General features: G+C 41.4%; 1 long non-coding RNA gene across 1 annotated transcript; it reads right to left on the reverse strand.

The window, feature by feature from the left end:
• Positions 1-24915: 24915 nt before the first annotated feature.
• On the reverse strand, positions 24916-55793 carry LOC146862979 (uncharacterized). Its single transcript, XR_014978539.1, has 3 exons — positions 55713-55793; positions 25800-25984; positions 24916-24979 (listed from the first exon to the last, which is right to left on the reverse strand). It is a non-coding gene; the product is annotated as an uncharacterized LOC146862979 (long non-coding RNA).
• Between the last annotated feature and the right edge of the window lie 16296 nt (positions 55794-72089).

Raw genomic sequence — 72089 nt, forward strand, 5'->3', positions numbered from 1 at the left:
TACTTGTTTTTGGCCACCAAACTCTAGCCTCAGTTGAGCCGGAGAGGTGTATTTGGTTAGGCTAGGCCGAAAATAATCCTATATACTGCTGTCACGGTTTTATCCAAAATTCCCGCATCTCTTCCTCTTTGAACCTCGCTACCATAAGTAATGGTAGGCAAGAGTTTGGAGCGAATAACTTGTACCAAAGGGAGGAGAGAAGGGCTGGTAAGTTTTCCATTTAATTTTTTTAGCGAGACCGCAATGGCAATGCCTTTTCCTCTGATACTTTCTTTTTGTAAATTGAACTGACCGTCACTATCAATTTTAACCCCTTGATACTTGTACATTTTTGTATCCTCTAAGCGTTTATCATTCCAGAAGCAGCTGTATTATGACTTTCTTTTTTTATTGATTGACATTGTTTTGGACTTTTCCAAATTTATTGACAATTGGTTCTCATCAGAATATCTTTTTGTTGCATCAATAAGGTTTTGCATCCCTATTTTCGTATGACTAATTAAGACCAAATCGTCTGCATAAAGTAACGAGGACAATGATTGGCCTCCTAGTTTAGGCGCGTGAGAATTGCAAATATTGTGCACCGGGGTGAGATGTCCTAAGAACAGGTTGAAGAGTGTTGGTGCCAAGACGCATCCTTGTTTTAAACCGTTATTTGTTGGGATGCGTCTTGACAAATGGGAGCCATCACCCAACTTCACCTGTACCCATGTGTCACTATGTAGATTAATCAACAAGTCTAATAAAGGCTTTGGTATCCCCCATCTCTTTAGTTTTGCCCATAGAAGATTCCGATTAATGTGATCGAAAGCTGCCTTATAATCTATAAAACACAAGTGAAGTGGCATTTTTGTTGTTTTTGCCTTGTCACTTAACAGACCCATAGCCAAGATGTTTGTTGATGTCCCAACAGATTTTGCAAAACCTGTCTGGTTAGCAGGAATTAGGGATTGTTCTGTAGCCCACGTCTGCAATTCCTCCAAAAGGATTCCCGCAAAATATTTTGCTTCGTTGTCCATGAGGGCAACCAGTCTGTAATTGCTTGGTAGAGTTTTGTCACCTGCCTTAAATATTGGGGAAATGATGGAGCCCTTCCAAGAGACCGGCAAAACGTTTAGATATTTAATTTCCAAAAACAGTGGTTCAAGGGCTTCAGCCCATTTCTTTCCGTTCAGTTTGTAAAGGATAGGTGGGATACCATTCGGGCCTGGTGCCCCCTCCCACTTTCCTTTATTAATTTGGCACATAATTAATTTTTGGAATTTTGTCGCACCTACACTCGTAGTTCGCGCTGACGGGTTGAACCAGTTGTTGCACAAAGGAGTATATTTATTGTCATCAATAGCTGTCGTCGTAGTGTTGATTTTATGTTGAGTGAAGTGGCCATTAAGATAGTCTACCCATGTTTGTTCGCTAATGTTTGAAGAGACTCCTTCATGCCTGGGATTCATGAGAGAGTTAATTGTTTTCCAAAATTTTGCCCCGTCGTTCTGCCTAATATCAGAATGTAATTTTGCCCACAAGTTGTCCTCGATTGCAATATTTGCTTCCCTTTTAGTTTTTTTTAGGGATGTTTTTAATTCTTGCAAATGATGATGTCTTATCATGTTATTTGGGAGATGTTGACGCATTGTTCGTGCGATATCTTTTTTTATGCCCTTTGTTTTTTTTCTATGGTCTGTTGTGAAAGGGAGCAAGTTTCCAGCTTTCTTTGTGTGCTGAAATTTCAGGGTTGTGGTATAGCCTGCCATAGTAGTTGTAAAACTCTCCCATTTCTCTACCTCGCTTGCTCCAGTTCTCCCCTCGAAGTGTTGTTTTGCTATTTCTTCATGTTTCCGTCCATGACCGCTGAACACTTAATTCTTTTGTAGTTGATGGTGTAAATTAACTCATTCGGTAGCCGCGATTGTTCAAGTTTTGGTTTCATGAGGTTGAGTATAGTTTCCTGAGGACAGTGATCGCTATCAGCCTTCTCCCCTATTTTAAATTTGACAATATAACGAAATAGGGATAAAGGCATGAAAGTGTAATCCAGTATTTTACTTACTCTCGTGTTGTAAAATGTGCACGCTGGTGGGTTGTCTCCGCTAAATCTCCCATTCAATGCTCTGAGGTTATAGCGCTCGAGGTTCTCTAGGACCTCTTTACCAAGCTTTGATTGTATAGATGGTAGTATAACCTCTTGATGTGGAATATTCCAGGCTGTGTTTTGATTACGATTCTCGTCGCTCGTTGAAAATCCCATCAAATTGAGGTTAAAATCCCCGGTAATCATAACGTCTGTTGTTAAAGTATCAGTTATGATTTTGTCTGGGCATTTGCATAGAGCTTTTACGACCTTTCCTTTCCTTTTTGGATGGATGTAAGCATTGATCAGTATAAAATGAAGGCCTTTCTTACTTTGGATGAAAGAAGACAAATTTATTATTTTTAGATCTGAAGTGAAAAAACCTAGGTCCTTAATATCATAGCCACTTACAACCGAGACATAAATTACTAGACCTCCTTGAAGATGACCAAATTTTGCTGTTTTCACCGCACTGGTGATGAAGGGAAGAAATCCATGCAAATGTGGAGGTTCTAATTGCCATGTTTCTTGCAAGAATATTATATCAAAGGATCATAAATAGCTGACAAATTCCGGATCGGTCATTTTAGAGGCAAGACCATTAATGTTCCATGAGCATATTTTCAGTCGGTTTTGCCTTTTGATTTCCGTTTGGTTTTCCGATTGTCAGTTTAACTGATTATTTATTGTTCTTGAGATCCATCTTAAGTCGGAGTAACTTTGTGGCATACTGGCAGAGGTACAGTCCCTGGCCCAGATGTCTTCCGTGCTTCTTGCTCCTTCGATCCCTTTGGCGCCTCTAAGTACCGTTAATCCCTTCCTGTTTGAGGAGTACTGTTCTCCATCGCCTACCACAGGAATTAGTAGGTCAGGATATTTTGGTTTTATGTGTGGGGCAATTGTTATTCCCCAATCTTTGAAGGTCATGGTTTCTAACTGAATTTTTTGTGCCACTAAAGATGTTGTCCATGTTGCTTTTGTTTTTTCGGCCTTCATTCCGGCTTCTAATTGAAATTGAATAGAATCCAGGTCCTGAGTTGTGACACCTGCTAAAGATGGAATATGCGCAAGCAACCGTAGGATGTTTCCTCTGTTCAATATATCATGCTTGCCTTTTGAAATGTAATCCGGAGTAAACCAAACGATGTTTGATGCATCTTTTATTGTATCCATACAGCTGGTGTTATTTTTGCACTCATTTTTGTGACCTTGAGCAAATTCTTGTCCTTGCGGTATTCTTGCTAGTGCTTGTTCTAGTAGAGGAGAAGCAACTTGCCGCCCTCCATGGCGGAAAATTTCCTCTCCAGTGATTGATATTTGGTTCTCATGACCAATTCCTTCTTCCCTTGTGTATTCTTTAATGTCGTTTCTATTAGGTAGTTTTGTGTCATTGAATTGTGATATTTGTCTGTTGGGGGCCAGTCCATTTGCATGTGTTTCCTTGGGTTCCCCATTCTGTATCGCCTGCTGTAATGTCTGTACATTTTTTATCGTCTGATTTATTCCGTGTGCTTTAGAGGAAGTCATTTCTGTTGCCATGGTCGATGAGTCCGTGATGTACTGTTTTACTATCTGGTACTGTGTTTGCTCCTTAGTTTTGCTGCTGTTTGCCGATGTCAGGGATGGTCTGCAGGATACTCTAGATTCTAAAGCATTTAATATTGCAGTTTTGTTGGTTCCTTTGACAGTTTCCACTTCTTGCATTACACTGATCTTTTCCAAAGGATTATGTTCATGTTCGACAGATTGGGACGTTGACCCAAAAAGACGCCTGAAACCTTCTTGAGATGCGTTTGATTTTTGATTTCTGCCTTTGCGTTTTTTTGCCCTCCTTTGTTTTGCATTGGGTTGCTTCTTGGCTTTGTCTTCCATTCGAGCTGTAAGTCGTTGATCTACTATTGCTACTGTGTCTTTTACTTCTTTGTTACATTTTTTATAAATCGAAGTGTCTGTCTCCCCCCGAAGGCCGTTTATCCCGGTCGTTGTCAGTCCTATCCGTTTTGTTTTGTCGATCGGAGTTGTAACACAGGTTCCAAGTGAGTGCTTGTCAGCTTCTACGACCGTTTGTCTTATGCATGAATAGCTGTCCATGCTTTCCAGGGGCTTTTTTAATTGTGTGCATAGATCAGACAGCATTAATGGTAGAGTAGCCAGTTTATCAATAACAGGGCTGCAACCACATCCCACGTCCCTGTTGTGGGCTTGGTCCTGTTTGTTTTGTAGCAATGTAGTTAATGCTCCCAATTTCCCATCGATAGCAACCACAAAAACAGCCAGAGTATCTAAAAGAGTCAGCTGGGCGTCCATCTTGTCTGACTGATAATGGAGTGCTTCTACAAGAAGTTGTATTGTATTTAGTAAGCTAGCCCATGCCGTTCCCTGGCTGAAATTTTTTGATGAGTCATCTGCAGCGGCTGGAGCTACCTTGTCTTTTTGGTCTTCCTTTTTCTTTTCTCCACCGTCTGATAGATCATGTGGTAAATCAATTGTATTAACTGTGATTGCCGTAGTTGACCCATTCATGTTTGAATCTTGGCCATAAGCTGCCAATAGGTCGTTCCAGTCTTCTGTTCCCAGGTATGAGGAGATTTCTATGACATCTGTGTCATTGACAGCATTTTCTATTGTAGTTGGCTCCTCATTTTCCCCCCTCCCCCTGTTTGGCTTCGGTTGGTGATTTGGTAGAGCTTTATTTGTGGGGAAGGTAGATCGTAACACTTTTAAACCCGTAACGTCCTGTGCCTCATTCTTCCTTGGTTGACTGTAAACAGATTCCTTGAACAATGATTTTTCCCCAGGGCTTGTTTGGCATAATTGACTTAATTGGCTTGGATGATTATTAATTGTAAATTTGTTAGTTGTATCATGGTCTTCAAATTTGTTTTAGCTGTTTGAGGATCTCCCATCGCCATTTAGATTGAAGCCAGTTGCTGAAGTGTTGTCCTTTTTATCTTGATCATCTTTGGTCATCTTAATTGTGGCAATTGTCACCTCTTGTCTATGTACTTGAGCTTGAGCTTGAACTTGCACAATATTTCTACTTGGTTTTCTTCCTGTTATCACGCAGCTTGTCCGTAATTTATCATTTTGAGGTGTTGATGTTGTTTGTAAGGGGCTAGAGGTTGTTATATTTATGCTTCTTTTTGTATCAGGACTTTTCCTTTCGTGAGTTGGTTTCAGGTCTTCAGTAATTAGTATTGATTGACTTAATTGCAAGGGCTGAAGAGGTGATTGAAGGCCTGTAACATCTGTTATATTTGAAAATAGGGCGTCCCCAGCGTTTTTTAAGAAGGAAAATTTTGTAAAGATTTTAGGTTGGTAAGAAAGCTGTTTATTTATTGTTTTTTTTCTTGTTTCCAGATTGTGAAGTAGGCAAGAGGCATTTCCAATTGCTGATGTTTCAGTTAGAGAGCAATTATTCATAATTTCTGACTCCATTTCTGGTGGAGGTACGATTCTTGCTTCCTCCAGCATCATGATTTTCCGCCTCCTTGCTTTTGTCTCTTTTTTTGTTGTTACACTATTCCGAACTCGACCTGTCCTCATGGTGCCCTCCACTTAAGTGTGTTCTAATTTTACTCCTTCGCTGCACGCGACTTGCCTTGATGGTTTGTGCCTTGATACCTTGGTGGTTTTAGCTGTGGTTTAGTTATAGGGTCAACAAACTCCTGAGGCGGAAAGCCGGGAGCGCTGCTTATTTTAATTGCTTTTTAAAATTGTATTGTACTGCTGTGTTTGCTCACTCACCGGCATCTTGCCACGATCTTTGCCTGCCTTCAGAGGTCCTAGACAGCCGATTTGGGCGCTGCCTTGGGGAATCCTCCCTCGCTGCCGCCATCTACCACGAGCGAGTAAGCTCCGCCCACTTTACCGGCCACGCCCCCTTCCATCTGTTATAAGGGCGCGCTGATTACTAGCGCGTCCTCCTAACAAACTCCTGAGGCGGAAAGCCGGGAGCGCTGCTTATTTTAATTGCTTTTTAAAATTGTATTGTACTGCTGTGTTTGCTCACTCACCGGCATCTTGCCACGATCTTTGCCTGCCTTCAGAGGTCCTAGACAGCCGATTTGGGCGCTGCCTTGGGGAATCCTCCCTCGCTGCCGCCATCTACCGTGAGCGAGTAAGCTCCGCCCACTTTACCGGCCACGCCCCCTTCCATTCCCTCTCTCCCTTTGATTCCCTCATAAAGGATGTGTATGGGCCGGAGGCGCAGCGGACGGGCGCAGCGGGCGCGACGATTGCGCGCCGAAGGTGCGCCTAAGGCAAGCCCGTCTGCGCCCGTCCGCGACTGTCCGGGGCTGGGGGCACGTCACTCTGCCTCACTCACCATCTATGCCCCCGACCACCTACGCAGCCTCCAGGGATCATGGTCCCTACCATCCTCCACCTGCTCTCGCATTTCGTCCCTCGGTCTGTCTCCCGTTGTTCCTCTTGACATCCCCCCTCCTCTAGTCGTTCCTCCCCACTCCCCTAGTGACAATGCTCTCCCTGCAACCTCCAAAACCCTTGCGGCATTTTACCTTAACACCCGGTCTGCTGTAGCCCATGCACACGAACTCTCTGTACTGCTAGACCTTCATGCCCCAGAACTTGGTTCTGCGATGACTCCCTCCCTGCCCTACTGGCCACTTTACCAGCTCCATACTACGCCCTCCGAGCAGATCGCCTTACTGGCAGAGCCGGGGGCGGCGTGGCGGTCATCGCACGTACCGACCTTCCTTTCCAAACCCTGTCCCTGCCAGACACCGAGTATCTGGCTATCCGCACTACATCCATTACGCCCCCTCTTACCTGCTTTCTTACCTACCGTCCTCCTCGATCCCCTTTATTGTTTCTCCCTGACTTTCTGGAAGTCCTAGCCACAATCACCGTTAACAACTCCTCTATTCTACTTCTTGGTGACTTCAACTTCTGGCCCTCTGATCCAGCGGAATGTTCATCTTCAAAAGAATTTTCAGAAACTCTCCAATCCCTTAACTTTACATCTCATATTCACTTCCCTACCCATATCAAAGGTCACACATTAGACCAGATCTGGTCCCTGAACTGTCCTGTGGAGTCCCTCTCTATCTCGCCTTGCACATGGTCTGACCACTACCTGATCTCATTTGCCCTCCCCATTCACCCTCCGACCAACCACCCTCGCCCTAAAAACATCTGGGTTCGTGCTTGGGGACGAGTTGATCCAGAAAACTTATCGTCCCTACTTACCACTTCCCTCCCTTCCCTGCAAGGCCTACCCACCCTCTCCCAGGTCAAGGCCATCGAACAGTGGCTCTCCTCAGGCTGCGATTCTGTTGCCCCTCTAAAACCAATTACCTCCAAGCGAGAGAAGGATGCCAACCGGTGGTTCAACGAAGAGCTCAAGGCCACCAAACTAGCGGTACGTCGCGCAGAGCGGGCTTGGAGGAGAAATTACTGCCCCTCTCTACGATTAGAGTTCATTAACATCTTGACCCAATACAAAAAAGACATCTTGGGGGCTAAAACCACCTACTTCTCCTCCAAAATCCTCGCAGCAGAAAACCAGTCGAAGGAAATCTTTTCGATCGTGCACAACTTGGCGTTTTCGGACAGAACAACTCTAAAGCCCGTCCCTTCCAAAGAACTTTGTCACTCCCTCAATAACTATTTCATTCAGAAAATAGCCACTATTAAAGCCAACATCCCTCCCCCTTCCCCCACTTTTGTTGACCCCCAGTGTCCATTTCCTAAGGGAGAACTCACCACCCTCCCCCCTCTAACTAAGGAAACTCTGACATCCATAATACCCCTTGTCAAATCCGGCTCCCCACTAGACCCCTGTCCTGCCCATATTCTCCGCCACATCTTTATCTCTTGCCCAGACCCCCCCACTTCACCTCCTCAATAGCTCCCTTTCTCAGGGTGTAGTACCGAACCCATTAAAATCTGCGGTTATTGTACCCATCCTGAAAAAGCCGGGCGCGGATCCCTCAATCCCCGCCAATTTCCGCCCCATCTCCCTCCTGCCATTCCTGGCAAAGGTGCTCGAGCGCCATGTCACCTGCGCTCTGAGCTCTTTTGTGGAGAAGCATGGAGCTCTTGCCCCCCGCCAGGCCGGGTTCCGCCCCGCACACTCTACGGAGTCCGTAGTCCTCTCGGTCCTGGACAACCTCAGGGAGGGTATGGATACTAACCAGCGCCAGGCCCTGGTGCTCCTCGATCTCTCAGCCGCTTTTGACACGGTGGATCATACCATCTTGCTTTCCCGTGTCAAGGCGGCGGGGATCGGGGGCACCGCTCTGGTCTGGCTATCCTCCTTCCTGAGCGACCGCACCCAGGCTGTCCGCCTGGGCGACTTTACTGCGGACGTTCGGAAAGTTCAGTGCGGGGTCCCCCAAGGCTCCTCCCTTTCCCCTCTTCTGTTTAATCTTTATATTGCCCCTCTTATCTTTTCTCTGCAACAAATGGAGGTCGCCGTATTCAATTATGCGGATGACCTCCAGCTTGTTTTTAATCTGTCTTCTTCCCTCTCTTCTGTTCTAAATTTCCAATCTATTATGCTCCATATCCGGGACTGGATGAACCACAACCACTTGAAGCTCAACCCAGACAAGACCGAGCTGGTGTTGACGGGTGGTTCATCCAGCCCCTGGTCCTCTTTATTCTGGCCCCCCTCTCTTGGCCCTTCACCTATCCCTTCTACCTCAGTCAAAACACTAGGCATAAAACTCAACTCTCAACTCACTCTTCACTCTCAGGTTAGTTCTGTGGTTTCTTCTTCTTTCCTATCACTGCGTACTATACGCAGGGTGTCCCTTTTTTTTCCTTCACTGCCCTCAAACTGATCATCTTGGCCATGGTGGTTTCCCGCCTGGATTACGGCAACGCCCTATATGCAGGTATTCCTGCATATAGCCTACGGCGTTTGCAACAGATTCAAAACCAGGCGGCCCGCCTGGTCTTTAAACTCCCGAAATTTCACCACACTACCCCCCTCTTGAAATCTTTGCATTGGCTTCCTGTTCGTGCCCGGGTCCAGTTTAAGCTCGCCTCCATCACCTTTCAGGCTCGACTGGGCTCGGCACCGGCTTTCATCTCTTCTGAGATTACCCCTTACGTTCCCACCAGGGAACTACGCTCATCCACCCAGTCCCTTCTCACTATCCCACGGTTCCGGAGAAAGAAATGGGGAGGCTCGAAATTTGCGACCCTTACCCCGCTCCTCTGGAACTCTCTTCCTCTTGAACTCCGAACCCTCACCCTGTACCCGCAATTTCGGAAACACCTCAAGGCTCATCTGTTCATGAAGTCCTTTAACTAACCCTCCTGTAGTTTGTTTTTGTTTTTCTGCTCCGGTCCTTTGTTAGTTGTAGCGCCAAGAAACCGCTGGTGTATGTGCGCTTTAAAAATAATTTAAATTCAATTCAAATTCAAATTCAAATTCAAATTCAGTCAAAGGCTAAAAATGGGGCCCAAAGTCAGTATCGCGAAAAAAAAAAAAAAAAAAAGGTCACAGCACTGCTCAGCCTCTGGGCCGTCAGCTCGGCGCAGCTCAGTGCAGCCCGCCCAGCTCAGTACTACTCCACAACAGGGAGATGCCCGCCGATACCAAGGATTGCCAGCCTGCACTCTCACAGCAGCGCGCAGGAAAATGGCAGTGGGCAATGGGCAGCAAGCGGGTGACAGACGAGACAAAGTCCCGGTAGATCACTCCGCCGCAACAGCGCTAGACCAGTAGGTTGTGCTTGGCGGCGGCGCAAAGACAAGCTGCGGGGGATCGGGGAGAAGTCAAGGACCTCTCTCATCACCCACCCACACCCGCAGCTTCTCACCGTCTACTCCCACTGTCGTGTTGCCTCCTCAGCTGACTCACTGCTCTGCTCCTTTGCTGTCAGCGCTCCTCCGCTCCTCCACTCAGTTACAGGCAGCCACAGCCTCTTTGCCGGTCTCTCCACTGGGCCACCACAGAGCCAATGTAGCTCTCCTTCTCTGGTGTCCCTCCTTATGCAACTGTTTTTTGGGGACGCCTGCTTTTGAGCTCTTCTAGGTGTCTTAGTTTCTTGTGTTCCTCTTGTTTTTGTTTCCTTAAATTTACACTGGGAGTTGCTTAAATTCTGCTTTAATTGCACTTTTGTTGCGCCTTAAGTTTGTCCGGATGTACTTTTCAATTATGATGGGTTTGATACGTTTTTGTTTGATATTTGTTGCCCTTCTGAGCGTGAAGCTCCTCTTCACATCCGAGTGAATCCCCAGGCTCTTCTGTTTATCTGCTGAGAGGAAGATAGTTGACAATGTTGTTGTACTGTCTCTATAGTGACTCCTCTACAGCTGCTCGAGGTGCAAGCCCCACCTGCCTAATGCTAACCGCTTCAGCTCCGTAGTACTGTTCCGTGGGGCTCTTATCTGGACCCCTCCAGCTGGCCTTCCCCCCCCCCCTCTTTGCTGGCACCACTCGCTCGATGCTTCTGATGGTATTTTCAAGTGGGTGCCAGCTAGGGGGAGCCAAGAAGCCATTTCAACAATGCCGCTACTGAGAACTGCGAAAACAAACCAATGTGGGTGATGCGAGCGGGGGTTTAGAAACAGAGCAAGGGCGCAGATCGGGTGCGGAGGGACGGAGCCGGAGGTTGACTCGGGCTTCTGGATGCCTGATTTGCCTAAATTGGGATGCCTTATTTTGTAATGCCCTTCGGGGGGCCGCGGTTCCGTGCTAACTCTGGCGGTGGAGTCGCTGGGGCTGTTCTGGCTACAGGGGGAAGAGTAGCGAGCTTGACAGGGCAATTAGAATTTTTTAACTAAGCCTCATAGCCATGAATAAAAATGCTAGATTGAGTCCGGGGAGGAGTGGGGGATGGGTGGGAGAATTTATTGTTTTTATTTTTACTTATAATGCAATGTATGAGCCAGGAACCACTGGTTATGAGACTTGTAAAGTTGTGAAAATCAATAAAAATATGTTATAAAAAAAAAACTAATATTGTTTCCATTTATTTTTATGTCCAGATGTGGTGTGGCTCTGTGTATTATTGGAATTCAGATACACCCAATGGGTTGCACTGGTCAAGGGTTTTACTTTTCGACTGAGGGCCTAACGTACAAAAATATTTTAAGGTTGCAAACAGTGATTTTTAGTGCAAAGTTTTGTAATGAATGTTGGACTGGACACTCTAGTGCTCTGACACTGCCAGAAGAGTCAGCTTGAAAGAGCCAGTGTATGGACAATTATTTTGGTCCTTTCACAGCCGACAGGAAAAAAACAGCCAATACACTGGCTCTTTCAAACTGGCTCAAATGGCAGTGCCAGGCATCACATAAAATGTACATACATTTCTGTTGTGCCCCTGGGCACTCTGTGTAACTCAGCCCATGCCGGTAAGGAGCAAACTGTTACAGCAAACATTTTTCACTTCTTCAGCTAGGCTAGCTTGAATCCAGTGGCACAGTGAGCAAGGGACCCACGTCTGGGCATACCCATCCCACTTAGGGTGAAAAGTGTAAGGAGCAAACAGCTGAGTGTTTAGGATTTTAAGTTTCCTGTGACAAATACAATGGTTAATAAAGCGGGTAAAACAGCAAAACTGAAATGAAACAGCAGCAACAATTTCTTCAACCTGACAACCAACTGCCATTTAAAAATAGACCATTTCCACTGTATTGTCAAAATTGGAACAAGATTGTTTTCTCTAGAGGAACATCACATCAAGAGCATTTGTGTTACCGTTCAAAAGCATGGGTATGCAGGGGGGCGTGGCTTAGCGCCCGTGAACGATGGTGACTCCTCCTTGAGCTTCATGGAGCCTACAGCAGATTTGCTGTCCGGATACAGGCCCTGACAGGACAAAAAAACACAAAAATGCAGCAGAACCTGTGCTGAGGCTTCCCTTAATGGCTGCTATCCCAAGATGTGGAATGTATCTTCTGCTGTGGAAAGTTCTTTGTAACACCTAAAATGGCAGCAGCGGCCGCTCTCCTCAGACTTTCTGCGCCTTGCACATTGATTGGCGCTTCTTACTTGGGCGACCTGGCGGCGCTCAGCTCTGGACTGCAGTGCGAGTGTTACCTCCCTGCCGGTGACATCTGTGGCAAGTTGATGCTTTATGTGAGGAAATACACTGTGAGGAAATGCTCTGTTCATCGAGGTAAGCCCTGTGTTTGTTTTTCACCATCGCGCTACTGCTATGGTTGATCCTGCTCATTGCATTTCAGCTGCGTGAGGGCTCCTGTATGTATCTTAGTGGGTGTAAATTAACTATTTTTCGAGGTCCTACACTTTGGAAGTGTTTCATTAAGGAGCCAAGATCTGTAATTCTTAATAACTGATGGCCAGGTAAAAGAAAATAGCCGTGTATACTTAAGAAGGTTGGGACTGTGGAGAGTGCTGTTTTGGACTTTTGGGGAGGTGCTGTTTCTGCCTGCCTTTCCTGGCAGTTATGTTGGTATGATCTGTGATGTGTGCAGTGGACCCCTTTCCTTAATCCAAATGGATGCGCTATGGTTTTCATGAGACCTAAATAAAGAAAATGGTAGCTTCTCTCCTATAGGATCTGTTCTACAAAAAAGATGAGGGTGAAATAACAAGTGTGGTGGTGCTTCCCTAGATCTGGCCCGTTGTGAATCTGTCACTTTGTTGCATTTTGGTCAACAATGGTTCTTCATGTTTTGGGTATGCTGGGACTCGCCGCTAAATACTGTCGATCCTGAGATGCTCAAGGTAGGGGGTTACTTTCTTTTCACCAGGCTGAAAGTTGCGATCATCATGCATCTGATCTATCCACAGAGCAGTTCATGTGAAGAACTGGCTGAAAAGTGGTGCATAACTTCATCAAACGTGCTCTGCGAGGTCTTTAGTACGGCATTCATTCCTGAGTATCTAAGGCGGATCATTTCAAATTCTCAAAAAGATGTTTAATCTCCCCATAAATACAAGATGGCTGATAACAAGGAGGGCAATATGAAAGACAGAGAAACCGAAGTGAACTTCAAACACACCAAGCACTCACCTCAGATCCTGGAATCACTGGAAAAGAGAAGCCTAAAGACCTCTTCCACCTTAGAGACCATTCTACTGGAATTGAACTCGGTACATGATATTGCACAGGGATCTAAAACCAAATAGAGGTAGCTGGGATTTGCAAAGACTTCAAGGATCTGACAATCAAACTATCTGATGTGGAGACAAGAATTAGTACGGTTGAAGACTTCACAAAATGCCCAGGCAAAACAAATAAAATCTCATGAACTCTCGATATCTTCACTGAAGAGAGATCTTACAAATCAGGAGGATCGTAACAGAAGAAGCAACCTGCGCATATTTGGACTACCAGAGGACATCGAAAATTCAGCATGCACAGTGGTTGACTTCCTAATTTCAGCGTGCGGTCTTTTAGACATAGAAACATGTCCTCCTCCAGACCTCTTATTTTTTAACCATAACATCATCAACACATAGAACAAATCCTGGCCCAAATTAGGAAGATCAGAACAATTACATGGCAAGTCCACAAATTCTCGATCCCTCAGAACTATGCTAGAGACACTGTCAAATGTTGTAAAGGATTTTAGAACAAAGACAAAGGCTCACTGATATGCAAATCCCTTTTCATTCTCTGGACCATCGAAGTTTTTAAATCAAGTTTAAGGGTCAGATGCATTCCTGTCTAAACCTTTCGAACTAGCAACTATCTTGGATAAAAAACAGAGTCACAAATGGACTCAGAATACCCTGCTGGTCCTCTTTAGAACATGCCTGTCATCAAGTGTTGAGTTTGTTGCTGGCAAGGTTTTTATTTCTTGCTCCTGTATTCCAGATGTAGCCACTATACCTGTGTTCTGCTGTTGGGGAAAATTTGGCTTATGAAGAAAACGCCTTTTAATGTTTTGAAATCCTTGTTTCCCACTGTATGGGATGTATTAACAAAATTAACAATATCTTTTTTCCCACTGTAAGGAATGTATTGACATTAAATATCACTCTCATTATATTTCTGTTGTGAAGAAAATCTGTGTGTATCGTCACTCTCTGTATACTTGCATTCAGATGTCACCACCTGTTACCACTGGTTACCTCACTCACATAGGCACATAAGCATTGATTGAAGCTAACTGTTAACTGTTAGCAGTGAGGCTGAAGGATACTTCCTACTGATCCCTTGAACTGAATCCTAGTGCTATATTCATGTCCATTAATAATCTCAGCCATTTGCTTTTCATTTATATTTTTAAAAAATGCAATTGGCTTTCCATCTTGGTTTCACTGAGGTAGTTTTTAATGATTCTACCAGAATATGCATTTACGTCCATCAAGATGCAAATCTTACTAATATAGCCTCATTTTCCTGAAGGGGGATATACCCTGTTAGAATATTGGTCCTCTACCATCTCCCTCCACCTCCTAACTCCTTCCTGACACCTTTATTTATTTACATATGACTATTTGCTAGGCTCTGTGTTACTCCTAGATTCATAAGTAACTGTCTGACATGGATACACACTATGATAATCCTCACCATACTAATCTGTGATCCTTATATTGTGATTTCATGGGGCAAAGTTTCATTTAACTCCTTCAATTTGTGTGGGTCATTAAATGTCATTGTTGTTAGCAAGGGAGGTTTATGCACTTAATATTGCATTGGCCTTTCTTTACAGGGAATATGTTCCATGTATTTCTACTAGAAGAGTTGAATGTAGGTTTCTACCTAGAGTTTTGCTGTTTGTGATTGCAGATTCCTGTTGTTTGTCCCCACAAGCTTGGGACTGGCTCATTGTTAACTGTTCCTCTCTATATGCCTGGTTTGCTTGCTGCACACTCTGATTGTATCCAGCCAGCACCCTTGACCAGTTAATTTGATGCGTCGTCCATGCTCCTCCATAACATCCCCCATGCACTCTGTCTTTTACAGAACTCCTCTGGTCGGCAGAGGCCTTGGCAGGTATTCGGGCTACCTCAAAATCTGCATGGCTTTAAAATGTTCTATGCTTTTCAACCTGTTATCTTCCTGCTCCTGCCTTTTTCCAGTCCACAGTCCAAGTGGGATTAATATATTAAAAAAGACCCACAGCATGCTATCCATGATCTCTCATTTGTCCTCCACTTTCTGGTCCCATGATCTAGAATGCCTATCAGCATCCCAACATATTTTCCACTGTCTTCTTTAAATATAATGTCCCTCAATGCGAAGGGACTAAACCATTCAGTAAAGAGAATCAAAATACTTGATTATTGCAAATCTTTGGTGGGTGATATATTACTTTTACAAGAAACCAACATTGTTTTTAAGGAGGCCTTGCTGATGAGGAATGGCTGGGTGGCTGATGTTACTTGCTCTGAAGCGCATGGCAAAAAGAATGGAGTGCTCACCCTTTATTCCAGGAAATCCGGTTAATCCCTTATTGCATCAGAACCTGACTCTAATGGCTGCTGGCTTCTATCTAGGTTACATAACGAAGAACAAGATTTATATGTGTTGACCGTGTACACCCCCAACATTGATGACAGTTTTCTGGCTTTCTATTAATTAAAAACGTAATCATATCCCACAAAAGTCAAAGTGAGTTATGGAAGGGGACTTTAACCTCCCAATGTATCAGATTTTAGACCTACACTCTGCATTCAAATTTAGATCTTCTAGGGCTCACAAACAGACAATTAATCTATGTGCCACCCACCGTCTCCTAGATGCTTGGAGACTACATAATCGCAAAGGTAACAATTTCACATTCTTCCCTCCTCCCCACTCAAGTTTTTCTTGCATTGATTGCCTCCTGGTAGACGCTTCACTACTAAAAGTAGCTTCTGACCCAAGGATCCATCCCATTCTTGTCTCGAATCAAGCTGCCATCTCATTATCAATTTTAAAACAGCCAGACAAAGGCAAAAGCCGAGTGTGGCAGTTGGATTCAGACAGTTCAGATAATGAGACTGATGTTGTAGAGCTCAGGGAGGAAACTGAGCATTGACCTCCCAAGTGGTACTCTGTGAAACATAACAATGTGTCGTGAGAGACCAAATTATTAAATGTATGGCAAAAAACAACCAATACATCAAGGATACCTTTCAGTCCTTAGGTGCAGAAATAAAAAAGAAATAAGAAGCTTTCAGACACTACAGTAATAACCTATTATTAGAGGACATTAAGCAACTAAAGTACACATACAACACCATTGTCCGTAAAAGAGCTTATCTTTTTGTTCAAGCCCAAAAATCACAGCATCTCCATTTTTAAATAGAGCAGGTAAAGCTCTTGCCAACACACTTAAATTCAAAAACACAAGCAACCAAATAACGTCCATCAAAGATCGAGATGGATCACAAAAAGTTAAAACCAAAGAAATACAGGAAGTGTTTAGGGATTTCAACAAGAATCTTTATACGTCTCAGGGCACATTAGATAAAACTGGGTGTCTAGAGTTTTTGAAAATACCTATCATTTGCCTCCACTTCAGACCTAGATAGAAAACGCTTAAATAATCTGAGCACAGGAGATGAGATTGTCAATCCAATAAAATCGATTAATTCTTGTTTGGTTTCAGGACCCGATGGGCTCACCGTTAGTTTTTATAAGAGTTTTGCATACACAAGCATCAACCACCTAAAAAATACCTGGGACTACTTTGTACTCAGCACAATTGTTAGGATCCCCAAAGAGAGTAAATCCCACTCTGATCCGAAGAATTTTCATCCCCTATCATTATTAATTATGGAAACAAAACTCTTTTCTAAAATTCTTGTTAAAAGATTGAAATCATCTATCCTTTCACTAATCCATAACTCTCGAACAGGTTTTGTTAAGGGAAGACTCGCTAGACATAACATACACACATTTTGCCAAAAAGCCTGCCCCTCCTCGACGCCAACAGCTGCCACTGCTCTTGATATCAAAAAGGCTTTGGACAAAGTCTCCTGGCCTTTTCTTCATGCAGTTCTTGACTCTCATAACCAAGGCACTTATTTTGTCAATATAATGGCCTTGTATTTTAATCCCAAAACTAATATGAGAATCAACAGTGCCACTTCTACCACTTTTAGCCTTCACCAAGACAGAAGACAGAGTTGCCCTCTCTCCACTTTATTTCTACTCAACAATGATCCCTTACTCACACTTCTCAATTCCCCACAAGTAATTAAAGGTCTCCAAAATATACAAAACCATAGCTTATGCAGATGATGTCCTCATTTTAGTGAAGCTATTGACGATGTGATTCCTAACATCACCAGCATTATTCAGAGGTTTTCTCATGTATCCAGTTACACCTTAAATATTGATAAGACTGAAGTCTTCCCCTTCCACACTTTACGCTTCTCCTCACATTTAGGTGACTCTGGTCAGAAGTGGCAGCCCACATGGCTCAAATATCTATGGATTTGGTTTTGCAAAGACTTATCTGAAACACTAGAGTACAATAAATCCCAGATTATTTCCAAAGTCAAGGACCTACTTTCTTTCTGGCCACCAAAATTTACCACATGGTGAGCTAGGCTTCAAACTCTCAAAATTGTGATAACACCCATTGTAAATTTTGTTTTTGCAATGCTCCCATTAAAGCTGTCCATCAATTTTTATCATGATATTGACCGATTAACCTCTAAGTTTTTATGGAGAGATAAAAGAGTGAGGACCTCATACAAAATCCTCAGAATAAATTTGTTTTAGGGGGTTGTAATCTCCCCAACTGGAGCCTGTATCCATCAGCCTTATGGATTGCCCCCCATTCTCTGAACTTTCACAGATGGGTGGCGATAGAAAATACCCTTTACACTCCCTTTAACCTATAAGGTATCGTGACATGTCAAAACTTAAAGTACATACTCTCCGATTATATTCTCAGACGCTATAAATGCTCTAAAGCTCTTGGATAAATGCATGCCAGTTCCGTTACACATCTCTATGCTTACCCCATTATGGTAGAATCCTAAAACAAGGACTGATGTTGCAAGCACCCTTGCCAACACATGGGCTCCTAATGCCATTACACAAATTAGACACTTATTTGAAGGAAACAACATGCCTCTGCCTTTCTCATGTTTAGAACAAATACACAATATTTTGAACTTAGAGTTCTATAGCTTCCTGAAAATTAAAGTAAAACTATGTAAGCTTGAACAGGCCGAATATTCAAATCAGCCTGCAGGCTCGTCTCCTTGGCTTCGTGCAGGCCACGTTGCCTCTAAAATTCACAAAACACTTTCCATCCTCTTCGACCATTACAGTCCTCACTCTATACTAAATGAGCTCAACACCTTGACTCAGAAGTGTTTGGAAACATCTCAAAAGAAAACTGTCAAAACATTAGCAAGCTCTCCTTGAGAAATAAAATAACCCCTTTTCTTCTCCAATCAATTTTTTTTTCTATGAACTTACTACTTTGGACTCCAACTAGATTACATAAACTAAATTTAGGAGAAAATGCTGCTTGCTGGAATTGCAAGGGAAAGACTGGCTCTCAGTACCATATGTTTTTCCAGTCCACACTCTTCATACAGTATTGGGACCAAACCCAGACCCACCTAACAGCTATTTTCAATACCCCAATTTTGCTAGATTTTCTCACAGTGATTTGAGATCCTTGGGCGTTTAAGCCTAAGATTGACCTTTGATCGCTGTGTAGTTCCTCTTGTCTGACTGAAAGTCTTTCAACCACCTTTCTTTTCATATTTGGTGGCCTTTGGTCTCCTTTTTGAGAGCAACACATGCGTCACAAACCAACCAATTAAATATCCCCAGAGCTGCTCTGCGGTCTGGTACACTCTTGACAAGTTCAATTCTCTGGAGAAAAATAAGCAATCACATTTATCATCTTTGGGCCTTAGAAAGATTCTCATGTCCTGATTGAGTTCTCATTATCCCTCCCTGTTTTTCACCTCTGCATTCCCATCCACTTCACTGGCTGCACCAGTTTTTTTTTTACCTGCTGTACTACTCAATTCAATTTAATTTAATACTTTATTTCGGTTTTTGTTACCATCAAAGTTCACACAACAGACACACAATGTACAGCCTACATTGAGTGAACAAGCCAGTCCTACTATAAATTACTTAAAACATAGTTAAAACACCTCATGTACATTGAATTAAAACTGATGGTAGATTACAAGCAACTTTAAAACGTTTTTCCTTATAAATCATTATAAAGTGCAAGTACATTTTTTCTTGATAGCACCTCATACAGGGATAACCATTCCGCTACAATATCACCTTTAACTTGAAGCTCTAATTCTCTAAGCCCATAGTAGGAATCTGGACACACTAAAAACTGTTACCTCCTTAGTATCATATCTGAAAATTCTGCCTGCCTCCCAGTTGTGGGCAATGCCCAACAGCTTACACACTGGGACAATCGTTTCCTATGTGATGTATTATAAATGGGGCAGGAGAACAGAAAACGGTCTATATTTTCATCTGTCTATAGATTCATCTGTCTGCGAACAGAAGGGGCAATTAGAAGTTGCCAATGCATTTTTGTTTCACAAAGATGTAAAAGAATTTAGTGGTAAGATGCCATACCTGAATTATTTTTACAGGGTTTTGACCTGGGCTGGAGATATTCTGCCCAAATATGGCTCAAAAGATGAGCCACATTTATAACTCAAAAATGTATCTGTAGACTCCCCACTGTTTCGTCATTCCATAGTTGTTCCAAAATGCTTTCGCAAAAGACTTGTTTTAATGTTACTGTGGAGCCCTTTGTCGTCTTCTCAGGATGTAACCAAACCTCTTCCATTTTAAGGCTCTGACACTTTTGTTTTCCTTAGCCAGGGAGTATAAGGGGTCTTGTCAAGCCTAATAATTTCCTTTAACGACTTCCTGTAAGTGGCTAGTTCAGGGGTAGACCAGATTTGAATCTAATACATTAAACGCTGTAATAAAATCACATGTTAAATTCTTTTGAGTCCTAGGTCGAATTGTAGTGGGATCAAGGGGGTGCTTCTAGGGAGATTGAAGAGGGACCTACTAAACTGGTTTTCAGCATTACTAAGTGAGGCTACATCTGTCCATCCCCAGAGTTCAGCACCATAAACAGGCCCTGAGAGAGCTGTGGCCCTGTGTACTTCCAGGACTGGTGTAATTGCTTCACTGGAGGTGGCCTTGTATTTCATCCCTATGGCCATGGCCCTTTTGAGCAAAATTGTTTTTGCTTTTCCTTAGCTGTTGATCCCAGGACATATTGTCAGATAGTCTCACTCCCAGGTAATCAAAATACTTTACTTGTTCTAGGGGGCCCCCCTCAATCCAATTTTTCTGGGTTTATCTCAAGCTCTCTTATGCAACAAAAGGACGACAACAGATCAAGCAGCAACTAAAGACCAAGCAAGGTGAGAGAAATTTAAAGCGTGTCATCAGCAAACATTAAAATGGGAACACGCTTACCTGCTGATTTTGGTGCATCATGATTACACTTCAGTAGCTGTTCTACTGCTTCATTAATATATAGACCAAAAGTGTTGATGCCAAAACACATCCTTGCCTAACACCATGATTGATATGTATCTTAGATGTAAGATTTCCTTCCACATTGAATGAATGAATGAATGAATGAATATAAGTTTTGTAGAGCGCGAACTTAGCCCAGAGGCATTAAGGCGCTGCGGAAAGAAATCAGAGTAAGAGATGTCTATAGAGTTCAGAGCCTAAAGGTTAGGACAGGTGAAAGATTAGGACAGGTGAAAAGCCAGGTCTTCAAGGACTTATGAAATGAGGAATGGGTTTCCAGAGTGGAAATTGGGGAAGGAATTAGCCCCTATCAATGAGAAAGCCCTCCCCCCACCTGGCTTTCCTAACCCTGGGAACTGTTACCCGGTTCTTGCTTGCAGATCTCAAGTCCTTGCCGGGAAGATACCTTTGAAACATTTTGTTGTTGCCTTCTGACCCCCTATTGTGGACGGCCTTGTGGACTAGTCATAAGGCTTTGAACAAAATTCTCCTCCCCAATGGGAGCCAGTGCATGCTTCTGATGGTAGCTGAAACTGAGTGGAATTTAGGGAGACCCATCACCAGCCTAGCGGCGGCATTCTGTACCAATTGAAGTCGATGAAGAAGTCCCTTGTTTATCCCTAAATAAAGGGCATTGCAGTAGTCTAACCTCGACACCACAAGGGCCACCACTGCCTGTTTCCGTGATGGAAGGGAGAGAATACGGAAGATCTTCCTGAGAGTCCGTATCATCCCAAAACAGGTAGAGACAGTTCTATTTATTTGTGAGCCCAGGGTAAGAGAGGAGTCCACAATGATGCCTAAATTCTTGGCACTAAGACAGGGGCAAGGGCAAGATCCAAGAGAGTCAGGCCACCAAGCCTCCAACCAAATATCCATCTCCAAAGATTGAGACCTCCGTTTTATCCCCATTGAGTCTTAAATAGTTCTCAACCATCCATGCAGCCACCGCCCACATGCAGTTTGTAAAATTTACTGCTGAGGCTGAGACACTCTCAGTGATGGAAATCAGAATCTGAGTGTCATCAGCGTAGGAAAGCACTTCTAGGCCAAAAGACCTTACCACGGTGGCGAGCGGGCTACATAGATATTAAAGAGGGTAGGGCTCAGTGAGGATCCCTGGGGCACTCCACAAAACAATTGTTTAGAGGCAGAAAGAAATTGGCCCATCTTAACTCTTTGTTAGTGATTCAAGAGGAACTATGAAAGCAGATTGAGTGCGGAATACTCTATCCCAATTTCCCGGAGCCTGTCAAACGGTCTACAAGGAGAAATCGTATCGAAGGTTGCCGTCAAGTCCAGGAGGATCAGTAGGGTGGTATGACCAGCATCAACCTGTTGTCGGATGTTGTTAAAGACAACGGTCAATGCCGTTTCCATACTGTGTTCACTCCTGAAACCATGTAGCTAGCCATCGAGGAGTTGGTATTCCTCCAAGTAAGAACTGAGATGGCGGTTAAGATGTTTTTCCAGGAGCTTAGCCGGAACGGGCAGCAGGGAAATAGGCCGATAGCTTTTTAATTCTGTCGGGTCAAGAGAGCCCTTCTTTAACAGAGGTTTTACCACCGCCGTTTTCCATGCGGTGGGAAATTGACCAGAGGAGATGACGATATTGAGGATAGCGGTCAGAGGAGGTGCAATGGCCTCACTTCCTAATTTCAAAATCTTAAGAGGACAGGGTTCAAGGGAAGAGCCAGATCTAATCCCACTTATCAATAACTCAGTATCCTCTTGAAGAATAGGAGGAAAGGAGCGCAAACGGCAATCCTTCAGGGGTACTACCAGAGGATCAGATAGGGGATTAGTTTTAACTCCAGCAGAGTTTGACTTCTCCAAAGAGGAGTAAATGTCCTTAATTTTGGCATAGAAGAAACCTGCCATTTTTATCACAAAGCTCCTGGGAGACCTCAGAATTAACATTAGTCGAGGGGGCTCAAAGGGAATTGATCATAGTGAAAAGTTCCCTAGGGGATCTAATAGATTCCGTCATCATTGAATAGTAGGAGAGCTTTTCCTCATTAATAGCTTGCTTGTATTCCCTTAACCTGAGTTTATGCAGATCCCTTTTAGCTGTAAAAGGGCCATGCGCCACTTTCTTTCCTGATGTCGGCAGACCTGTCTGAGCTTTCTCAACTTCTCAGAAAACCATGGGGCTGAAGGGCGCTTTCTTGCCACATAGTGCTTCTTAAGAGGGTCAAGAGAATCCAAGGCTGCCGTTAACCAGTTGGTGAACTCGTCATAAACGGCATTGACATCAGTGTGAGGGGGGCAGCAGTAATTGCTGAGTTTGTCAAGAACATCCTCCTTATTAATCCGTCTGATGTTTCTCTTCAACTCCACCCTTTTCTTAAAGTTAGGGTCATGGTGAGATACTAACATTTCCAGGATGAAGGGGATGACAAAATGGTGAGACCAGGAGAGTGGAATAGGGTCCATGACATTTATCCTAGGATAATTTGATAAAATCCCATCCAGGATATGTCCTGCCGTATGCATAGGGCTCTTCACTAGCTGAGGGAAACCACAGGAGTCTATGACTTCCAATAAGGCCTGCGTTTCAGGGCACAGAATTTTCTCCAAGTGGAAGTTAAAATCACCCAGAAATGTAACCTTTGAGCTAGCTAAATAGGGCTCTATTCGGCTACTGAAATTCTAGGAAAACAGAGCTCTGGGTCCACTCCAATTAAACTTTCGGTTAGAAGAACATTCAGTGAAAAATAAAGGGCCTGATAGGGATCTGAAGGAAAGGTGAGGGCCTCAGTAAAACAGGAGTAAATGTCTTTATACATTACCCCTAAACCCCCGCCCACCTTCCCTTCCCCATCAAGTCTAACAAAAAGATACCCAAAAGGAATAGCCTTCACTAAATCTGGACCAATTGGGTTTTCGAAGGCACACAAAGTCATTAAATTCCGTGGCATGTTTGATAAGGGATCTGGCATTGAGAAGATACCCCATAAAAGAATGTTTCAGAGGCAGGGGATTGAGCCAATTACTATCCTCAAAGGGATAGTGAGCTGCAACCTATAAGAAAGAGGCCTCACAGTAGGCACATTCAAACCTCTGACCGCCATCTCAGAGCCTCAAGGTTCATAAGACTGCAATGCCCATGCTCCTGAGATTGAAGCTCCAGGAGCTGTTCCCTGGAGTAGACACGGGGTTTACCAGAGTTTAGAGAGAATTGGCTAGGGTTTCTTGCACATGGCGCAGACTTGGCACGGACGGGCGCAGACGGGCTTGTCTTTGGCGTGCCGGCGGCATGCCCGCTGCGCGCGTCCGGGTCAGCATGGTGGTTAAATACCTGGAACCGGGAAAAGACTAGAGCGCCGCCAGTAGCACTGAGGCAGGAAATGCGGGGTAGGAGCCAAGCAGACTACTCACTTACCTCCACAACAATCGTCAAGCCGTGGTGGACCGGGGATGGAGCGAGAGACCCTCTAATGACCCCGAAGCCTAAATGCACAAAAATAAGATCCCCAGAAAAATAAAGTAAGACAAAAAGTTCAAACAGTAATGTTTTAAAAAGGAATTAAAAAATCGCCCCAAGCAACACAGTACAAATACAATAAAATGTTATTTTTAAAATGCCGGTTAATGTGCATTCAATTTAAAACATTCCACCGCCCTGAAGCAAAAGACCTGGTCCAAGGTACTGACATTAGCCCTAAATCCTGCCTGCCTATCTTCTAGGATGTGATGCTCCCCCATCCATTCTTGTAGCTTAATTAAGATCTGCCTCGCAAATACTTTCTGGCCTATATCTAATAAATTAATAGGTCCCGTAATTTGACGCAACATCTTTACTCCACTTCTTTTAAATGGACACGATAATTGCTCCATGCTAGGAGGATGGAACGGCCTGACCACTCAAAATTATGTTTCTAAGAGCGTTCAAATAGGGCACCCATATCTCATGCTGCGACAAATATAAGTCTCCCAGGATGCTGTAGGGGCCTGCGGCCTTCTCCCTTTTTAATAAGTTCAATGCATGTGCCGTTTTTGTCATCACTATAGCCATGACTTCTTTTACCTCTGTCCTGGGTCTTTGCCCCTTGTGGTTTATGCTACTTCTCTCCTAATAGTCAATATCATTTATTGCTCATTAACACACATGAACCTAAGCAGCAGTCTGCCAGAAATTACATGCACATCCACATTATATGTTTCTTATTATGCCTTCACATCAGTTATATGAACGCTTTTTCTCCTGATAATACTATAGTGCTCTCAAACCAAGACTACCCCTTTGCTTTTAGGAGGAACAATAGACCCGTCGAAAAACCCGGAGGATATCCCACTAAGGTCACCACACTAGTTACCCATCAGTTGAGGCACATTATAGGTATTGGTCGGACATATGTTTTGTATAACAAAAGCAGATAAATGTTTAGAGTCCACAAAAAGCTCAAAGATGTTCATTGATTCTCATTTTTTATTTTTCTTTCTTGTATTGTCCAAGTATCATTACAACACATAACAGCCGACACGTGTTTCGTCCATCCGGACTTTTTCAAGGCTGTAAACAAATGGATACAGATATACAAATTACAAATCACATAAAAACATACAATGTGCAGAATTTAATGATTAAAAATGCGATATTGACAATAAAATTCTCTTCCAAAGAGACTAATTTACATACATTTGTATTACATCAATTCATTTTATCTTGACACTCAATAGACATGAGGGGCTAGTGTCAATAGGTAAATTAAAAAACAACTGTAATTCCGGTGAAAAGGTTTTAGCATTGAAGTGTAGAGAGCCACCACCAGAAAAGTCATCCTGATCTTATTGGAGTAAAATCATATTGCAAAATTTAAGAAAGTCACTAGGTGCTCATAGAGTCATAACAAAGGACTAACCTCACTGCAAAACAGTGTCTCTCCCTGTGTTTATTCAATTAGAAGTACGGCCACTCCTTTCCTCACTAGTTCAGTCTTAATGATAGGCAGGTCAGTATCCCATCAGTATGGGTCTTTTTCTTGTGGATCGAACAAACCAAACAATCGTAATCGGTTTACCACAGCCGAATTTGCGCCGTAACCAGCAGGTAATGATACACCTGTACACCAAAAAGCACACGGTACGTTTAAAAGAATCATGCAATCTCTTTCCCATAAGTGTGGCCATAGAATAGGCCCAAACACTACCAATTATAAAAACATTTACTGCCCCAAGTATGAGACCATTCAGGAGCCAGAATCCCGCCTCCTTATAAATATAAGGCTATTATCAGAACTGTTCTATGTAGTGGACAACTAGTACTAAGTAGTACCGAGCCATAGGTAAATAGTATCTATCAATTAGTACACAGCATAACCAAACGTTCTTACCTTCCCTACTGTCTGGTTTAATGGAAGTCACGTGGATCCTTTTTCTATGTCTCAAAAGGGACCCCTGTCCCAAACTGTGATAGTACGAACACACTTATTATTTTAGCCGTCCCAACATCTTTCTTGGAAGTTCCCCCAAATAGGATTGACTTATAACGAGAGTTGTCAGGCAGGTCGTAATACACCTAAAAATAATTGAAATATAGATATCGTTACCAATGGTTCTCATGTATTGTGAGCAACACGTGGAAGCTACCCACAATACACATTGATTGTCATTTTACTTATACGGTGGGACAAACTCTAGTATTAATTACATGGTATCACTTATAATTTTACCAATCCTTGTTTTAATGCTCATGTTGATTGTAAACACTGAAATATCACCACCGATCCAGCAACGGTTAGCCGTAGAAGTCAAACTACAAGTTATCATCACACATACAAAGTCATCTAAACCGACCCTCATTAAGGATTCGCACCCTAGACGTTACATTCAAAATGGACGTAACATTACATTGCTAGGATATCCAATCTATGTTCCAGTCTAATGCCTGAATTTAAAGCCTACCGTCCTAGCTGTTCGCGGGACCTGACATTCACAATGTATTCAAATATAAGAGAATCTACCGCCTAAATTAGAGCACTAACAACGTACCTGTCAGCGGGACCTGTAACCGCGTCTCAACTTCTCCAAATTGCACCGGCAACTGTCTTAACTTTAGTCCTTTTACCTTTATTTGGAAAGGAACCGGCGTGCCAGCGTAAGAAAAACGGAAAGAGAAAGCGGACTGTAACATCTATTGCTCGATCACCTAGATCGTGCCATTTTGGAAAGGTCTCGGAGTGTCTTTCGTGAGAAGGGCAACACCAGTGAACAATTGTTTTACTTGATTTAAACAAATTCTATATCATTTTGAAGAAACACACAACGGAGAGCAATTAGGAAGTTATTCCCCAAAATATAATAACTCTGCGCAAACAAACCCGTATTCTCAGCCGGGGGGACAGACTCCACCACATACACCCATGTATTAGTAGAGTTTGGATCACCAATACTCCCCATGTCCCAAAATGACAGTATAGTAGTCTTGGCCAGCATGTGTACCAGGGAGATAAGTAATTTTAGCATATTCACAAAAAGGATACTGACAATCATAATCAGGGTATATGAACAAGCTGTAATGTATACAAAATCGCTGGTTGTAAAAATATGTTCATTTAATCCTTATAACACACATATTTAAACGGTGTATTCCTTCATTTTTACATGTTGTATATTCCTTATATTACTCCTCTAATGTTCCTCCCGTATTTAATCGATAGATACCCTGACATGTTACCTTCTAATTCACTTGTCTACAAGAAAGTGTACAGTTCCCTATCGATGTTCAACCCTAGATCAACAGCTCTTAATCTGATTAGCCATTTACTCTCCAATTGTCTTAGCATTAGGGTATGGTTACCACCTCGCTTGGATGTTTTTAGACTTTCGATACCATGGAACTGAATATTGATTTTACCTTCCATCATGTGTGATTGATTATAGTGTACTGCCAACGGATAGTCCAAATTTCTATTTCTGATAGCTCGAACATGCTCTTGGATACGTTCCTTCAAAGGACGTATGGTGCTGCCTATGTATATTTTACCGCAGCAGCATTCAATGCAGTAGACAACATACTTGGAATTACAAGTCATGAAGTCCTGAATTTTATATGTCTTTAAAGTGTTGTATTTAAAGAGAACTAGTTTGTTTTTGGCTAAGTGGCAAATACTACACTGTCCACATCTATGGAAACCGCTAGGCGGTGCTGGTAACCAAGTAGTAGTGGTTATTGGTTTGAGGTAACTGTGGCAAAGAGTCTGTTTTAGCGTCTTTCCCCTGCTATGAATAATGGTGGCCCTTTGGGAAATAGTCTCTTTTATGGTACTATCCATCTTAAGGATATGCCAGTGTTTGTTAAGAATGCGGAAAAGGTCTGGTGTGGCCACACTGTATGGGACTACTAATGCTGGTCTTCTGCCCCGTTCCTCCTTTTGCTTTTTTTGTTTGTGTTGAGTGTTGCATAATAGGTTGGATCTTTTGACCTTAACTATTTTTTCTTTGGCTGAGGCCAACACTTGGCCTGAGTATCCCCGGTCTTTGAATCTCCTTTCCAACTTATCAAGTTCATCCAAGAAGACATTGTCCATGCTACAGTTCCTTCTTGTTCTGATCATTTCCCCGTAGGGGATTGATTTGATCTGAATTGGCGGATGTGCACTGGTTGCGTGTAACACCGCATTACAGGCTGTTTCCTTACGGAACATCTTTGATCTAATCTTTTGTCCTGTTACATATAGCGTGGTGTCCAAATAATTGATACTTTTAGTATCATATTGATACGTAAATTGTATATTAAACGTATTATCATTCAAATAGCTGATGAAGTCCAATAGGCATTTCTCAGTTCCAGACCAAAACAGTAGAACATCGTCTATATACCTAGTCCACAGGATGATGTTCTCACTGTAGATATTTGGACATTCCCTCCAGATATGTATTAGTTCATATAGACCCATGTATAGATTTGCAAAAGAGGGTGAAAATTTTGCACCCATTGCCACACCCATCTTTTGTCTGAACAATTTGTTCTCATGTAAGAAAAAATTGTTATCCAGAACCAAGGATATTAAGTCCATAAGCATGTTATTGTGTTCATATAGATTGGCAGCTCTTGTATCAAGAAAGTGCTGGATTGCTTCTAATCCCTTTGCTCTAGGTATGCATGTATATAACGAGCTAACATCCAATGTGACCAAAAAGTGACCACTTGTCCATTCAAAATCCTCAACTTTACATAACAAATCCTTCGTGTCTTTAAGGAAAGCAGGTAAATTACGCACTAAAGGCTGCAGAAACATATCAATGAATTCCGACAGTGTTTCTGTGGGGACCCAATGCCGGCAATGATAGGTCTTCCCGGGGGAAAACTGCCCCCTTTATGTACTTTGGGTAAGATATACATGCAGGCTGCAGTAGGTGAAGGGTTAAACAGATATCTCTGTTCCATGTCCGACAACTGTCCCTGAGTATTCCAAAACTGTAGTTTATTTTCAATCAAGTTGGTTGCCATGGTCATAGGATTATGTTCGACCTGCTCATAGGACGTATAGTCTAACAATTGTCTATCAATTTCTGCAATGTAATCTTTTCTATTCATAAGGACTATATTCCCGCCCTTGTCTGCTTCCTTTACCACTAAATTCGGATTTTGGGCAATTCCATTTAGTGCTTGCCTCTCTTCTTTACTTATGTTATGTTTCACATGTTTCAATTTTTTCTGGTATTCATCCTCTAATTTATACAGTTCCTGTGTGACTCTCTCTGAAAAGATATCAATTACATTGTCAGGAGACAAGTGTGGTGTGAAGCGTGATTTTGGTCTGAGTCCACTATTTGTCTCAACTTGTGTATTAATCTCTAGATCATATAATATCTGACCGATTGTGGGATCAGGTGTTTCTATTTGTTCTAAATATAGAAGTAATTGTATGTTCTTTGCATCTCCCACAGTAATTCCACATTGTGTTGTTCTACCACATTCTCATTTTTGTTAGCAAAAAACTTTTTAAGTTTAAGATTTCTAACAAATCTAAATAAGCCAATGTGATAATCAGTAAAATCAGGTAGGGAAGCAGGACAAAAACCCAAACCTCTGCTCAAGATCTTTATTTCGTTATCATTTAACACATGATCGGAAAGATTTATTACATTTACATTTTCAGTGCCACCCTTTTGTACAACATTTACTTCTGCACTGTTCTGGACGTAGATCTTGTCGTCATTCTTTCTTTTCCCTTGGTTCCCCCTTTGTCCTCTTTTTTGCCCTCTTCTTGTCTTTTTGGGTTTGGACCTACATTTTGTACTCTCTGTCTGTTCCCTTTCCTGAATCTCTCCATCTCTAAAAAAAAGGAATTGGATTGTCCCTTATTAGTACTAGTTGATGGCCCTTCCGAGGAGTTAGACTCTTCACTCGTGAGGCTGGTAATGCTGGAAAGGTCAGTATCACTGGATGTACCCTTGTTCAAAGTTTCTGTTTCGGGTCTATTTGCTCTCTCTTGTTGGATATTTACATTCAAATTGTCAAACTTGCTGGCATAGGTGAATACTCGGCCAGTCCGATAATCATTATCATCGCGTTTCAATTTGCGCATCTTTTTATCCTTAATATATAACTGGTGATTCAGTAGAACCCCTTTAAGGATTTTGTAGTTCTTCTCTATCACTTCAGGTAGGTTAGTAGATTTGATCTCCTCCTCTAAAACCTTGATCTCCAACAGTAGTCGCTCTCACCTCGGGGAACCCAGGGGGATCGCTGAACAGGGCATTCAGTCGCCGTGGGGGGGGGGAGATGGTTCGGAGGGAGTCCAAACCTCGGGAAAACACCAAGAGGCAATCCCTAGCCTGGGAGCTCCTGGCTGGAGCTCCTTACTTGTTGGCGATCTTGTAATAATCATTACCAGTGGGATGTGGTCTCGTTGGTCTACCTCCTACCCCATTTACGCCTGTGTTCGTTTTGAGCTGTTTTGGTCAGTCTGCAGTCACTTGTGTACCATCCAGGATAGATTGGATTGGAATAGCATCTCTGTCTTACCTTAGTCAGGAGTAGTTTTATTTGCCCTACGAGTTCAAAATGAAGATCTGCAAAGGTAATGGCACTTGGATCTAAAATCTGTAAATCGGCTAGCTTTTCTACAAAGAGATTGTAGATTCCTGCCTGTACTTTGTCATCACCTGCTAGTAAAGCTCATTTCTCCTTCCTTCTATTATTACATGTATTAACTCTACTTATAGAAGTAGTAGTTCCCATTGCAACTAGATTTTCAATGGAGCTAACACAGAACTGGGCCATTAGTGCGTTATGATCACTATCATTTCATGTTGTTCCAATCATATCCATTAGGTGAGGAGAAAGGAGACCATCCATCAAGATATTATTTATATTACTCATGTACTGGCCCCGCATAAAGGTTGGGCGAGCATGACAATCAGATTCGGTACAGCTATTAGCAATATTCAGGTCGTAGGCAGCAATCAGGTCAGTGATTTGGTCAACTATCCTAGGATATCCTACTTTATGATTTATATCAACTGCCATTGATGTTGTCACTGACCTGTCGCATTGAGCCCTCAGTTGTAGCGAGATTAGACCCTCTAGCAGTTTTGTGTTAAACTCACCTGCTAATATTTTATTCATGAGTTCAATAATATTTAGGGGTTCAATAATATTGAATAATTGGCTCACCATTCCTGAGTAATGATTAAACTGAATAAAACAGATGTACACATTTATAACTGCAATATGCCCGGCCCCTAGCGAGGGCCCAGCAGGAATGGCCACACCCAACATATCTCTACAATCTGTACTCAAACTTTGTGTGTTTGGGGAACAGTTCCATTTTGAGCCATATCAGCAGCCCCCCTGATGGTCTTCCCGCTTTAGAAGAAACTGCACTAGATATAAAAGTGGTATATCCCGCTCTGTGAACAGGTTCTATAGCCCATGTTTCCTGCAGCAGAACTATGTGAATCTGGTCAATAAATGTGCCCCATTCTGGGGCCTCTAACTTAGATCTAATCCCTGCCACATTCCAAGACAGTAGTTTTATCACCTCTATTTGTTCAATATCTTCCCATAAGTTTTGCATTATAATGTTAGTTATCACTCTACCTTCCAAGGATAGCAGGTTTTTGTGTTTTGTTCCTGATTTTTCAAATCATAAGATGCTGCCTACCTATAGTAGGCCTCGCGTACTTCTCATACAGCAGACACAATGTATACTCCTAATGCATAAGATACTCTACTTCCTGTTTTCCCATTGTGGGAGAAAGAATCTCTCAAAGGGTAGATAATCACTGATACACTAAATGTAGTCAGATTTTAAATGTGTCCTTATTGTTTATACTAGTTTGTCTGCTGAGTCTCATAGTGATTCTTATATGTATTCCTTTGAATGATTATGCCTTATTGTACATTTTTTGCAATACTTCACAAGGTTTCTGTAGTACTTGAATGTTTGTATGGAGTTTTAAAATGCCATTAACATATTTGGAACACAAATAAAGCATGGACGTACAGGAGCCATCAATTGGGTGGGTGTGTCAGGGTAAGGCCCTGCGACATTAACCTGTTGGTACAGCACCTATCAAAAATGAAAAATCCACCACGAAAAAATAAGTTGACCATTCCTTTACAAATGAATCTGATTGAATCAAACCATAGATAGATAGTAGGCTGGATGCTCCATGGAATGTGCAGACTGTGCAGGTCTGCATTAAGGACTGAAGGTATTCTAAGTGTCACTTTCTTCATGAGTGTAATTGTGTACTGACACAACTGGAAGTTTGATCTGACTAGTACTGTTAAAATAAACATGCTATTCCTACACACAGAAACCAAGGGTCGAGTCAAATACATGTACAATAAAAGGGATAGTTTAGGTGGCTATTTACAGCCACAGTAGTATTAGTTTAAAATGGTGAAGTTTGACATTTAGTACAAATTCTAAGTGGATCAAGGTCTGGAAGCCATGGCTGTAGTTGATTTTAAAGGTCACAGAGCAGAATAAATCAAGCTGAGCACCTTAGGTAGGGATGTGGAAATCTTCGCCTATTTCACAAAAGTAAGAAAGTGGCAAGATGAGATTTAACCTCTTGTTACATCATATACTGTTTTCCTTTGTTCCTTTCCCTTTAAGCTTATGTATATATTTGATTCCGGTACCAGCCAGGTCTTTGTATGTGTTCTAAACAGAACTAGAACCTGGTCTTATTACTCAAGGTTTCTGCCTCAATCTTTCTAATTGGGATTTTACACCTCTGCACGTGTCGAATTTATGTGCTCCATAAGTTTGCTTACTCCAAGAGAGGGTAGCATCTACATCCATACAGGAGTGTAAATGTACAGCTGTCCAGCTGCTGAAACAACTTCAGAATTTCTGCAAATTAAATCTAAGTTCAACATTTTAAAGTGGACATGTATTTGGTGTGCCACAAAAATGAACAATCACTTCCAAAATAAAGCAATGTATGGGAAAGAACATAGATTCCATGTACAGTATATGCTTAAGCCGTGGAGGTAAATTGCGATCAACATGCAAGACATATGAACAAGGTCAATGCAGATGGTCATTGCATGTCAAAATAATCTATCAAAGATGAAATTTGTAAGAACAGCAAGAACTGCTTTGGAGAATGTTTTATATTTCAGTACTAGGGGAAATTACATTGTCGGTCAGGCAGAGAGACAATAAAAGATAAGGTAACAATGTAAAGATCTCAATACACAATACAGCAGATCACGTTTGGTGTGGAAGTATCACTTCTCACCACATGAAATACTGGTTTAAACAACTGGGCGCAGCAGCATAGCCGTGTACGAAGGAAATTTGTGGCACAAATGTTTTACAATGCCGCCATTATTGAAACATGATGTGTGCACTGTACTGCAAACATGTTCCAATAGATGTGCCAAATGATTGTCTAGTTCCTGATCACCCCTGTATTTGACATGAATAACAAGATAAAAGTGATATTTGCATTATTCACAAAGACAATTATTCTATTATATAATTGAGCACAAAGAATTATAACCCTTGTTGTGTTTCTTACATTTCTCCCAGAGTCCTAAGGCCAAATAGTGGGTCTTCCTGCAGAAAGTGATGAGTGTCAAGAATATCAAATATCTCACAGATATTCATTGGTCTGGTCCTGAGAGGGGCCCCTTAGTAAGGTTGGGGCTCCCTAAAGGGTTGCAGGGCCCGGTGTGCCCTTAGCATGAATTGGAGAAATCAGGAGTGCCCCTCCAGCTCCTATCAGTCTCTTCAAACTAAGGGACAGATTTGTCAGTGAGTGGATTGGAATCATGCCTAAACAAATGTGTTCATTTTGTATGGGCAACGTGATGCATGAATTTTTCTTTAAAATAAATTTCTAACAGATTTTTTCTATGGACTAATTTTTCTCTATGATCTATTCTTGTTATTGTTTCATTTATATGAGGTTCATTGTGTGTAAACCCGTTCACCTCTACCTCTCAGTAATTCACCACGAACCTGAGGGGCCTAACCTGCATTATAAAGTCAGATCATTAATAAATAATTGAATTTAAACATAAATACATTACAGTACGATGAGCAGTGACTTTTACTAAGACAACCCAAATCCCAAAGAAGATATTTGAGACTCTGAAACAGGGGGTAGGATACATGGGGTCACTTTGTTTCCCATCGACCTGAATGGTAGTCAGTGTGCCAATAAAGTTCTGTTGTCATAGTTAGTCCTCTACAAAATTACCTTACAACAACATAATTTAACAGTTTGCACCAGTAGACATTATGCACTATCGAACAGTGAGCATTCTGAATGAGTCTGTAACTCTATTTTTTTGAAAATTGTTTGATAGGCTTGAGAAATTATTACAGTGCAGTAATGCAGCCTTACAGTCCGTTATATAGAACCCTGACTACCAATATCCCTGACCTTAGTTGTAGAGATTAGTGCATTTGCCCCTTGGGGAGCTTTAGAATGGAATGATTTGCTGACACAGTCATATATTCTACTCAGGTATATTAAGCATATGCTGAATTTAATAGTGTTACCCAGTTTTACAGTTTACCATTCAGCCACTTCTAATATTGAGAGTTCACTGACCCCACAGCATAAAACAATGACATCTCTCAAGCCAGTGCATAAAGATGGCAACCAATTAAGTTATTTATTGTTAATTACAGTTATGAATTAGGTAGACGTCTGTTAGACCTGTCAGCCTTAAGGTAGTCTTCCCCCAACTTTTCGCCTACCTCCTCCATTTTTCAGATCTTGTTTTTGTTGGCTGTAGGACTGTGCACTTTACCAGTGTTAACCTCTTCGATGCCGTTGACGGAACGGTTCCGTCATGCACGCCGGTTGGGCTGTGCTTATGACGGAACCGTTCCGTCATGGCCCCGCCCGCGCTCAGATCTTTCAGCACTGCGCGGGAATCCGCGCAGCGCTGAAGAGGTTAACCAGTGCTAAAGTGCATTTTCTCTTTCCTCTAAACATGGCAACATTAGCTTTTACCCAATTGGCATATTTAATTCACTTATAAGTCACTAGTATAGTGGTACTACAAGTACCCACGTCCTGTATATTACATAATACTAGTGAGCCTGCAACACTGATTGTGTCACCAACTTCAGTAGCCCTTAAAACATGTCTTAGGCCTCCCATTGCAGCCTGTGGGTGCAGTGTTATACTGGCATTTTGTCCGGGCAAAATAAACCTTTTGCCAAGCCCAAACCTTCCTTTTTAATACATATAATCCACCCTGATGGGAGGCCCCAGACAGCCCAGAAAGCAGTGTTCAATGTCTTAAAAGCTAGGGCAAGTACTTCAAGTTTTACATGTCCTGGTAGTGAAAAACTCTTACATTTCTTTTTCACTACTGCAATGATAACATTGGAGTTGCCTTATTACATTTTATGAGTGTAATTTCCAAATGGGAAGAGATGACCAGCTCATATTTGGGGTCTCTGGAATCAAAATGTAAAATCCTAACTTATGGTGAAGTCAGATTTTAAATTGCAATTCGGAAAATGCCACTTTTAGACAGTTGGCCATTTCTTCTCTATGGACACATGACTGGATGCAGCTGACAGTTGAGCTTTGTGTATTCCTCCTAGACAGCCACACACAAAATGGAGCTTAGGTGTGTCTGGATAGGCCACCACTGGCAGGATGGGAGGGAGTAGCTGGATTCAGTCCCACTTACACCTGAATATGCTGAGTCCTGCCTCCCCCATGTAGTTACAACTGGGTATAAATATTGAACCTCAGATAACACCACTTAATTATACTTCTAGACCTGTGGATACTCTGCCAGGAAGAAGTACTGCTGTGCTGCTACAAGGACTGCCACCCTGCTGGAGTGCTGCTCTGAAGGAACTGCTGCCCTGCTGTGCTGACCTGCTACCCTCTTGCCTGGGTGAGAAGGAATGGACCTGCAGGTCTTGAACCGAGAACCTAGAGTGACTACTAGGGCATGTAGGCTGACCTCCTGATCTGAAACCTCAGGGAAATAACAGGCTTCCAACAACCTTGCATCTGTACCTGGTCTCTGCAATCTGTGAGTCTACCCTGCCATGTGGTGCCACCCCAGTCCTTGAACTTTGGAAGTGGGCTTAAGGTGCTCTGCCAACTGCTGTGGTTCTTGCAAGACTAACGTAGCTCCTCGGCTGCACGGTGCAACTTGAGCAGAACTGGCCTATTGCCACTACTGCATAGATTTGACTTGTTGCCAAAGACCCGCATCGCAGATTGTTGGATCCACTGCATCGCCCCAACTGTGCGACTCATCCTTAGTGCAGGTCTTCTTAATTCTCATTTATAGCAGCTTCGATGACAACATCGGACTCCGCATCGCAGCCTCAAAGCTCTTCGGAACTGATGCATTACTCCGACCGCACACCACAGCATCGATGCCAGTCTTTGCACCGCAAGCCCGGTTACTGGGATTCAGGCCCTCTAGTCTCCTCACATCTCTCATCAACAGCAGCCTTGATGACAATGTTGGACTCCATATCACAGCCTTGCAGCTCTTTGGAACCGATGCACCAACCCTGACTGTGCACCACATATTTGATGTTGTAATTCACAATGCAAACCCAGTCGGAAGAATTCTCAAGGGTGACTTTTATTGTTTTGGTCTTGTTTAATATATCAAAGTAAGGTCTATTTTTCTAACTTGGTATGGGATCCTTTTTTGTGGTGTTTATTCTTCATTACTGTTTGAAGTGTTGCACAAATACTTTACACATTGCCTCTAAGTTAAGCCTAAATGCTCTTTGCCAAGCTACCAGAGGGTTGAGCACAGGTTAATTTGGATAGTTTGTGACTTCACCCTGAGAAGATTTATTGTTGCTGCACCCCCCTGTTACCCAATTTCTTACAATGTCCTAGCTTCTAAAATTACAGAAAACCAGAGAGCATTGAAAATCTTTATAAGTTTTGCAATACCAGGTCTACTTTTAGTTTTTCTTCATATGGTTAGAAATGGGGTTTTGTAGCTGGCAATGGTTTGCACTGTTGTCCAAGTATGGGGCCTTTTTCCTAGTCAGGGTAAGGGGGATACCCATTTCTAAAATAAACCCTGCTCACCTCCTTGGTCCCTTGGCATGAGCAGACAGGCTTATCTCAGAGGCAGTGTGTAAAGCATTTGTGCATGCTTACAGTGAAAACACTACAAATGGACATCAGACCAGTTTAGTAAAATAAGTAATCTTTAACTAAACCAAAGAAGACCAAAACGACAAAAATCCGCAATATAGTAATACAAATATGACTTTCAAAAGGTAGAAACAGTTCTGTTCATAGTAAATTGCAGATGTGACACTTTCAACACAGGTAACTTGGAAGCATCAAAATCAAAATCAAGAACAGCTACGGGGAAGGTGATGCGTCTGTTCCTTACACTCAGGGAAGATGATGTGTCGGTTCCTTACTCCAGGTGAATTGATGAGTCGGTTCCTTGCTGCCACACAGGAGAGGTGATACGTCGGTTCCTTACTGAAGGGGAGGTGGTGCGTCGGTTTCTTAGTGTGCAGGGAGGTGATGCGTCAGTTTCTTACTGCTGCCCCAGCGTCCTTTTAGACTTGGCGCCTGGTGCAATGCATGAGGATCTAGGATGCATCGGTTCTTGATGCATCGGTGGCAATGACGCATGCGTTGATTTCTTCAGCCGTGGTCCCACGATGCATTGGATCTTGCAGCCGCACAGCAGGGCCTGCCTTGGAATAAGTGCGGTGATCTCGGCCTTCGTAGATCAGTGCACTGGATGGGTGATGTGGCGATTTCTCGAGCCGCGGGCAGGGGCTGCGTCGGTACGAATGCATCACTCTTCTCCTTGTTGCATTACTTTTCCAGCTCCCAACAGCAGGAACGGAGTCCAGAGGCCCAGAACAGCAGCAGGCACCTGTTGGTAGGTCAGAACTCTCAGCAAGGGAGTTCAGGGGAGCTGGCAGTGAAGTCTTAGTATCCCTGAGACTTCAAATCAGGAGGCAAGCTCTACTTCAAGCCCTTGGTGATCTTCCTCAAGGAGGGGACATAACACACAGCAAAGTCCTTGTCCTTTCCTTGGCAGAAACAGCCCCTGCAGGCCAACCCCAGACAGCACACAGCAAAGGGGCAGTACTTCTCCTCAGTTTCTCCGGCTCTTCTCCTTGGTAAAGGTTCCTCTTTAATTCCAGGAATGATCTAAAGTTCAGAGGTCTGTGCCCCACTCATTATAGAACAACATATTCTGTTCTCTAGTGGCAGAGAAGCTCTTTGCCCAGCCAAAACCAGTTCTGTCTACTCTGATGCAGCTTCCTAGCATGAGGTGCTTACAGCATTGTCCAAGGCAGACCAGGCCCATTCAGGTGTGAAGAAATCTCCTCCCCCTGCTCTAAATGCAGCCCAGATCTATTCAGCAGAGCCTTGACTCACCCTGGAAAGGCAGGACACACCTCACCCCCCCACCAAGTGGCTGTCTGAACAGAATGCACATCCCCAGCCCCTGTCACTCCAAAGAAAGACAGTCAATACACAAACCTAGCAGAGGCACACAGGATGACTAAGCAAGACAAAACCTACTTTCTAAAAGTGGTATTTTCGAATACAGAATGTTAAAACCATCTTCACTAATAGATGAAGCTTAACATTCTGAGTTCAGGCATGCCAAATTCTATTTTCCCATCTTGTTCTCATGGGCAGTTATACTTATAAAATGTTATAAGTAAACACCCTATTCTATCCGACGGGACAGATAGCCTTGCAATAGTGAAAAAAACAAAATTGGCAGTATTTCACTATCAGGACATGCCACACACATCAGGTCATGTGCTACCTTGCACATACACTGCACCCTGCCCACAGGGGTACTTTGGGCCTACCTTAGGGGTGACTTACATGTAAGAAAAGGGAAGGTTAGGGACTGTCAAGTGGGTGCACTTGTCAGGTCGACATGGCAGTACAAAACTGCACACAGACACTGCAGTGGCAGGTCTGAGTTACCATTACAGGCTGTTTATGTGGGTGGCACAGTCAGTGCTGCAGGCCCACTAGCAGCATTTGATTTACAGACCCTGGGCACACACAGTCACACAGTGCACTGTACTAGGGACTGACTAGTAAATCAGATATGGCAATCATGGAATAACCAATCCATAACAACAATTTACAGGGAGCACTAGCCCTTTGGCACTGAACAGCAGTGGTAAAGTGCCCAAAGCATCTAGACCAGCAAAAACGAATTCCAACAGACAGCAAAATAACAGGAGGAAAATATACTGGGGAAACCCACTCCAATTATGCCAGTTCTAACACATATCAAAACTAAAATGTACTGTCCTGTAAACCGCAGAGTTTGTGGCTTTATGTCACCAGTTCAGCACACTTTTCCCAGTATTTTAGCACAACGACTGTGTGCAAATGTGGAGTGAAATCTCATATTTCGTGAATACGAGGGGTAAACAAATTGCCAGTGAGAGCTATGGTCAGACAATGCCTCAAATCCGTTTGTCAAGATACAGAATTTGGCAAATGCAGTCACAAATCTAACTTGTTGCCTTGTAAGTGATTTCATTAGTGACCATATTCATGTTGTAATCATCGAGCCCTTAGCCAAACAGATTCAATTTATTTGCCATATTTTTAATATCTAAAAGCATTTAAGCATACAAACACACACTTCAGACAAAGAAATCAGAAGTGTTGTATTGCATAAGGGCAAAATCAATTGGTACAGAGAGAAAACGTTTTGTTAATATCTGACATTATATGTAAATGCTGTGCATTAGTACGAGATCATGCTTAGTTGACAGCACACTGACAACTGGATTTAACTAAAACAATACCACATACCAATCTCTGAGCCAATCAAACTAGAGTGTATAACTACTTTTTCATTCCATTCAAAATCTTGCACTATAGGCATTCTGTACACTGAAAACCAGATGCAGTAATAGTAACATCTGGTGACTACAAACAGATTGACAAAAAGCATTTACAAAGCAAATCAGTATGGCTTAAATATACTAACACATTGTCAAGGTTCTGTGATATGGATGCTAATGGTGACCTGGTACCTTCCCATGAGTCTGATTTCAAGTAATCAAAACAATAAGCACTGCATAAAAGCCTGTGAGGGAAACAGCGAAGAAAAATAAGGGAAACAAGAAACACTGGAATGGCCATGCAGGTGTTATAACACTGCAGCCCTTACTCTTTACTTGTCCATCAATGGTAAGACACGGTATATTATTATATGTGACAATTGGAAAAGCAATACTTTTGTTATGTGCCAAGTTAATTGATGATACTCATCACTTTTGGCTAAAGGGCAAGGTGTCACCCACAGTGTGTGTAAATACTCTAGTAAGGGACTCAGAGGAGATGAGGTAATAGTAGGTACTGGATTCCAGGAGCTGGTTCATAGTGGTAGGAAACTAGAACACTGAAGTTCAGAGTTTAAGTAGGAAGAGGGAAACAGAAATAAGCAACCAAAAAACAAAGGTGCGTACTAAGCGAATGGCGAGTGCGAACTGGAACAGAGTGAAGAAACCCAACAAAATGCGCAGTTGCCAATCAAGGTGTTCTCTGTTGTGCTGGGTTAAATATTATTTTTTCCCAACTTGACCTGCAAGAACTCCATGGCCATCTTTGATTGAGAAATCTTTGTACTTTCCGATATAAAAGGTACCCTCATGGAATGGGAAGCATGCAAACATTGCCCGAACATTTACAGTAACGTTATGGGTCTCCACTGTCTCCATGTCCTCTTCTTATGCTTGTGGAGTCTATGATGTCCATAAAAACATTGAGATCTCACTGCAACCCTGACAGTTCCCCATTCCACAAACTCTCCCCAGTTTGCCAGGGAAAAATCAATTGACTTTTTTTAACCAAACATGTAGCATTCACAAGGATGCAAGTTTCTATGAAAGATCCTCTGGACTATATGTTTTACAGTTAATCAGATATTGTAGTTGACCCCAGATTCTTTACGGATCAAGGATTTATTTTACCTCATATTCCAGGCCTTCCCATACAACTACAGGAGGTGTTTAAGATAATGGCATTTTAGTTATTGGTTTCAATAAGAAAACATTTAATAATGGGTGGATGTGCCAGTTCTAGGGTAAGCATACTTGGACAGTCAGTAGGTTGACTATCTTGGAAGTGGAAATAAGACCTATTAATCAGGACTCAAATTGTTAATTCTATCCAGGTAAATGAAGAAACATTAAGAGAGCTAAACTCAGTCTTCTGTTTTGTACCTAGGAGCAGGGGAACTATGCAGACCTTCAAACCTTTTATAGGTGACTTTCCCTTTCTGTAAATGCTTAACACCGTCCTTATGAATTTGCCTAATCAATGTGATCAAGGCTTTGGCTGAAGTACTTGAGGCAGTTGAAGTAAGAGGTTTTGTACATGAAATCCATAAGTATAGAGGAACAGTGACACCTTTAGAGAGCTGTGTAACGAATTGTCATACATGACCAAGTCATCTTGGTATTGAGCGACAAAACATCTGAGATATCGTTCGATAGCTTTATTTACCCTTTGAGTCTGTTAATCAGTCTCAGGATGGTAGTTATTCAAGATGTTAGTTTTAATTCCCGGCAGATTTTTTATATGAATTGACAGACTCGATCTGAAATGCTGGTGAACACAAAATAAATATATTTACTTCATGAAACACTTTCCCAGTTCTTGTAAGTTTGGAAGTGTGGGTAAGAGAATAAAACATCTTAATTTATTTAAATAAATAAGGACCACCCACAAGATTGTAAAAGATTTAGATGATGGTAGATCAATGATACAGTCTGTTGTTATGGTTTTCAAGGCATTTAAGGTGCAGATAAAGGTCATAACAATTCCAGGGGTTTACTGTGGCTGCTCTTTGACAGAGGTGGAAATATAGTGATAGACAGATTCATGGATATTTGGCCACCAGAAGATTTGAGTAAACAATTCTTCAGTGTGTCTAATACCAGGATGATGAGCAATATGGATATCAATAAGGCCACTGTAATAGTTGGTTCTGTAATGGGTTGTGAAAATCTAACAGTTTCCTTGGTGAAAGGCCCCATTGTAGCCTTCTGTTTTAAGCTTGTTCTTGCACTCATTGTTACTCATCAACTGATTCAATTGCCATCTTTAGTTCAGCTAAAACGTTCCCATGACGATTTCCTGGACAATGGTTGATTTGAAAACACAAGCGAGTGAAGAACATTATCCAGTAAACATATTGAAGGTTTTCACACCTCCTAGCATTTTAAAATCCTGACTCGTTATGGTCAGTCCACACAATTATTTCACACCTGGCTGCATCTAGATAAGGGCGCCAATGACTAAATTCATATTTTTTGAGCAATAATCTTTGATAATACTGAGTAGTGTTTATCGAATTCTGTTATGGTTCTGGAATAATAGGTGAGTGAATGCAATGCTTCTGTGAATCAAATTGTCTGATATAAAATGGCTCAGATAACTTTGGCTCATGCATCTGTTTCAAAAATGAATGATGGGAAGGCTAACATTTTGATGCTTCAGTGTAGGTTTGATGGTAAATGAATCTTTAAGTCCCAGGAAGTATTACTCTTGTTCTATATCATGTGAGGGACACCACTTTCTGAGTGATATGACTGATTGTTGCAATCAAGGCAGATACATGGTTGTACTTTTGCTTTATTGTTAGACCTGGCATTTTCAGAGGGTTTATCCCCAGAATTTTTGCCTTTTAGCCTCCTATTTTTTATCCTGTTTTTGTTGGTGTTAGGACTCTGTGCACTTTACCACTACTATTCAGTGATAAAGTGCATATGCTCTCCATGTAAATCGTGTTTATGGATTGGTGTTTCCATGATTGAATTATTGGATGTACTGCTAAGTCCCTAGTACAATGCACCTGTGTGTGCCCAGGGCCTGTAAACCAAATGCTGCTAGTGGGACTTCAGCACTGATTGTGCCAACCCCACAAGGAGCCGTTCAAAGGGTTCTCAGACCTGCCACTGCAGTGTCTGCGCACAGTTTCTACTTCCATGTCGACCTGGCAAGTGCACCCACTTTCCAGGCCCTAACCTTCCCTTTTATTACATGTGAGTCACCCCTAAGGTAGGCCCGAGGTACCCCTGTAGGTAGGGTGCAGTGTATGTGAAAGGTAGGACATGTACTGGTGTGTGTGACATGACCTGATAATGAAATACAGTGTATTTCATTTTTCAGTATAGAAAGGCTATCCTCCACATAGGAAAGAGTGGGAGTTTATTTCTAACATCTTATAAGTGTAACTTCTCATTGAGAAAAGGTAGAAAGATGGAGTTTAGTATGCCTTTTATTGAAGATGATTTTTATATTGTGTGTTTGAAAATACCACTTTTACAAAGTGGCTATTTTCTTGCTTAGCCATCCTGTGTGCCTCTGCTGGTTTGTGGATTGACTTTCTTGCTTTGGAGGGACAGTGGCTGGGGATGTGCATTCACTGCAGACAGCCACTGGTGGGGTTGAGGTCTGTCCTGCCTTTCCCGGATGAGCCTGAATAGCCCTGGGCTGCATATAGAGTAGGGTGAGGAGATTTCCTTGCACCTTAATGGGCCTGGTCTGCCTTACACAAGGCTGTCTCCATCTGCTGCTGGGAAGCTGGACCAGGCAGGACAGAACTATTTTTGACTGAGCACAGAGCCTCTCTGTCACAAGAGAACAAAGAGAAATTGAATATAAATATTGGGGCCCAGACCCCAGATCTTTTGAATACTAATGGACTCAAGAGGAACCTCTGCCAAGGAGAACAGCTGGGAAACCTGAAGGAGAAATACTGCCCCTTTGCTGTGTGCTGTCTGGGGTTGTCCTGCAGTGGCTGTTTCTGTCAAGGACAGAACAAAAACTTTGCTGTGTGCTGTGTATCCTGCTTGAAGAAGATCTCCAAGGGCTTGAAGTAGAGCTTACCTTCTGTTATGAACTCTCAGGGACACAAAGCATTCACCACCAGCTCCCCTGAACTTCCTAGATGGGAGTGCTGACCTGCCAAGAGGTACCTATTTCTGTGCTGCCCTCTGGAACCAGTTCCTGCTGCTGGGAACTGGGAAAGGAGAAGCAACTAGAGAAGCGTGATGCACCTGCACCTGTTTCTGATGTAACACCATCGTGCGGGAAGAATTCCCACGCATTGCCCTCGTGCCGCTAAAGAAATCGACACAGCGCCTATAGACGGCTGGAGAAATTGACACATGCCGAATCTCGTGCACCAATCTCCGAAGTCTGAGATCACCACACCGAATCAGATGCGGGCCCTGCTGTGTGACTGCAAGAACCAACGAATTGTGGTAGAGATCAATGCAGCACTGTTGCTGTGGCCACAGCATTGCACCGGGGTGCCAAGTCTACAACAACGCCGGGCCACAGTAGGAAACTGATGCCTCACCTCCCTGCTCAGTAAGAAACCAATGCATCACCTCCTCTTCAGTAAGGAAGCAACGCATCACCTTCCCTGCGTGACAGTAAGGAACTAACGCATCACCTTCCTGGAGCAAGAAAACAACGCATCACCTTCCCTGTGCGTAAGGAACCAATGCATCACCTTCCCTGCGACTGTTTTTGTTTATGATTTTGATGCATGCATCCAAGGTACTTTGTGCTGAAAGTGTTGCATCTATAGTTTGCTATGGACAGAACTGTTTTTTACCTTTTATTGTTGTTGTTTTTTTTTTTTTTTTTACAGAATTTTATATAGCACGAACTTGACCCGGTTTCGGGTATCAGAGCACTTTACATAGGACCAGTTGCGTTCCATGAGAACACATTCAGTTGTTTTGGTCTTGTTTGAAATAGATAAAGATTACTTATTTTTCTCAACATGTATGGTGTTCATTTGTAGTGTTTTTGACTGTATTACGGTTTAGGTTCACAAATGCTTAAATCATATAAATCTGCAATCCGTGGTGAAAACTTAATTCCTAAATATCTTTTTGGTTGAGAATTCACGCATGAGGCAATATGCATACGTAAAACGTCTGGCTTACATCCACATAGTATTATTTCTGTTCTCATTTTATTAATTTTAAACCTGCTGAGACCTTCATAATGTGTGAAAATCTCAAAAACTTTCGCCTGCACCCCCTTATCACAGTCAAAAATTAACATAATATACCCTGCGTATAATTTGATTTTCCCATAGATAGCAAAGGGGGACGAATATCGGCATTGTCTCGGATTGCAATGTCCAGTGGCTCAACAAAAAAAGCAAATAAAATGGGGGCAGAGGGCATCCTTGTCTGGTCCCTTGCTTAACACCGATTTTTCCTACCTTGGCAGAATTGACAATAATGCTGGCTTCCTCATCATGGTACATACTTTGTATCAGCCCTGTGATCTGGGCGGGGGAGGGGGGTATGCCGAATCTAGACAAGAAACAAAATACCGACTCCCAGACCACAAGGTCAAATGCCTTCTCAGCATCTAGCAAGAGCACCATGGTAGGTATGTCCTTGTTCTCAAAGTAATCTAGTGCTTCAGCTAAATAGTGTGTAATAGTCCCTAGCTATCTCCCTGCAATAAAGCCGTTTTAATCAGTGTGAATCAAATTGGCTCTATTGTGTTGAATCTGTTAGCTAAATGTTTTTTGATAACTTTATAATCCAAATTCAATAATGTAAACGGACGATACGAGTTGGGATCCTCACAGTCATTCCCCTTTTTTAAAAAGCTTACCACATTCCCTTTGTTAAAATGACACTGGTATCAGGCCCCCCTCTAGCATTGAATGAATGAAATAGGTATTTATAGAGTGCAGCATTCACTCCAAGGAGCATCTTGGCGCTATGTGACAGAGACTGAGGGGAAGATAGGAGGGAAAAAGGGGAAAGTGCAGAAAGGATGAATGCAGAAGGATCAGATTAGTGCTAAGATTTCCTGATCAGAGGTGCTGAAGATCCAAGTTTTTAATAGCTTTTTGAACATGGGCTCGTTGTTGGTGTGTCTTAGCTGGGTGGGCAGGTGATTCCAAGCTTTTGCTCCTAGTGTGGCTATGGTTTTTCCTCCTCGGGTTTTCAGTTTGAAGTGGGGGTTGATGAGCAAGTTCTCATTGGAAGACCGCAAAGTTCGTTTAGTTTTGTACGGTCTAAGATGATTTCTCAGATAGTGTGGCCCACTACCAGTGGTGGCTTTATAGGTGATGGTTAGGATCTTGAATAAGATCCTTTTATGAATTGGTAGCCAGTGGAGGGTTTTTAGGGCATCAGTCGAGGATGACCGTTTGGGGAGACCTAGTACCAGCCTGGCGGCGGCATTTTGAATCACCTGTAATCGTTTTATCACCATTTTTTTTGTTCCTGCATATAGACCATTGCCATAATCGAGGCGAGATAAAATCAGGGCCACTGCAACCGTTTTTCTAGCGTGCAGGGGTAGCAGATCAAAAAAATTTCTCAACATTCTTATGATTTGGAAACAGGTACCTGCAACTGTGAGTGCCTGTTTGTGGAAGGAAAGCGTGGGGTCAAATTTGAAACCTAGGTTTTTGGCTGTGTCCACTGTGGCGGGCGGTGGGTCGGAATTTCTGGGCCACCACAGGGTAGGGTTGAAGTTGTTAGCTTTTCCAAACAACATAATCTCTGTCTTGGAGCTGTTACACCTGAGATATTTAACTCCATCCATTTCATGACTGAGGTGAGGCAGTGATGACATTTTTCTTCTGCCGCGGTGGAGTTTTTATCCAGGGTCAGAATCAATTGGGTGTCGTCTGCGTAGCTGATTGCTTCAATGTCAAAAGAGTCAATCAGTGTGAGCAGTGGGGACATGTATAAGTTAAAAAGGGTCGGACTAAGGGAGGATCACTGTGGGACCCCTGAGGACAGTTGTTTCCCTGTGGATTTATACCTACCTAGAGTGACGACCTGGTTCCTGTTTCTAAGGAATGCGGTTAACCATTCATGGGCTTTCTCAATTATTCCTATTTGTTTCAGTCTATTTATCAGAATGTTGTGGGAGACCATATCAAAGGCCGCGGAGAGATCCAACAGAATCAGCACTGCCTCTTTACCCTGATCTAGAGCCCATTTCAAGGTGTCTGTGGTGTGGAGCAGTGCCGATTCTGTTGAGTGCCCCGCTCTGAAACCTGATTGCTTGGAGTGAAGGCAGTTGGCACTTTCCAAGAACTCGTTTAGCTGAGTGTTCACCAATTTTTCCGCTATTTTACTCAGACATGGGAGAAGAGAGATGGGTCTCGGGTTGGAGAGTACGGTGGGGTCCGATAGTTTCTTTTTTTTGAAGGGGTTTGACTGCGGCTGTTTTCCAAAGATCAGGGATTTTTGCTGTTTCGAAGGTAGAGTTAATAATTTGATTTATGACCGGGTTCACAATCTCAATTAATGCGTGAAGGATTTTAGGCGGGCAAGGATCGAAAGGGGATCCTGATTTACATGACAGGATGGCCTTCTTCAAGTCGTCTAGGCTAATTTCTTTGAAACAATTGAGTTCTGCTTTTGAACCTGGGTTAAGGGCAGGTTGGTCTTGGGCTATACAGTCAGAGAAATTGTTTTTTAGCTCATTTATTTTGTTTTCGAAGTACTCTTCGATGTCGTCACACAGTTCTTGTGAAGGGGGTATTTCCAAGTCTAGGATAGCAGGGTGAGTAAAAGATTTAACTATAGAAAAAATAGATTTTTGGTTGTCATCTGCCCTTTCAATAAGGTGCGTATAGTGCTTCTTTTTTCCACCCTTATTTGTAGGTGGTAGGAGTTTAACCCTAATCTAAAGGATTTCAGGTCTTCTGTTTTGTAGTGCTTTCTCCATATTTTCTCTAGGTTCCTGCACTTATTTTTGATGGTTTTTAGTTGGGGTGTGAACCAGGGAGCTGACTTTCGTTTTGCGTTCTTGCCCTTCTTCCATGGTGCAAGCTTATTAGCTATTGATAGCATCCATTCATTGAACAGAGTATTGTCCGTGTCTGGATCATTTGTGAGGGTCGGTTTAGTGGATTCTGCTAGATGTAGTAGATTGGTCTGGCTAGCATGTTCTTCCAGTTGCGGACAAGGGGTTGGTGGTGTCATGCCCTTTTATGGGTCCATTTTCATAACATATATTAAAAGGCACCAGTTTGTGGTCGGTCCAGGCGAGGGTAGGGGGGGGGGGTGTTGTTATGTTGGTAGCATTAGAACATATCCTGTCGAGAGTATGCCCAGCTTGATGGGTAGGGCCTTTATTATGGATTTTTAGCCCGAGGGAGTTGGTAATTTCCCTGAAGTTTCTGGTATTTGGGCAGTTCTCACTTTCTAGGTGTAGATTAAAATCGCCTATAACAGTAAAATTGGCATAACGTATTGCCATGGGGCTTAGAGAGTCACCAAGAGTGTCTAGGAAATGGCCCATAGGGCGGGGGGTCTGTACACCAGTACTCCCGCAAAGGTGGTGTGATTGTTTATTTTAATATTGAAACAGAGGCTTTCAGCGTCCTTTTGTTCAGGGATGAGTGACGTGGTACATTTTAGATGTTCTTTATAAATGATCGCAATTCCTCCTCCTACTTTCCTGTTCTGTCTAGTCTGGATATAGTGTATCCCGGGGGGAGTGCTTGTGCTAAATCCGAGTTGGAACATTCGGACAGCCATGTTTCTGTAATAAACAGACAGTCAAAGGAGTTGTCGGCGAGCAGGTCATATACATTCGTCGCATGTTTAGCAAGGGATCTGACATTTATCAGGCCACATGCTATGTGCTTTTGACAGGTCATGGGTTTAAGTTGTTTTGTGGGGTTACTCCCCTGTACAGAGTCCGTGATCTCAGTCGTTTTGCTCTTGTTACAAGTTTGGGATGGTTCTTTTGGCTCTCCAGAGGTCGTAAGAGGGAGGTTATTTGCCTGAGGGTTATAACTAAGTAACTCTTCTCTGGTATAGCATGTTTTTGGTAGTGTACCGGCAGCATGTCATGTTTCAGCATTATTTCACTAATGCTGACTTAGTCCTTGCTCCGCATTCCTTAAACAGGGCATTTCAATACATTTATCTGATTACTCGCAGCTTGTTCCCGAACCTTCCATGCAAGGAATCTTCCAGTAAAATTGCTTTCCTCATATACCTTTTGCATATAGGTGCGGTTTAAGGTTTCAGATTTTAGATAATATTCCTCACTTAACGCCCATTTAGTCTGATCAACCTTTCGTTGATTAGGAGCTTAGGAACTTCTCAATAAACTTTCATAGCACTGCTGCACACCCCGTTCTAAAGTTTGCTTTTGTACTTTATAGTTTTTAAAATGTTTCCACGTCTTTACCTACTCCCAACCCCTGAATGTATGACTTTAAGGAATCCCAGACAATATGACGGGGAGCAGTCCCATGACTAATTGCCAGAAATTCATTTATCTCTGTTGTACAATATAACACTCAGTTGTCTTACTGTAAAAACTGTTTGTTAAGAACCCAACACCTAGGATGTACTAAAACTCTCCCTAACTCGACCACGAGAACAATCAGTGCGTGGTCTGAAAATCTATTTGGTGAGATTCATTAATAGATAAAAATCAGGGTCTTAGATACCAGGGTCTTACTACAATTTCGAATAATTTCAAAGGATTTTGTTTTTAATTGCCTTTTGGTTTTAACGGAGGAATCAAGTTTAGGATTTTGCAGGAAATTATAATCTCCCCCTATAATTATTTTGTAGAGAATTTGTATTAGTTATTGGAATAATACTACATATGGTTCGGCATTATCTTCGACTGGGGTATAAATGCTAACAAATGTGAGACACCGCAGCCCCAAACTTCAGGTCACCCAACATCTCCTTCCATTTTTATCATTCTCGAAATTTACCACGTCTACTTTGAATTCTTTTCCCAAAAATATCGTAGTGTCCTGATGAGCTGCCTGGGAAGAGGAAAAACCTTGCTATGTTGCCCAAAATCTAAACATGGAAAATTCCACTAACTTCTCCACCAGTATATGAGTCTTTTGGATTAAAACCACAGATGGACTTTCTGTTTAATGCAGGTTTTGATGGCTCGCATTTTCTTTTTATTTTTAAGGCCATTAACATGCAGGGAAACCATCTTGAAAGTGTTAATCATCTTGTCTTATCTTATCTCATCACACAGTATATTACTTAACCATTGAAAGTCACAATATAGAATAAACTTTTGAGTTGAGAAAATACTCTAGCGTGCAGAGCGGGCCAGAAACGCGCTGCTGGTTCATAAAGCACTCGGCACAGCCATAGTGCTTACAATCAATAAAACATATGGTATACATTTATCAATTGTGAGGCAAGATCTCTTTTTACAGTCTTGAGACTTTGCGTTATTGCCTCTCCTCCCATTATTCCTGGATACATTTACAGAATTATACATGCAGTTCCGATCGTGAGATTGAATATGACAATAAATTGGGAGGTTGGATCTCTTCCCCCCAGAACAACCCAGAAAAAGGGTTAAAGGAGAAGGAAAATAAAGAAGAGAGAGTAAAGAGAAAAAAAGCAACAGAAATATGGATGATCATAGGGTCAGACTGAGATCACAGGACTTAGGACTTATTAGTTATTTGCTGTAGCAACTCCTGTGCGTCAGGGACGTTGCAGAAGATGTGAAATTGTCCTTTTACAAGCACTTTCAGTTTACTTTGTTGTGCAATCATTGTCTGGGCCCCCTGTTCTTTAAACAAATGATGCATTTTCACAAACTCTTTCAGTCTTTTAGCAGCTGAATCAGAAATGTCTGGAAAAATATGGCATACTGGTACTTCAGGTTTATTAAACTGTTGCTGCTTGACTGCATTGATTAAAATGTGTTCTTTGATAAAGTAATGTCCAAAATTGACTAATATCGTTGGAGGATATTTTGAGTTTGGAGGTAGATGTACTGGCACACGATGGGCTCTCATGAAAGTAAGATCCCCAGTAGGCTCCGGAAGTACATATTTTCTTAAATAAAGGAGTCCATTGGAGTGTCTGCTGTCCCTCTAGCCCCTCCGGAACATCGAGAATACGAGGATTCGAGCACCTGGAATGAGTCTCTAATTCCTCCAACCTGTATTCCATAGAGGACTTTTGGACCTGAAAAACTGCTCCCTTGTACTTCATTATGACAACTTGGTCCTCCAACTGCGATATTCTTGCTTCAGCCTGATTTAATCTCTCTGGAATCTGAGCCAAAGTGTCTTACATTTTTGTGAGCCGGGCATGTATGGCTGCTATCTCTATAGTTTGTGAGAATATGAGCTCCCGAATAGCCTCCAAAATTAGATTAAGCAGGGTCTTACCATCCCACTGCAGAGTAAATGGCGGGGCCACATGGGAGGAACCCTCCTGAGATGGATCAAGCCTGGATTCATTTTGTCCTGCTGGAGCCTTTGCCCTTCCTAATGCTACCTGCTCTGCAGTTCCTGGCACAGGCAGTGACAGCGATATCTGTGTGAGGGACACTGAAGGCTGCAACAAAGTATCACAGTCACCACTAGAAGAGGCATCCTCTGTTGAAAATAGAGACTGTGAAACCACAGGCTGGACGTTCTCCAACCTATCTATGCCAGAGCTTTACCAGTTTTTGCCTTATAGATTACTGGGTATTCTTTAAATTCCTTAGATTTTACAGTCCCTACTTCATGTTCAGAGTTGGCCCCATCTAAGTCTACTACATGTATCTGGTTAGGAGAGGTTTCCTCCCCCAGTTAATTCATTGGCAGCAGGGCTAAGGCTTGTTTCCAAATCACGTGATTCCTCCCCCTGACAGCTTTTCTGAGACAGTTCTGGGGCTGTCGTACTGTGTTACAGATTTTCTGTGGGCATTGCCAGGTCTTTCCACAAATGGGCGGCACTGTTTGCCAGGGCTATAGCCTGTCCCACTTACCTTTTGAGACTCTGAGCCAGGACAGGGTAGTTTAGGTGGGTTGCCGCTCCAGCAGCTTTTGAGCAGTTTTGCATTTTGGGACTGACTCCAATAATTTTACTTTCTGCCTTCTCTCTCCCCTTCTTCTCTCCTCCTCCTCTCCCCTCTCCTCTTGAGGGATGGTCACTGTCTAAGGATTAATGTAAAATTATGTACTGTTTGCAGCAGTTATAAGAGTATAGGTATACAGAGAGCCAAGTACCAAGTACTAGCTGCGCTTGAGACCCCCCAGCGACCCTCTACCAGGTAGCACCTCAACACTTTGTCAGGGCCAACAGCAGAACGCATGCACTTACTCCCCAGTGAGAAACCTGCTGGTCTGCAATGATAGAAGGACTCCACTTCCCTCTTATATGTCACTGGACCACTGCCTGGAGTAGGGGGGGCAGCCAAGCATGTCATAACGTGTCCTGTTGAGTTCAGCGTGCACTGAATATAACCAGTGGATCAGTCCCTTAGGAGAAAAAAAAACTTCAAATCCAGAGAGATCGCTATATAGCCAACAAAGGAGGAATGATGCCAGGGAGAGAGCAAAAACAAGGGACTCCGATGCCAACTCTTCCACCTCCACTCCTTACAGCGTCTCCTCCTGAATAACAGTTGCGCTACACTACAGAATCGCTGCAGGGTGATGATTTCCCAAACAACTGAACTAATTTCTTTTTCTTTTCAAGCACTTGCACACATCAGTCTCGCATTCAGTGCCACGCATATCTCTGAAAGCCCGTTACACGGCGCAGCGTTTACCAACACTGTTCTCCGTGTCGGCCGCAGCCATTGCCAACTTCGCACGCATCGTCCTGACGTGACAGGAGGGAGTGGTTTACGGCGAGATCAGCCGACAACCATGTCCGTTCTACGTGGTTCCTATAATAGCATTTTGTATGCAGTTGCTTCCTGAATTTTCAAGATGCATTGCACTCAGTTTATGGTCTGTGGGCATATTGCACCCTTGGAAAACCCAGGGAACCATCATGTGTGAGAGACCCAGAGGAACAAAGTTTTGGATCAAGCCTTGGAGGGATTATGCTCCTGCACAGGGGAGAATGTTGGAAATTACTATTTATTTGGAAAAAAATGCTGAAAATCTGACAAACATTGTAGTCAGCATAATCTCAGTTATAGCTTGTGGCCACATTAAAGCCATGGAAAATCCATGCATTTCTGATACCCCCACACCCAAACCCTGAGCAACAGAGTTGCAGGTCAAGCATTGCCATGTTTCTGAACCTGCACAATGGAGAATGAAAGGAATCACCATGTTGTAGTAAAACAATTCTGAACATCTCACAAGCATCATGAACAGTGTGTTTATATGGTCAGCCAGACAAGGCACAGGCAGACTGGCTTGCATCAATAAACTCCTTTGGTCATACAAAATTAGACAATTTATAGTTTTAATACCTTATTTATAGTGCTGAGTTTTTATATATGAACTGACCAAAGAACCATTATCTGGGATGATGTCACAATTAAGTGATCTGTGCTAATATTACACAATTGATTTTGCAGACTATGTTCCCCACACATACTTGGTTTTTCTGAACTCTTGAGATTCAGGGCATCATTTCCTTTAGTAAAATACTGAGCACATTTTTTTAAATATTAAATTAAATATCTCCACATTTTGCTTTAACCTTTCTGGCTTTGTTGAATATTGATGTGGGGATTGCAGTAAGTCATAGCCCTGAATGCGCCAAAAATATATTGGGTGTTAGTTACACGTTGGCGGACAGGATATTCTGTAAAAACATAATGGATATCCTGTCTGCCTTATTACATATACCAATGGCTATTTGGCACTTGTAATATGGTGGACGGCATTTCTGCCACATTTGTGATGGAGTGTTCCTTCCACCAAACTCTAAATAAGCACTTTGCTTATATGGATGCACAAACGGACCAAAAATGTACATGTTTTTAGAAAACCTAATGTGATTACAAAATACAAAATAAAACTCTGGACAGACTAGGATGGCACATCGAAATTAGGACCTATGCTCACTGCTAGGAATATAAGGCTTGAAAGATTAGTCACTAATGACACTATCAGAAAACATGAATCTATGAATTGCAAATCTGCAATGTCTACAAGCATACATAGATTGAGGGTTCATGTGTGATAGACGGCTGGAAATTAAGGACTCTAAATAATAAAGTGTGGAACTCTGTGCATACCCAATGCTATCAATGGAACAACAGTTCATATCATTTGGAGTGTGGCAGTGTCTACTGTCACTTATGATGATGAAAAGCCTGGTCCCTGTCCCTTGCCAGAGTTTCCACCACGTGTTTCAGACCTTTTTGGATATTCAACATACAGACCTTTCCCTGTTCTTTACAGACCGCTGACCTCTGTAATCTTCTTATACGTGTGATCCTGTTTTTCCACTTTGTGAGGGAGTGTGCACTATCTCTGTAGCCTTCAATTAGCCCAAGAACATTTCTAGGGAGTCAAATTCAGCATACTTTTTGGAAGTTCCATCCATAGTTAAAAACAAGATGACCTGGTCTACCAGACCGTATCTAATGTCCCTCTGCTTTAGTCTGAAATTGAAAGCCATGATTACTTTTTCAGTTTAAATTAGTCTCAAATAACTATTCTGCTAAAATGCATTCTTTGTGACCTTCAGATGTATAAGGGACATGCATTTACTTGTCTTGCTTGTTGATGCCTGAGAAAGAATGCATTTTGGCACGGGCCTTGATGAGGGATTCTGTGACAGAATCCTGTGTGCATGTTGGAATTACAAGGAAGGGAGAGCTCCATTTTCAGTGATAGGTCAGCCAAGGAAATCATCATGGTTATAGTCTCCAATTTTTCAGGACTGTCATAGAATATTGTGTTTTCATTCTGGAACCTATCCAATAATTCAGCAGATTTTGCATGAAGATGTCACAGTTCACTGTCCCAGTCAGTAAACATACCTTTAATTCATGTCAAAGTGTCTTTACAGTTCCCTTCTGCTTAGGCTATGCACCGTGGTAAGACTGGTAAGACTGGATCCACCTCAAGATTCAAGTTAATATCTAAGGATCCATCTTAAACTAGGAAAATTGTAAACTTTGTTCACAAAGTTCTGGATTTCTGCAAATCGGGTATCCTGATGTCAATTCCCACAACACGTTCCAACATATTGTCTTCCTTCTATTTTCTGTGGCTGTCTCCCTGGTGCAACTGATTTGTACATGCCCCCTTATTAATACAACTTGACCCACACAAAAGATGGGAAAGTATTCCTCTAGAGAAAGCAGATGGTTTCAGGGTTGTCTCTATAAAAATGGTTTGCTACTATCTTACAGCTGCTGTTTATGATTAGTTGTGGGAATACCTCAATCTCATAAACAAGAAACCAACCACTGTGAATAACAATCAAGAAAGAAAGAAACTTCAATTTTGGAACTGGGTTGGGTGGATAAGATGTGACTTTCTCAAGACTGTGCGTTGAGGAGACTATGGATTAACAAGGCCCCCCTCCCCAAAAAAAACAAAAAATAAAGGAGCCATGGTTGCAAAAGTAGTAAATAAATACTGTTCATAGAATTCATCTTAATGTTTTTATTATAATTTGTAACATATATCTGGTTAATTTTGCATAGTTTGCAGAAAATCTAATTTTCATCAGTTCACCGTGTAGATATGAAACAATATGTGGGAACTATATTTAGTGCGAACCCTTTATTTTCTTATGCGCAGCTTTATTATTTGCTCGCGCACACATGCAGACCGCTTATATATATTCTCCAAAGCCACAGTTCTTATTCACGACAAATATACTCAATGATTATAAGTCACATTGACTCCGTCACATGAAAATAGCATTTCCTTGTAATTTTCCAATTAAATATAGAAACATTCCATTGAGAAATGCAAACAATTGAAAACGTAAAAAACCAAACCCGAGATGCATGCACACGAAAATGCTAACAATATCTGAATGCATGTTTCAAATTGCTCAAATTATTTATTGACTTACAGATTTTGCATAAGGAGTAGCAAGTTGCACACCATTCAGCTGAAAACGAGAGTAGCCTGCAGTTAGTTGTAAAGCGCCCGTACCTAGGAGAAATCAAGGAGAATGAGTCACAGTAATTAACTCCCTTCAGGTCGCTAATGCAATGTCACAACCTTCCTCCCAACAGACTCCGCCGGGGCACCCAACCAATGCATGCTTAACTTGCAGGAATGGCGCATGCTCCGCCGGCAAAGCGGAGCATTGGGCAATTATGATGCAGAAATCCCTACAGGCACTCGGTGAGGAAAATAGACAAGTGAAGGAGATGAGTTCCGTCCTCACCCGAGGTGTCAACGATTTGATGTTTTCTGTCTAAAGCATATTTATTTTGCCGCTGTTTAATAGTGTAGGGACCGGCCTCATCCAAAGAGTGACAGCCGAGAGCCCTCGCTTTCCCCCGTTGCTGCGTCATAGAAAACTCTTCCCCATCTCTCTCGTAGAGTTGGAAAACGCTGAGGGTGTAAATTTGATATAACCTCTATTGCATAGCAAAGTTATTCTTGTGGATAACAGCTCAGGCATGCGGTAGGCTTAATCTGCTGGAGATCCTGTTTCTGAGGCCGGGCTTGTAAACAGCGGCCAGGCTTGAAGTAACATCTGAGATCATCAGAGGTGCGAGATCTTGCGAGTGTGCACACATTTAGAACACGCTGCCTCTGAACCCTGCTTGGAAACAGAGCGCTTCCTCACCTCAGTCTAGTTATATGCAAAATGCACTCAATAGAAATGTGCAAAGGAACAGATTTCGCTTCACTATTCACTTCACAGTCAATTAAGGAATGAGGCGCACGTGACGTGTCCTTGAGCTTTTAATTAAGTCATCCTGCCCAATGGGGAGGACAGTTTATTGCATCTGTTTCCTTCAGCGGAAAAAATGGATGCGCTGAGCCTTCTGTGGCATTGCCATACATAAAATATGTAACCCAGAGGTCATTTTTTTAAATAGACATTCTCATGTGGTTCAAAACATTTGCATTTTTAAACTGTTAACAGAGTACATCTTTGTCATTCTTGTGTACTATTGTTTTAGGATTATAGTCGCTAGGAAAGAGATGGGGTAGTTGACTCAAATGGAAAATTAATAAATATGTTGCATTTGAATAAAGCCAAATTGATTTCCTTTAGCATGAGCCTGTCTCGCACAAAGTGCATTCATTAATGAAAGTGTTTTCCCATCTCTCATAGAAAGAACATTTTCTTCAGTACATCGACGCCTGATGATGAGTTTGAAAAGAACGTTTATTAATGCACAGGAAGCCAACATGTGTTGGATGGTTTCTTGTGATCAAAAGATGTCATTATTAGTCTGCAAGGTTGCGGAACACATAAAATAAAAGTAATGGATTCGAGTAGAGCTCGAAGCTCCATACCTCTTAACATTGAATGCTTAATTGACGTGACGAAGATGCTAAGTCTGAAGCTTTACAGCGTGCATTTATTTTTTTAATTTACCCAAACCTTATGAACGGTTGTAGGTCAGAATATTACCTGAAGAAATATTCTTAAATATAATTTCCGAAATATAATCTCTAAAATAGTGTTTCCAAAAATATTGTCCATTCAGTGTAGATTTTCTATTAGCTCCTGTGGGGGTATATTTTCCTAATGATATACAGGACACAATAGGTAAGCCAAGTGACAAAGTGACAATAATATTCTGGTACCATAATGTGAAAATCGGAGTATTAGTTGAGGGGGGATAAGAACCCTTCTAAAATATTAATCGCAATCCTTGTCAGGGTGAACCACAAAAGTCACTTAATTCATTTCAATTTGTTAATGCTGATTTCTTTTTTTTTTTTTTTTTAGTTTTATATAGCAAGAACTCGACCTGAAGATATCACGTATGCGTTTTACATGAGCACCAGCTTCGTTACAGATGGACACATTCATTTTCGGTAGACGCAGGGAGATTAAGTGATTTACCCAGAATCACAGGATGTTGAGCATCTCTGTTGAGACTCTCTCACTCTATATATATATATATATATATATATATATGTATATATATATATATATATATATATATATATATATATATATATATATATATATATATATATACATATATATATATATATATATACTGGCGGTCGCCAGTAGATAGTTATAGTTAGGACCGAGTTCCCATAGGAAATCTGAAAATTTTATTTTGAATAACTTTGGCGCCGGTTGACTTATGTTCGTGAAGTTTTCAAAACTAATGGGGCGCTCCGCTCAGCTCCTACCCTGAAAGTCTCGGGGTGATTTGTCAAGCGGGGGCTGAGAAAAAAGGGGGGTCCCAAAACGCGTTTTCCCCATGCATTTTCCCATAGGACATTTAGTCGAAGGTACAGCCCGAAAGGCTGAACAGAATTACTTGAAATTTGGCAAAGAGGTGGTCCTCAGGTCAGGCATGTGCCTTTTGCATATCTGGTGTAAATCCGTTCAGTAGTTCCTGAGAAAATCAAAAGTAAAAAAGTAAAATCACATATATATCTGGGCGAAGCCTAACCACACATCTCATTGTGAGATCTGATTGGCTGTCAGCACTTCATCCAAGAAGTGTTGGCCGCCATCTTGGGACCAATATACATGATAGCACCTCATTAAAAAGCATTGCAGTTAATAGAAGGTTTTAAGACTTTAGTTACATTATAAATCATTTGTTGATGGTACCATACTCATTTTAGGAATTGTGGTATGTTCTAAGGTGATTTTACCATGTGAAAAAGCCTTCTGCTGGGATATCATGAATCATGTTTGAGAGAAAACTATTTTCACATGCTTTTCCCACAGAGGTTTGGAAGGGGATCTATAAGCTAAACTGAGAGCATACTTTCTGTAAATTCACATTATCTTTCTCAGTCATGTGAGAATGAAGTCTGACATTCTCAGTAAAACATGTACAACCAACAAGGGCAGAGACTGTCAGTTGATTCCTTTGTGTTCTACTGCAGCTTCCCAGAGTGTTCCAAAGAACAACTAGAGCGCTACCACTCTTACTTATGATAAACGTAATGCACACCTGAAGCCATCTTGATTGGAATAAAGTGGTAACTCTTAAAACATTTAATTTAAAAAGGAACAAAATGAGAGGGTTCATTTTGCCAGAGAATGTATGATTAGTGCTGCAGAAAGAAAAATTAGGGCACGTTTTGAGTGACTTCTCAAATCCTCTTCTATTTCATTAAAGAATTCTGACATGCAGACTGAAACATGCACTTTCAATACCAGCAGCAGACTTCCCTGGTGAGCAGTAGCTTTACTACAGTGATCTAATGAGCAACTAGAGTGCTAACATTCTGAATTTATGGCAAATGTGTGACACATCTGAATGCCTTCTTCATTGAATCAAAGTAAAAAACTTACAGTATTTCCTACTGAGGAGACTGTAGTAAATGAGGAAATTAGGAAACTTCATAACAAGTCTCCCAAGATGGCCACCTGAGACAAAAGAGCCCAAATCAGCACAAATATCACTGAGATGTATCCCAAGTATAGCCCAATGACAGAAATCCCAGAGTGTTTTAAAGAACAACTAGAGCGCTAGCAGTCTTACTTATGACAAAAGTATGGCACACCTGAAGCCCTCTTGATTGGAATAAAGTGGTAACACTTAAAACATTTAATTTGCAAAGGAACAAAATGAGGGGGTTAATTTTGCCATAGAAATTATGATTAGTGCTGCAGAAAGAAAAATTAGGGCACATTTAGAAAGTAGTAGCGAGTGAGTAGTAGAGAGTGAGTAGTTTAATTTAAAAGGAACACAATGAGGAGATTCATTTTGCCATAGAAATTATGATTAGTGGGGAAAAAAGAAAAATTAGGGCACATTTTGAGTGACTTCTCAAATCCTCTTCTATTTCATTAAAAAGTTCTGACATGCAGACCGAAACATGCACTTTGAATACCAGCAGCAGACTTCCCTGGTGAGCAATAGCTTTACTACAGTGATCTAATGAGGAACTAGAGTGCTACCATTCAGAATTTATGGCAAATGTGTCACATCTGAATGCCTTCTTGATGGAACCAAAGTAAACAAGCATTGAAAATGCAATAGGTCTCGCCCTCGTTTAAGTTAAAGCAATTCTGTTTGTAATTAGGTGGCTTTTTAGCTTTGCTTTTATTAGTGTTTTTCAAAATTTCATGTACATAACATGCATATATGTGATCAAGCTCCCTGCGTGGAGCGAAACGGGTCATGGAGGACACTGGTCCTGCTATTTTCCTGTTTTAACTTGGGTAATAAATCACCTGCTTCACCCACTTTTTTTGCGTTGTGGGATTGTTGATTTGAGTTTTGGAGGCGAGAGGTCCGTGCCTGCATTCCGCTGAGAAGAGAGCGGAAAGGACTGTTTCTATATATGTATATGTATGCATGCATTTATATTTGTATTTATATAGATATGCAGATTATATATATGTTTATATATGTATGTATTACCTACTGGCGGTCGCCAGTAGGTAGTTATAGTTAGGACCCCTTTTCCATAGGAAATCCGCAACATTCTATTTTGAATAACTTTGGCGCCGGTCGATGAATCCTCGCGAATTTCTCAAAATAGGTGGGGCGCTACGCTCCGCTCCTTCCCTGAAAGTCTCGGGGGGATACGTCAAGCGGGGGCTGAGATAAAAGGGGGGTCCCAAAACGCGTTTTTCCCATGCATTTTTCCATAGGACCTTTAGAACGAGCTACAGCCCGAACGGCTGAACAGAATTACTAGAAATTTGGCAGAGAGGTAGTCCCTATGTCAAGGAAGTGCCTTTTGTAGGTTTGGTGTAAATCTGTTCAGTAGATTCTGAGAAAATAGCCTTTAAATTAATATATATATCTGAGCCCGCTTACGGTACGCTTACCGTACGCTTACGGTAAGCTTACGGTACGCGTACGGTGGCGTGCGCGAGCGCGATTCTGATTGGCTGTTAGATCTTAGTAAACATTCGAATCGGCCGAAACCAGGAAGCGGCGGCCGCCATTTTGTGTGTTTCACTCAGAAAAAAAAGAGTGAAAACAAGAAAAGGGGGCAATGAGGAGAGTTACAGACCCCCTTACATTTGTGAGGGGGTCAAAGAAGGACTGTAAAGTACAAAGAAAACATTTATTGATTTTTTAAAAAAATCACGGGGTACGCGTACGGTAAGCTTACGGTAAGCGTACGGTAGAAAAAAAAAATAAAAAAATAAATGAAATTCAGATTTAAGTGTATAGATATTAGGGGGCTCTAAAAAGAGCCGTTGTGTTTATGAAATGATTTTTTAGTGGTACCTACAAGTAAGTACCGATGCAGAGTCTAAGGTTCAAGAGGAAGACTCTGTTCCCTTTATCATTGAAGTGCACACCATCTCCTCTATAAATGTCTTGCATGTCAAAACGCAAGTTGTTGTGGTAAATGGCACCCATACCATAGTCACGGAGGAAAGCAGAAACAGATTTGTTGACGTGCTTTCTTGCTTTGTCAATCTGCGGACAGAAATGATTGGACCAGTTCCATTTTTGCCTTTGGCATATGTTGGAAAACACAAAGGCACTTTTAGGGAAAAGTGAAAACAGTTGTGCAAAGGTGTCCTTCATAAGCATTTCCAGACCTACCCCAGTCAAAGTGCCTAGGTCATTGCCACCACAGTGCACTATTATGAGGTCAGGGTGTTGGATTTGCATGAAGGATTTCACCAATGGCATCAATTGGTGCCACTTTAACCCTCTCTGACCAATCCATTTAATGTCTACATTTGGCAAAGCAAGGTCTCTCACCATATCTGTTTTCTCTGCAAACTTTTCACTCCAGAAGACATAGCTGTGCCCTACAATCCACACTGTGAACATCTTCAAAGGAGAACTGGATGCACTCAGGAGGTGTCTTTCAGTAGAATGGCAATATGAAAAGAAAGACAGTTTGGAAATGGAGGCATACATATTTTTTTCAAAACAAAAAGAACTGATTGGCTGTTTCATACCATTCTAGAATAAAAACTAGGCTGTATGTGTAAACTAATAGAAGCATGTTTTGTATTGGTACAAAAAAATGTGTTACCAAAGAACAGTACTATGGATTTGCTGTTAGGTTTGAAAAGTCAAGCACTCTTGCTCTGTGGAATTGAAACATTGTGTGGCGAACTTCTGACCTAACTCCACACAGCAGTGTTCCATGAGCTGTTGCTATGGTAGCAGGCAGAAGTCAAGTTGGGGGAAGGGTACTAGGCAGAAGTCAAGTTGGGGGCAGGGTACTTTTGGAAAAGGGTTGGTTTTCAACCAATAGAAATGTGTGATTACATTTGAAAAAAAGGGGGAAGCACTGAGATTTGAAACTTACATGTATATGTGTGGAAAAATAGAGGGAAAGTTTGCCATTATCTGGTTCTGCTGAGAGGAGAGAGGTGAACACAACAAAGATCCTGGCTCTGATAATCTGCTGTTTGAGTGTCACATTTCTTTCACAACTAACTAATTTTAAAGGTGAGTTTAGAGTTTGAGAGGGGATGTATGTGGTAACTTAAGAAATGAATAATAGAAATGGAAATTCTTTTTGTTGTAGTTGCGTTTATCATTTTCTGTTTTGGGAGAAATTTAAATGTGAGGAACATGTAAAATAATATGGAGTATGTTTTCACAATAAATTAAGGTGTACTGGAAAAAAAAAGAATAGTTTAAGGGTTTGAGGTTGGACTCAGTAATGCAAATACATTCAGCATCACTAAGGCTGGTTGCCCTTGCTGGAGTGTAGGCAGCCACCCAGGTTACACATGGAGGTGGTCTGAAAAAGAAGTTTGGACATGTGCATTTAAGAAAATCGAAAAAAGTGGTTTCATAATGTGTCAGTCTGTAAAAGTGATTTTCACTTGCCCAAAAAAAAAAGAGCAGTAAGTGTGCTTTCAAATTGGCAAAGAAATTTCGTTTTGGGACTAATGTGAAAACATGACTCTGTGTGCAGAGAGGAATTATAGGGAGAGATTTATTGCGTATTGCTCTGGTGATTTCACAGTTGCATTAGATGGAAAGGGGGAGCGATTTTTTGGGGGAAGAAGCAGACTCTTAGCACACACCCATGTGCTTGCCATGTATAATCATGCACAGTATTTACAAGCGAGTGGGGTTTTCAGGTTTCAGTCTGTAATGCAAATACATTCAGTATCACTAAGGCTGGTTGCCCTTGCTGGAGTGTAGGCAGCCACCCAGGTTACACATGGAGGTGGTCTGAAAAAGAAGTTTGGACATGTGCATTTAAGAAAATCGAAAAAAGTGGTTTCATAATGTGTCAGTCTGTAAAAGTGATTTTCACTTGCCCCAAAAAAAAAGAGCAGTAAGTGTGCTTTCAAATTGGCAAAGAAATTTCGTTTTGGGACTAATGTGAAAACATGACTCTGTGTGCAGAGAGGAATTATAGGCAGAGATTTATTGCGTATTGCTCTGGTGATTTCACAGTTGCATTAGATGGAAAGGGGGAGCGATTTTTTGGGGGAAGAAGCAGACTCTTAGCACACACCCATGTGCTTGCCATGTATAATCATGCACAGTATTTACAAGCGAGTGGGGTTTTCAGGTTTCAGTCTGTAATGCAAATACATTCAGCATCACTAAGGCTGGTTGCCCTTGCTGGAGTGTAGGCAGCCACCCAGGTTACACATGGAGGTGGTCTGAAAAAGAAGTTTGGACATGTGCATTTAAGAAAATCGAAAAAAGTGGTTTCATAATGTGTCAGTCTGTAAAAGTGATTTTCACTTGCCCAAAAAAAAAAGAGCAGTAAGTGTGCTTTCAAATTGGCAAAGAAATTTCGTTTTGGGACTAATGTGAAAACATGACTCTGTGTGCAGAGAGGAATTATAGGCAGAGATTTATTGCGTATTGCTCTGGTGATTTCACAGTTGCATTAGATGGAAAGGGGGAGCGATTTTTTGGGGGAAGAAGCAGACTCTTAGCACACACCCATGTGTTTGCCATGTATAATCATGCACAGTATTTACAAGCGAGTGGGGTTTTCAGGTTTCAGTCTGTAATGCAAATACATTCAGCATCACTAAGGCTGGTTGCCCTTGCTGGAGTGTAGGCAGCCACCCAGGTTACACATGGAGGTGGTCTGAAAAAGAAGTTTGGACATGTGCATTTAAGAAAATCGAAAAAAGTGGTTTCATAATGTGACAGTCTGTAAAAGTGATTTTCACTTGCCCCAAAAAAAAAGAGCAGTAAGTGTGCTTTCAAATTGGCAAAGAAATTTCGTTTTGGGACTAATGTGAAAACATGACTCTGTGTGCAGAGAGGAATTATAGGCAGAGATTTATTGCGTATTGCTCTGGTGATTTCACAGTTGCATTAGATGGAAAGGGGGAGCGATTTTTTGGGGGAAGAAGCAGACCTTAGCACACACCCATGTGCTTGCCATGTATAATCATGCACAGTATTTACAAGCGAGTGGGGTTTTCAGGTTTCAGTCTGTAATGCAAATACATTCAGCATCACTAAGGCTGGTTGCCCTTGCTGGAGTGTAGGCAGCCACCCAGGTTACACATGGAGGTGGTCTGAAAAAGAAGTTTGGACATGTGCATTTAAGAAAATCGAAAAAAGTGGTTTCATAATGTGTCAGTCTGTAAAAGTGATTTTCACTTGCCCAAAAAAAAAAAGAGCAGTAAGTGTGCTTTCAAATTGGCAAAGAAATTTCGTTTTGGGACTAATGTGAAAACATGACTCTGTGTGCAGAGAGGAATTATAGGCAGAGATTTATTGCGTTTTGCTCTGGTGATTTCACAGTTGCATTAGATGGAAAGGGGGAGCGATTTTTTGGGGGAAGAAGCAGACTCTTAGCACACACCCATGTCCTTGCCATGTATAATCATGCACAGTATTTACAAGCGAGTGGGGTTTTCAGGTTTCAGTCTGTAATGCAAATACATTCAGCATCACTAAGGCTGGTTGCCCTTGCTGGAGTGTAGTCAGTCACCCAGGTTACACATGGTGCTGGTCTGAAAAAGCAGTTTGGACATGTGCTTTTTTAAGAATCTAAAAAGTGGATTCAAAATGTGTCAGTCTGTAAAAGTGTTTATCACTTGCCAAAAAAAAGAGTAGTAAGTGTGCTTTCAAATTGGCAAAGAAATTTCGTTTTGTGACTAATATGAAAACATGACTCTGTGTGCAAATAGGAATTACATGCAGAGATTTATTGTGTATTGCTCTGGTGATTTCACAGTTGCATTAGATGGAAAGGGGGAGCCATTTTTTGGTGCAGAAACAGACTCTTAGCACACACCCAGCTGCTTACCATGTGGAATCATGCACAGTATTCACAAGCGAGTGGGGTTTGAGGTTTCAGTCAGTAATGAAAATACATTCAGCATCACTAAGGCTGGTTGCCCTTGCTGGAGTGTAAGCAGACACCCAGGTTACAAATGGTGCTGGTCTGAAAAAGCAGTTTGGACATGTGCTTTTTAAAAAATCTGAAAAGTGGATTCATAATGTGTCAGTCTGTAAAAGTGTTTATCACTTGCCAAAAAAAAGAGCAGTAAGTGTGCTTTCAAATTGGCAAAGAAATTTCGTTTTGTGACTAATGTGAAAACATGACTCTGTGTGCAAAAAGGAATTATAGGCAGAGATTTATTGCGTATTGCTCTGGTGATTTCACAGTTGCATTAGATGGAAAGGGGGAGCGATTTTTTGGGGGAAGAAGCAGACTCTTAGCACACACCCATGTGCTTGCCATGTATAATCATGCACAGTATTTACAAGCGAGTGGGGTTTTCAGGTTTCAGTCTGTAATGCAAATACATTCAGCATCACTAAGGCTGGTTGCCCTTGCTGGAGTGTAGCAGTCTGGACATGGGCTTTTTAAAAAATCTGAAAAGTGGTTTCATAATGTGACAGTTTGTAAAAGTGATTTTCACTTGCCCAAAAAAAAGAGCAGTTAGTGTGCATTCAAATTGGCAAAGAAATTTCGTTTTGTGACTATTGTGAAAAGAAATGTAGTAATATATTTAAATAAAATAAAGGAATTTTTTTTTAGTTTTTTTCAGGTATTGCTGAAGAGCAGTGAACAAAATTAAAGATGCCTACAAAATCCAGAGTTCAAAAAACGCAAAAAAAAAACTATATTTGAAGACAACTAGAGGATCAAAGTTAGTAGAAGATGCTGATGTTGGAAGGAAGAAAAAATCTTCTGGTAAGCAAAAAAAAGATTTTCTAAGGAATATATTCAAAAAAAGGAAAAATGTACAAAATGTCTGTACAGGAAAGAATGATTTCAAACAAAAAGGACAAGAAAAAATTGAGAATTTAGTTAATGCAAATATACCTTCTGCAACTAAAAAGTTAAACTTAAACAGAAAAACAGCGTTTAAAGAGATACGTAGAAAAATGTTTCAGAGAAGAGTTATGTCCAATTTGATAAAGGATGTGAAGAAATATAAGCAAAAGGCTAAGTTTTTTAAGAGAAAAAAAGAAATTGAAGCCATTGCAGCAAAGGCATTAGAATTAAAAAGGAAACTATTCATTTTAATTTTGAATAGGATGCGTACATTAGACAAAATGGTTAATGTACTGAAATCACATAGCAAAAGGAAATGAGTAGTGAACAGAACAAACTTTTGTAAAGTGTTTTTAGGAAAGTGGATGCATAGTTCAAGTAGTGAACCTTTTTTTAATGAAGAGAGCTATTTTCAAAGTAATAGTTTGCTGCATGCAGTTGACACCAGAGGTCGTTCATACGAAGTAAAAAATGGTTGCATAATGGAGAAGGAGATAATGGTTCCAAGAGATGAGGTACAAGTGATGGCAGATGAGGCAATGGGGAGACGTCCTAAAGCCCCAGTGTACACTTGGAATTGTAGTAGTATTTGCACTGTGCGTCAGGAATCTATTGACAAATTTCGAGAGTTTCTAAGAGAATATAGTAAAAAAAGTGTAAAACAGAAGATTAAGGTGCTTCAAAGTCTGGATCCATGCAGAGTGAGAGAGAATACTGGTTTGCAGGGTCATTCTCTGGCTTGTCTATCTAGAAAAGTGTGCAATAGTGTTTTCCATCATTTTAGGATGCTGGCTGTTCATCATACTGAAATGAGAAAGTTTGTGAGACGGTTGTATTTTGCCAAAAGTCCAGCAATAAAGTTAAATGAATTGAATAGGGCTCTGTTCCGAGGAACGGTATCAGATGTAGAGAAGGTTGTTGATGAAATTCAGTTTTGTTACTTTGGTCCTGAACAAAACAGTGCAGAGAAGGACACAGTAAATGAGGAAGAAGTGGAAGAGAATGTAGAACCCTCTGTAAGTAACACATTTAATGATCACATAACAAAATTTGCAATAGTCTCTAATGAAAGACCAAATTTTACTTGTATTTGTTGCCGCAGAACTCATTATAGAAAACAAACTAGGAATGTTGATCTCTACAGAAAGAGTGAAAATGAAGATAATTATAAGTGGAAGGATTTTGCCACATATATATTTCTAGAAAATTGTTTTGAATTGGGTGAAGATCAGCGTATTTGTAAATACTGTTACAACAAGTTAGAGGAAAATAGAATGCCGACCAGAGCTGTACATAATAATTTAGAATTGGATGCTATTCCTGCTGAACTTTCTGAATTAAATACATATGAGTCTATACTCATTCAATGTGTTCATCCGTTCCAGACCATAGTACGTATGGAGCCGAAAACTGGTAAATTACCTCCTTCAGATTTACTGAGAGGTTTAAAAGGTAGAGTGGTGTATTTGCCCTTGGATTTGAAAAAAAATATGGAAACTATTGATGCGGATACTTTGGAAACTGAACCATTAATTATTCTGGTTAATGGTGTACCTACAAAGAATAAGAAGATTTGGCAGGAGCTGGTAGATGTGCGGAAAGTACAAAGAGCAAATTTGTATTTGAAAAAGAATAACAAATGGTATGAATCAATTTATATAGAAGAAGAAGAAGAAGAAGATTTACAAGAAGACACAGAAACACCAACTGGACAAATTGAAAAAGTGGACAAGTCAAAGGAAGAAGAAATTTATGAACATTTTAGCATACATCCTCTTCATTCGAAAGAAGTTATGGGAGACAATATTGATCTCTTTCAGATGAAGAAAGCAAAAGGAACTCCCGTGAGTGTATGGGAGGAGAGCTTGGAAGCTCGATGTTTTCCCCAGCTGTTTCCTAAAGGAAAAGGAGGACGATACGATGAACGTCCAGAACAGATTCCAGCTTCTGAGTATCGGACTACAAGACTATATGCTGAAGATCCCAGATTTCGACAAAGTATTCCTTATTTGTTCCATCTTTTATTTGAAAGCGACTTGTCTGCACTGTCTTATGCAGTAAATCACATTTTAAAAAGTAGAGTACATTTACAAAATGTGTCTGCTAAGGATTTTATGGAGAAAGTGCAGCACCGAGATGATCATTTGGAAACACAACTGATCAATCTGATGGCTTGTCAGCGTGGGACAAATGAATATTGGTACCGACGCCATGGTGAACTAAAATGCATGTTACGGAATTTAGGAACACCAACATGGTTCCTTACCCTAAGCTGTGCCGAGTACGCTTGGGATGATTTACTGGATTTTCTACGAGAGGCCAATTCAAACATTAAAAACATCGAATACAAGACAGCAGGAGAACTGTGCTCATTGGATCCGGTTAATGTTTGCAGATATTTCAATCATAGATTTGAGGCAATGATGTCCTTCATCTGCAATAAAAAAAATCCACCCCTTGGAGAAGTAGTGGATTTCTTTTGGAGAAAAGAGTACCAGGCAAGAGGTGCTCCTCATATTCATATGCTGTTGTGGATCAAGGATGCCCCAAAGTTTGGAACAGATACTGATGAAGCAGTGTTATCTTACATTGAAGAATATGCAACATGTGCTATACCAAAAAGCACAGAAGAGAACAAGTTAAAGGAGCAAGTTTTACGTTTCCAAAGTCATCGGTGTGGAAAATACTGTCGACGGAAATACAAGAGCAAAGAAAAATACTACACTAAATGTCGATTTGGATTTCCTAGACCTGTTCTTTCAAATGGAAGAGTAAACAGTTTTATGTCAGCTGTGAGACATACTATCACAAGAAAATCACCTAAGAATACCTACAACCTTAAAAGAAAAGAAGAATCAAAAAATATAAATGACTACAACCCAGTCATTTTATCCATGTGGAACGCTAACATGGATATACAGTATGTTGCTGACAATTCCATTGCTGTTGCTCGATATGTAACGTCTTACATTACAAAATCAGAAAAAACAGAATTGAAGGAAATGTGGGAAGAGATTTCTCACGAGAAGACTGTCAGTAAGATGCTGTACAGTTTCAGTTTGAAGATGTTATCGCATCGAGAAATTGGATCCTACGAATGTTCAGATAGGTTATCTTCTGCAAGTCTCTACTCGAAGTCAAGAAGAATAATTTGGGCAAGTTTAGGCCTTGCAGCAATGAGAAATCGGGTACTGAAATCTGTAGGAGAAATTGAATATTTGGCCGAGAATGACCCAGAAAGTACAGATATTTTGAAATCAAACATGTTGGACAGATATTATCCCAAGAGAAGTCATCATCTGGAGAACATGTGTCTCTATGAAGTGCTGCAGAACTACATTTATTCACGGAAAGCTGCAGAAGACATCAACAATGGAAAATATAAAGTCGTTGGTGAAGAAGGATGTTTGGTGAAGCAAACAAAAGGAAGTTTGATAAATCACCGGAAGCTGAGTTGCGACACTACTGACAAGAAGGAATTTTACTACTTGGCTCTTTTACAGTTGTTTAAACCATGGCGTACAGAGGATGAACTACTGGGAGAATTCCAGAGCTATGAAGATTCTTTTAATGCTTGCAAAGACAGCATACAATGCAGTACATTCTCAACTTATCTGCAAATGTTAAATGAAGAAATTGAACAGGAAACTACAATTGCAGCAGAAATAGCTAGAGATAGTTCTCAGGACAGCCAAAGTTCAGGAACACTCAGTCAAGATCCCCTAGGACAACCAATCGTTGAAAATGAAGCATCAATAGCCATGAATGAAGTGGAAACGGCTATGAATCAAGCTCAAGAAGAATTTATAGACTTAGAAAATTTGGAAAGACAACTGAATCAAGAGCAGCAACAAATTTATGAAGAGATCAAAAACAAAATTGATCACGGATTTCTACATGAAAAAAAAGAGTGCTCATGCACATCATTTCATCCAATCAGGATGTATGTAAGCGGACAAGCTGGAACTGGAAAAAGTTTCCTAATAAAAGTCATCAGAAGCTACCTAAAGCAAAAAACGGATTCTACTTTGTCTTGTGTGGTTACTGCTCCAACTGGGTTAGCAGCATATAACATAAAAGGAATCACTTTACATCGTTTGCTAATGTTACCAGTGGAGCATGAGAACAAAATACAATTCAACAAGCTAACTGGAGAAGCATCCTTGGAAGTTTCAAGAGTATTGAAGAAGATGCAAGTTCTCATTATTGATGAGGTGAGCATGGTATCAAACTTAATGCTTGCCTTTGTGCATTTAAGAATGCAGCAAATTTTGAAGACAGACTATGACATGTTATTTGGTGGAAAACACGTCATAGTTTTTGGAGATCTTTTGCAACTTACTCCAGTTAAAGGACAACCAGTGTTTAATACTGTCACACATGAAGACACGAAGAAGTCATTGGGAAGCATCGGTAATACAAATATTTGGTCCTTCTTTGAGTACAAGGAACTTACTACTAATATGAGGCAAGCAAACGATGAAGAATATGGAAGTATTCTGAAAGATATCAGGATTGGACTACTCACAGAAGTTGGCAAAAAAGCATTACAGAGTCGGCTGCTACATAATTTATTTCCAAAGGAAGAAATAGTTGCAGAGAAGATATACAAGAACATTGCAGAAAACAAAAGTGTCATCTGCTTAATGCCAACTCTACGTGAATGCTCAATATTCAATGAGGAGCTTTTGAAATTGGAAAAGGAAGAGATCAGGAAATTGGAAGCAGTGGACAAAATTGAGGATGGAAGAATTACTGTCACAGTAACAGGCAAAATGAAAAATAAATTGGACTCACTAGAGAAGAACATCTCCAAAACTGCTGGATTAGAAAAAAATCTATATGTTTGCATGAACTGTAGAGTATTTTTAAGAAGAAATTTGGATGTTGAAAAAGGTTTAGTTAATGGAGCGATGGGAAGAGTTGTGGGTTTTATTAATTATCAGAAAAAAGAAGGAGTTGAATGTTTAAAAATAAAATTTGATCAGTTAGAAGACGTTAAAGATATTTGTCGTTGTACAGTTCGTTTCATGCTTGTGAAAGACTTATATGTACGTAGGAAGCAGTTTCCGTTTTCTCTAGCATATGCTGTAACTATTCACAAGTCTCAAGGATTGACTGTAGATTGTGCATTTGTGAACATTGGTTCAACTGTGTTCAAAGAGGGTATGGCATATGTTGCTTTGTCACGAGTGAAAACATTATCAGGTTTATTCATGATAGACTTTGATGACTCAAAAGTTAGTGCTGATACAAACTGTGTAAAGGAGTATAATAGATTAAGAAGAAGCTATGCTCCTCATTTAGGTCAGTATCCTGTGTTAGAGAAACGTGTAGTTTCTCGTAAAAGAAAAAATGAGAATATCTGTAATGAAGATGTAGAGAAGAGGAAAAAAAAGAGGAGTGATGTAATTGTAAGCAAAAAGAAAAAGGAAAATGAAGAACAGGTTGTAGGATGTCATTTTGAAAATAGCTCTGGTGTCAACTGCTACGCAAATGTAGTGCTGAATGTTGCATTTTATCTGGAAAGTTTGCAAGAGCAGATAATAGTAAATCAGGGAAAAAGATTCTGTTCAGAGCTGACTCTCCTTTTTCAAAAGCTAAGTAAAGATAAAACTCAAATAGAAAGTGCTACTGAAATTAGAAAACTTTTAGATGTATGTTCAGGATGAACACAGTTTTCTCAAAATGTACAGCAAGACGCACAGGAATTCTTGTTGTATTTTCTTGACATTGCCAGAGAGTAAAACAGTTACTTTTGCAAAATTAGTTAAAGATGCTAATCATAGCATGAAATGTGGTGAGTGTAAATCTGACATGTTTTCAACATTAATTTTAAAGGAATACGGACAGTATGTAATTTTAATGATGCAACGATGTAGAGCTGATGGTTCAAAATTGGATACTTTATTAAAGAAGTTTACAGGACAGCAATTATCAATTTCAGGAAAAACTTTTGTAACTGTTGCAATAATTTTCCATGATGGACCAACTGTTACTTCTGGACATTACACAGTTTATCTTAAATGTGAAAAAGGCTGGACACTGTGTAATGATTCCCAATTGATTTTCAAGCAACGTTTGCCTTTTGATTTAGCAAATTCCTATCTAATCTTCCTGAAACCTAAAT

The sequence above is a fragment of the Triturus cristatus genome, chromosome 2_2 (assembly GCF_964204655.1).
Source record: "Triturus cristatus chromosome 2_2, aTriCri1.1, whole genome shotgun sequence".
NCBI lineage: Eukaryota > Metazoa > Chordata > Amphibia > Caudata > Salamandridae > Triturus > Triturus cristatus.